The following is a 66176-nucleotide window of genomic DNA, read 5'->3' as shown; positions in this document are numbered from 1 at the left end:
GAGGGTGAGGGTGAGGGTGAGGGTTAGTGTTAGGGTTAGGTTTAGGATGAGGGTGATTGTGAGGGTTAGGATTAGGAATAGGATTAGGGTTAGGGTTAAGCTGATGCTGAGGGTCAGGGTGAGGGTGAAGGTTAGGGTCAGGTTTAGGATTGGGGTTAGAGTGAGGGTTACGGTTAGTGTGAGGGTAATGGTTAGGGTTAGGGTGAGGGTAAGGATTAGGGTGAGAGTAAAGGTTAGGGTGAGGGTTAGGGTGAGTGTGAGGGTTTGGATTAGGGTTTGTTTTAGAGTTAGGGTGAGGGTTAGGATTTGGGTGATGTTTAGAGTGAGAGTGAGGGTTAGGGTGAGGATGAGGGTTAGGGTGAGGGTGAGGGTTTGGGTGAGGGTGAGGTTTCGGTTGAGGGTGAGGGTTAGGGTGTGGGTGAGGATTAGTTTTAGGGTGAGGGTTAGCGTTAGGGGTAGGTTTAGGGTTAGGTTGAGGGTTAGGGTTAGGGTTAGGGTGAGGGGTAGGGTCAGGTTTAGGGTGAGGTTTAGGGTGAGTGTGAGGGTTAGGTTGAGGGTGAGGGTGAGGGTTAGGGTTAGGGTTTGCGTTAGACTTAGGGTGAGTTTGAGGGTGAGGGTTAGGTTTAGGATTAGGGTGAGGGTTAGGGTTAGGTTGAGGGTTAGGGATAGTGTTAGGGTTAGGGTAAGGGTGAGGGTGAGTGTTAGGTTTAGGTTTAGGGTTAGAGTTAGGGTGAGGGTGAGGGTGAGGCTTAGGATTAGGTTAGATTTAGGGTTAGGCTGAGGGTGATCGAGAGGATGAGGTTGAGGGTTAGGGTTAGGGTGAGGTTTAGGTTTCCGGTTAGGGTTTGGGTGAGGGTTAGGATTAGGGTTATGGTTAGGATGAGGGTTAGGCTAAGGGTTAGGGTTAGGGTTAGGGTGAGGTTTAGGGCTAGGTTTAGGGTTAGGATAAGGATTAGGCTGAGGATTAGGGTTCGGGTTAATGTGAGGGTTAGGTTTAGTGTTAGGGTAAGAGTTAGGGTGAGGGTAAAGTTTAGGGTGAGGGTTAGGGTGAGGGTGAGGTTTAGGGTTAGATTGAGGGTTAGGGTCAATTTTAGGTTTAGGGTTAGGCTTAGAGTGAGGGTAAGGGTGTGGGTAAGTGTTAGGGTGAGGTTTAGAGTGAGGGTGAGGGTTAGCGTCAAGGTTAAGATTAGGATTAGGGTTAAGGTGAGGGGTAGGGTTTGGGTGAGTGTCAGGGTGAGTTTTGGGGTGAGGGTGAGGGTTAGGGTGAGGGTAAAGTGTTAGGGAGAGGGTTACGGTGAGGCTGAGGGTTATGGTTAGCATTAGGGTGAGGGTGAGGGTTAGGGTGTAGTTTTGGGTTAAGGTTAAGGATAGGGTGAGGATTAGGGTTAGGGTTAGGTTGAAGGTAAGGGTTAGGGTGAGGGGTAACATTAGAGTTTGGGTGAGGGTTAGGTTTAGTGTGAGGGTTAGGGTTGGTTTAGGGTGACGGTAAGGGTTAGGGTGACGGTTAGGTTGAGTGTGAGGTAGGATGAGGGTTAGGGTTAGGGTGAGGGTTAGGGATAGGTTTAGGGTTACAGTGAGGGTTAGGGTTAGGGTTAGGATTAGAGTTAGGGTGACGGTAAGGCTTCGGGTGAGGGTTAGGGTGAGGATGAGATTTAGGGTTAGGGTGAGGGTGAGGGTAAGTTTTAGCATGAGGACTAGTGTTAGGTTTAGGATTAGGGTGAGTGTTAGGGTTAAGGTGAGGGTGAGGGTGAGGGTTAGGTTCAGTATTAAGGTTAGGGTTAGTGTGAGGGTTAGTGATAGTGTTAGGGTTAGGGTGAGGGTTAGAGTTAGGGTTAAGGTGAGGGTTAATCTGAGAGGTAGGGTTAGGTTTAGGGTGAGAGTTAGGCTCAGTGTGAGGGTTAGGGTTAGGGTGAGGGTTAGGGTTAGGTTTAGGGTGAGGGTGAGGGTGAGTGTGAGGGTGAGGGTTAGGGTTATGGTGAGGGTTAGTTTTAGGGGGAGGGCTAGGTTGAGGGTTAGGTTGAGGGTGAGAGTGAGTGTGAGGTTTTCGGTTAAGTAAGTTTTAGGGTTAGGGTTAGGGTGAGGATTAGGGTGAGGTTGTGGGTTAGGGTTAGAGTGAGGGTGAGGGTGAGGGTGAGGGTTAGTGTTAGGATGAGGGTTAGGGATAGGGTTAAGGTGAGGGTGCGGGTGAGGGTGAGGGTTAGGCTTAGTGTTAATGTGAGGTTTAGGGTTACGGTTAGGGTGAGGGTTAGGGTTAGGGTTAGGTTGAGGGTTAGTGTTAGGTTGATGTTTAGTGTGAGGGTGAGGGTTAGGGTGTGGGTGAGTGTTCGGGTAGAGATAGGGTTAGGGTTAGGGTTAGGGATAGGGTTAGGGTTTGGGTAAAGTTTAGGGTGAGGGTGATGATTAGGGTTAGCGTGAGGGTTAGGGTTAGGTTTAGGGTTAAGATGAGGTTTAGGCTGAGGGTTAGGGTTAGGTTTAGGGTTAGTGTGAGGGTTCAGGTTAGGGTGAGGGTTGGATTTAGGTTTAGGGTTAGTATAAGGGATAGGGTGAGGGTTAGTGTTACGGTTAATATGAGTGTTAGGTTTAGGGTTATGGTTTTGGTTAGGTTGAGGGTAATGGTTAGGGTGAGGGTTAGGGTGAGGCTGAGGGATAGGTTTAGGGTGAGGGTTAGGTTGAGTGTTAGGATTATGGTTATGGTTAGGGTAAGGCTGAGGGGGAAGGAGAGGTTGAGGGTGAGCGTTAGGGTTAAGGTTACTGATAGGGTGAGGATTTCGGTTAAGGTTAGATTTAGGGTGAGGGTTAGGCTCAGGGGTAGGGTTAGGGTTAGGTTGAGGGTTAGGTTTAGTGTGAGGTTTAGGGTTAGGGTTAGAGTGAGGGTTAGGTTTAGTCTGTTGGTTAGGGTTAGGGTTAGGTTGAGGGTAAGGGTTAGGGTGAGGGTTAGGGTGAGGCTGAGGTTTAGGGTTAGCATTAGTTTTAAGGTTAGGGTTAGGATGAGGGTTAGGGTGAGGGAGAGGGTGAGGGTGAGGGTAAGGGTTAGGATGAGGGTTAGGTTTAGTGTGAGGGTGAGGGTTAGGTTTAGTGTGAGGGTGAAGTTTAGGTTTAGGGTGAGTATTAGGGTTAGGGTAAGGGTGAGGGTTAGGGTTAGGGTTAGGGTTAGGGTGAGGGTCAGGGTGAGGGATACGTTTAGGTTGAGGATTAGATTTAGGGTGAGGTTTAGGGTTTGGGTTAGGGTGAGATTTAGGGTTAGGGTGATGTTTATTGTGAGGGTGAGTGTTAGGGCGAGTGTGAGTGTTCGGGTGAGGATGAGTGTTAGGGTGAGGGTGAGGATTAGGGTGTGGTTGAGGGTTAGGGTTAGTATGAGAGTCAGGGTGAAGTGTAGGGATAGAGTTATAGTGAGGGTTAGGGTGAGTGTGAAGGTTAGAGTTAGGGTTAGGGTTAGCGTTAGTGTGAGGATAAGAGTTAGGGTGTGGGTTAGTGTGAGGGTGAGGGTTAGGGTTAGCGTTAGGGTTAGGGTGAGCGTTATGGTGAGGTTTAGGAGTAAGGTGAGGGTTAGGATTAGGGTTAGTGTGAGGGTTAGTGTTGGGGTGATGTTTAGGGTGAAGTTGAGGGATAGTGTGAGGGTGAGAGTGAGGGTGAGGGTTAGTGTGAGGGTGCGGGTGCGGGTGAGGGTGAGGGTGAGGGTTAGGGTTAGGTTTAGGGTAAGGGTGAGGGTTAGGGTTAGGGTGAGGGTGAGAGTGAGGGTGAGGCTTATGTTTAGGATGAGGGTTAGGGTTAAGGTGAGGGTTCGGGTTAGGTTTAGGGTGAGGGTTAGGGTCAGGGTAAGTGTTAGAGTGAGGGTTAGGGTTATGGTTAGGTTTAGTGTGAGGGTCAGGGTGAGGGTTAGGGTTAGGTTGAGGGTTAGGGTTAGGGTGAGAGTTAGGGTTAGGGTTAGTGTTAGGGTGAGGGTGAGGGTTATGGTCAGGGTTAGGTGGAGGATTATGGTGAGGTTTAGGGTTAGGATAAGTGTTAGGGTTAGGGTTAGGCTGAGGGTGAGGGTGAAAGTGAGGGTGAGGGTTAGGGTTAGGGTGAGGGTGAGGGGTAGTGTGAGGGGTAGTGTTAGGTTTAAGGTGAGGGTTAGGGTTAGGGTGATGTTTAGGGTGAGAGTGAGGGTTAGGGTGAGGGTGAGGGTGAGGGTGAGGGTAAGGGTTAGGGTTTTGTTTTGGGTGAGGCAGAGGGTTAGTGCTAGGAATAGGATTAGGGTTAGGGTTAAGCAGAGCCTGAGGGTAAGGGTGAGGGTGAAGGTTAGGGTCAGGATTAGGATTAGGGTTAGAGTGAGGGTTATGGTTAGTGTGAGTGTTATGGTTAGGGTTAGGGTGAGGGTAAGGGTTAGCGTGAGAGTAAAGGTTAGGGTGAGGGTTAGAGTGAGTATGAGGGTTTGGATTAGGGTTTGTGTTAGGGTTAGGGTGAGGGTTAGGATTTGGTTGATATTTAGAGTGAGAGTGAGGGTTAGGGTGTAGGTGAGGATTAGGTTTAAGGTGCGGGTTAGCGTTAGGGGTAGGTTTAGGGTTAGGTTGAGGGTTAGCGTTAGGGTTAGGGTGAGGGGTAGGGACAGGGGTAGGGTCAGGTTTAGGGTGAGGTTTAGGGTGAGTGTGAGAGTTAGGTTGAGGGTGAGGGTGAGGGTTAGGGTTAGAGTTTGCGTTAGACTTTGGTGAGTTTGAGGGTGAGGGTTAGGTTTAGGATTAGGGTGAGGGTTAGGGTTAGTTTGAGGGTTAGGGATAGTGTTAGGTTTAGGGTAAGGTTGAGGGTGAGTGTTAGGTTTAGGTTTAGGCTTAGAGTTAGGGTGAGGGTTAGGGTGAGGTTTAGGATTAGGTTATTATTAGGGTTAGGCTGAGGGTATTGGAGAGGGTGAGGTTGAGGGTTAGGGTTAGGGTGAGTTTGAGGGTGAGGGTTAGGTTTAGGATTAGGATTAGGGTGATTGTTACGGTGAGGGTGAGGGTGAGGGTGAGGGTTAGTGTGTGGGTGAGGGTTAGGGTTAGGGTGAGGATTAGGTTTAGACTTAGGGTTAAGGTTATGGTGAGGGTAAAGGTTAGGGTTAGGTTTAGTGTGAGGATGAGGGTTAGGGTTAGTTTTAGGGTTAGGGTGAGGGTTACGGTTAGGGTTACGGTTAGGGTTAGGGTGAGGTTGAGGTATAGGTTGAGGGTTAGGGTTAGGGTGAAGGTTAGGGATAGTGTTAGGTTAGGGTGAGGGTGAGGATGAGTGTTAGGTTTAGGTTTAGAGTTAGGGTGAGGGTGAGGGTGAGGGTTAGGATTAGGGTTAGGGTTATGGTTAGCATGAGGGTTAGGCTGAGGGTTAGGGTTAGGGTTAGTGTCACCGTTAGGGTTAGGGTTAGGTTTAGGGTTAGTGTGAGGGTTAGTGTTAGATTTAGGGTTAGCATAAGGTTTAGGCTGAGGGTTAGGGTTAGGGTTAGTGTGAGGCTTAGGTTTAGGGTTAGGGTAAGGATTAGTGTGAGGGTAAAGTTTAGGTTGAGGGTTACGTTGAGGGTGAGGGTTAGGGTTAGTGTGAGCGTTATGGTGAAGGTTAGTTTTAGGGTTAGGGTGAGGGTGAGGGTGTGGTAAGTGTTAGGGAGAGTGTAAGGGTTAGGGTGAGTGTACTGGTGCGGCTGAGGATTAGGTTTAGCGTTAGGGTTAGGGTTAGGGTGAGGGTTAGTGTGAGGTTTTGCCTTAAGCTTAAGGATATGGTGAGGATTAGGGTTAGGGTTAGGTTTATGGTGAGGTTTAGGCTGAGGGGAAGGCTTAGGGTTAGGGTGAGGGTGAGGTTTAGTGTTAGGTTTAGGGTTAGGGTTAGGGTGACGGTAAGTGTTAGGGTGAAGGTTAGGGTGATTGTGTGGTTTATGGTTTGCATTAGGTTTAGAGTTAGGGTTAGGATGAATGTTAGGGTTATGTTTAGGGTTAGGGTTAAGGTGATGGTGAGGGTTAGGGTTAGGTTTAGTGTTAGGGTTAGTTTTAGGGTGAGGGCAAGGGTGAGGGTGAGGTTTAGGGTGAGGGTGAGGGTGAGGGTGAGGTTTTCATTTAAGTAAGTGTTAGGGTTAGGGTTAGGGTGAGGTGTAGGGTGAGGGTGTGGGTTGGGGTTATGGTTAGGGTTAGGGTGAGGCTGAGGGTGAAGGTTAGTGTTAGGATGACGATTAGGGTTAGGGTTAGGGTGAGGGTGAGGGTAAGTGTTAGGGTTAGGTTTAGTGTGAGAGTTAGGGTTACGGTGAGGGTTAGGGTTAGGGTGAGGAGTAGGGTTAGGGTTACGGTGAGGGTTAGGGTTGGGTGATGTTTAGTGTGAGGGTGACAGTTAGGGTGAGGGTGAGTGTTCTGTTGAGAATTAGTGTTAGGGTTAGGGATTGGGTTAGTGTGAGGGTAAGTGTTACGGTGAGGGTTAGGGTGAGGGTGAGGTTTAGGGTTAGGGTGAGTGTTAGGTATAGGGTTATGATGAGGGTGAGGGTTAGGGTGAGCCGTAGGTTTAGGGTTAGGGTTAGTTTGCGGGTTAGGGTGAGGGTAAGCGTTAGGGTGATGTTAAGGGTGAGGGTGAGTTTTAGGGTTAGGGTGAGGGTAAGGTTTAGGGTGAGGGTTAGGGTGAGTGTTAGGGTTAGGGTTAGTGATAGGGTAAGGATTAGTGTTAGTGTGAGAGTTAGGGTGAGGGTTAGGATTAGTGTTAGTGTGAGGATAAGTGTTAGGGTGAGGGTTAGGGTGAGGGTGAGGGTTAAGGTTAGGGTGATGGTTAGGGTTAGGGTTATGCTTAAGGTGAGGGTTAAGGTGAGCCGTAGGTTTACGGTTAGGGTTATTTTGCGGGTTAGGGCGAGGGTAAGGATTAGGGTGAATTTTAGGGTTAGGGTGAGGGTTATGGTTAGGGTGAGGGTAAGGGTTATGGTGAAGGTTAGGGTGAGGTTTCGGGTTAGGGTTAGGGATAGGGTGAGGATTAGAGTTAGTGTGAGGGTTAGGATTAAGTTTATTGTGAGGATAGGGTGAGGGTTAGAGTAAGGGTGTGGTGTTGGGTTAGTGTTAGGGATAGGGTGAGCGTAAGGGTGAGGGTTAGGCTTAGGGTGAGGGTTATGTTTAGGTTTAGGGTGATTGTGAGGGTGAGGTTCAGCATTAGGGTTAGGTTTAGGGTTAGGGTGAGGATCGGTTGAGGGTTAGGGTTAGGATTAGTGTTAGGGTTAGGGTGAGGGCTAGGGTGAATGTGAGGTTTGGGTGAGGGTGAGGGTGAGTGTTTCAGTTATGTAAGTGTTAGGGTTAGTGTGAGGATTAGGGTGAGGGTGAGGGTTAACCTGAGGTTAGGTTTAGCCTGATGGTTAGGGTTAGGGTTAGGGTGAGGGTTAGGGTTAGGGTGATGGTTAGGGTGAGGGTGAGGCTGAGAGTTAGGATTAGGAATAGGGTTAATGTTAGGGTCAGACTGAGGTGAGGGTCAGGGTGAGGGTGAAGGTTCGGGTTAGGGTTAGAATTAGGGTGAGGGTTAAGCTTAGTGTGTGGGTTAGGGTTAGGTTTATGTTTAGGGTGAGGTTTAGGATTATATTTAGGGTTAGCATAAGGGTTAGGCTGAGGGTTAAGGTTAGGGTTAGTCTGAGGGTTAGGTGTAGAGTTAGGGTAAGTTTAAAGTTTATGGTGAGGATTAGGATGAGTGTGAGGGTTAGGGTTAGGGTGAGGGTTAGGGTGAAGGTTAGGTTTACGGTTAGGGTTAGGGTGAAGGTTAGGGTGTGGGTTAGTGTAAGGGTGAGGGTTAGGGTGAGGGTTAGGATTAGGGTTAGCATTAAGTTTAGGGTGAGGGTGAGGGTTAGGGTGAGGGTTTGGGTTAAGGTTAAAGATAGGGTGAGGATTAGCTTTAGGGTTAGGTTTAGGGTGAGGGTTAGGAGGAGGGATAGGCTTAGGGTTAGGGTGAAGGTTAGGTTTAGTGTGAGAGTTAGGGTTAGTGTTAGGGTGATGGGAAGGTTTAGTGTGAGGGTTAGGGTGAGTGTGATGTTTAGGGTTAGCATTACGTTTAGCGTTAGGTTTAGGATGAGTGTTAGGGTTAGCTTTAGGGTTAGGATGAGGGTGAGGGTGAAGGTTAGAGTTAGGATGAGGGTAGGGGTTAGGGGTAGGGTGAGGGTTAGGGTTAGGGTTACTGTGAGCATTAGGATTATGGTGAGGTTTAGGGTGAAGGTGAGGGTTAGGTTTAGCATTAGGGTAAGGGTTAGCTTTAGGGTGATGTTTAGTGTCCGGGTGAGGGTTAGGATGAGGGTGAGTGTTCTGCTGAGAGTTAGGATTAGGGTTAGGGTCAGGGATAAGTTTAGTGTGAGGATAAGGGTTACGGTGAGTGTTAGGGTGAGGGTCAAGTTTAGGGTTAGGGTGAGCGTTAGGGTTAGGGTTAGGGATATGTTTAGGGTGAGGGTTAGGGTGAGCGGTAGGTTTAGGTTTTGGGTTAGTATGCGGGTTATGGTGTTGGTAAGGGTTAGGGTGAGGTTTAGGTTGAGGAAGAGGGTTAGGGTTAGGGTAAGGGTAAGGGTTAGGTTGAGAGTGAGTGTGAAGGTGAGGGTTAGGGTTAGCATTAGAGTTAGGGTGAGGGTGAGGGTTAAGGTGAGGTTTAGTTTGAGGATGAGGATTAGGGTTAGTGTGAGGGTTAGGGTGAGTGTTTGGGTGAGGGTTAGGGTTAGGGTTTGGGTTAGGGTGAGGGTGAGGTATAGGGTGAGGGTTAGTGTTAGGGTGAGGGTTAGGGATAGGGTTAGAGTTAGGGTGAGGATGAGGGTGAGTGTTAGGGTTAGGTTTAGGGTGAGTGTGAGGGTGAGAGTTAGGATTAGCAATAGGGTTAGGGTTAGGGTTAGGCTGAGAGTGAGGGTCAGGGTTAGGGTGAGGGTTAGGGTTTGGGTGAGGTTTAGGGTGAGGATGATGGTTAGGGTGAGGATGAGGGTTTGGGTGAGGGTGAGGGATCGGGTTAGGGTGTGGGTGGGATTAGGGTTATGGTGAGGGTTAGCATTAGGTTTAGGGTTAGTGTGACAGTGAGGGTGAGGAGTAGGGGTAGGGTTAGGTTGAGTGTTAGGGTTAGGGTTAGGGTGATGGTTAGGGAGAGGGGTAATATTAGGGTTAGGGTGAGGTTTAGGATGAGTGTGAGGGTTAGGGTTATGTTGAGGGTTAGGTTTAGGGTTAGGTTTAGGGTGAGGGTTAGGGTTAGATTTAGGGGTAAGGTGAATTTGAGGGTGAGGGTTAGGTTTAGGCTTAGGGTGTAAGGTTATGGTGAGGGTAAGTGTTAGGGTGAGGTTTAGTGTGTGGATGAGGGTTAGGGTTATTATTAGGTCTAGGGTGAGGGTGAGGGTTAGGGTTAGGGTTAGCGTTAGGGTGAGGGTGAAGTATAGGGTGAGGTTTAGGATTAGGGTGAGGGTTAGGGATAGTGTTAGGTTAGGTTGAGGGTGAGGGTGAGTGTTAGGTTTAGGTTTAGGTTTAGAGTTAGGGTGAGGGTGAGGGTGAGGGTGAGGGTGAGGGTTAGGATTAGTGTTAGGGTTAGGGTTAGGATGAGGGTTAGGCTGAGGGTTAGGGTTAGGGTTAGGGTTAGCATAGTGTTTAGGCTGAGGATTAGCGTTAGGATTAGGGATAGGGTTAGGGTGAGGGTTAGGCTGACGGTAAGTGTTAGGGTGAGGTTTAGGTTGAGGTTGAGTATTAGGCTTAGCATCATTCTTAGGGTGAGAATTAGGTTTAGGTATAGCATTAGGGTTAGGGTTAGGATTAGGGTGAGGATAAGGATTAGGGCTAAGGTGAGGGTGAGGTTTAGGGTTAGCATTAGGTTTAGGGTTAGGGTGAAGGTTAGGTTTAGTGTGAGAGTTAGGGTTAGGGTTAGGGTGATGGTAAGGGTTAGTGTGAGGGTTAGGGTGAGTGTGAGGTTTAGGGTTATCATTAGTTTTAGCATTAGGTTTAGGATGAGTGTTAGGATTAAGTTTAGGGTTAGGGTGAGGGTGAGGCTGAAGGTTAGAGTTAGGATGAGGGTAGGGGTTAGGGGTAGGGTGAGGGTTAGGGTTAGGGTTACTGTGAGGGTTAGGATTATGGTGAGGTTTAGGGTGATGGTGAGGGTTAGGTTTAGCATTAGGGTGAGGGTTAGCTTTAGGGTGAGGGTTAGGGTTTGGGTGATGATTAGGGTGAGAATGAGGGTTAGGGTGAGGGTGAGTGTTCTGCTGAGAGTTAGGATTAGGGTTAGGGTCAGGGATAAGTTTAGTGTGAGGATAAGGGTTACGGTGAGTGTTAGGGTGAGGGTCAAGTTTAGGGTTAGGGTGAGCGTTAGGGTTAGGGTTAGGGATATGTTTAGGGTGAGGGTTAGGGTGAGCGGTAGGTTTAGGTTTAGGGTTAGTTTGCGGGTTATGGTGAGGGTAAGGGTTAGGGTGAGGTTTAGGTTGAGGAAGAGGGTTAGGGTTAGGGTAAGGGTAAGGGTTAGGTTGAGAGTGAGTGTGAAGGTGAGGGTTAGGGTTAGCATTAGAGTTAGGGTGAGGGTGAGGGTTAAGGTGAGGTTTAGTTTGAGGATGAGGATTAGGGTTAGTGTGAGGGTTAGGGTGAGTGTTTGGGTGAGGGTTAGGGTTAGGGTTTGGGTTAGGGTGAGGGTGAGGTATAGGGTGAGGGTTAGTGTTAGGGTGAGGGTTAGGGATAGGGTTAGAGTTAGGGTGAGGATGAGGGTGAGTGTTAGGGTTAGGTTTAGGGTGAGTGTGAGGGTGAGAGTTAGGATTAGCAATAGGGTTAGGGTTAGGGTTAGGCTGAGAGTGAGGGTCAGGGTTAGGGTGAGGGTTAGGGTTTGGGTGATGATTAGGGTGAGAATGAGGGTTAGGGTGAGGATGAGGGTTTGGGTGAGGGTGAGGGATCGGGTTAGGGTGTGGGTGGGATTAGGGTTATGGTGAGGGTTAGCATTAGGTTTAGGGTTAGTGTGACAGTGAGGGTGATGGGTATGGGTAGGGTTAGGTTGAGGGTGATGGTTAGGGAGAGGGGTAATGTTAGGGTTAGGGTGAGGTTTAGGATGAGTGTGAGGGTTAGGGTTAGGTTGAGGGTTAGGTTTAGGGTTAGGTTTAGGGTGAGGGTTAGGGTTAGATTTAGGGGTAAGGTGAGTTTGAGGGTGAGGGTTAGGTTTAGGTTTAGGCTTAGGGTTAAGGTTATGGTGAGGGTAAGTTTAGGGTGAGGTTTAGTGTGTGGATGAGGGTTAGGGTTATTATTAGGGCTAGGGTGAGGATTAGGGTGAGTGTTAGGGTTAGGGTTAGCGTTAGGGTGAGGGTGAGGTATAGGGTGAGGTTTAGGGTTAGTGTGAGGGTTAGGGATAGTGTTAGGTTAGGGTGAGGGTGAGGGTGAGTGTTAGGTTTAGGTTTAGGTTTAGAGTTAGTGTGAGGGTGAGGGTGAGGGTTAGGATGAGGTTTAGGCTGAGGGTTAGGATGAGGGTTAGGCTGAGGGTTAGGGTTAGGGTTAGGGTTAGCATAATGTTTAGGCTGAGGGTTAGGGTTAGGCTGTGGGATAGGATTAGGGTGAGGGTTAGGCTGATGGTAAGTGTTAGGGTGAGGTTTAGGGTGAGGTTTCGTATTAGGCTTAGCAACATTCTTAGGGTGAGGTTTAGGTTTAGGTATAGCATTAGGGTTAGGGTTAGGGTGAGGGTTAGGATTAGGGCTAAGGTGAGGGTGAGGTTTAGGGTTAGCATTAGGTTTAGGGTTAGTGTGAGGGTTTGGGTTACGGTGAGGGTTACCTTTCATGTGAGGGTTAGGTTTAGGATGAGGGTTAGGGTTGGTGAGAGGGTTAGGGTGAGGGTGAGGGTTAGGGTTAGCGTCTACGTTAGGGTGAGGTTGAGGGTTAGGGTTAGGTTAGGCTGAGGGTGAGGGTGAGGGTGAGGGTGAGGGTTGGTGTTAGTGTTAGTGTTAAGGTTAGGGTTAGGGTTAGGGTTAGGGTGAGGGTTAGAGTGAGGGTTAGAATGAGGGTGATGGTTAGGGTAAGGGTGAGGGTAAGGGTTAGTGTGAGGGTTAAGGTGAGGGTGAGGCATAGGGTTAGCATTAGGGTTAGGGTTAGGGTTAGGCTGAGCGATCAGGATAGGGTTAGGGTTAGGGTTAGGGTGAGGGTGAGGGTTATGGTGAGGCTGAGGGTGAGGTTGAGGGTTAGGGATAGGGTTAGGGTGAGGGTGAGGGTGTGGGTGAGGGTTAGGGTTAGGATTAGTGTTAGGGTTAGGGTTAAACTGAGGGTGAACTTGAGGGTGAGGAATAGGGTTAGGTTTAGGTTTAGGGTGAGGGTTAGGGTTAGTGTGAGTGTTAGGATTAGGGTGAGGGTTAGGTTTACGGTTAGGGTGCTTGTTAGTGTGAGGTTTAGGGTTAGGGTTAGGTTTAGGTGAGGGTTAAGGTGAGGGTTAGGGTTAATTTTAGGGTTAGGTTGAGGATGAAGGTTAGGGTGATGGTGAGAGTTAGGGTTAGGTTTTATGGTTAGGGTTAGTTATAGGGTGAGGCTTAGGGTGAGGGGTAGGGTTAGGGTTAGGAAGAGGGTTAGGGTTAGTGTGAGGGTTAGAGTTAGGGTTAGGGTTAGGGTGAGGGTATGGATTAGGGTGAGGTTTAGTGTGAGGGTGAGGGTTAGTGTGAGGGTTTTTGTTAGGTTTAGTGTAAGGTTTATGGTGAGGTCTAATATGAGGTTGCAGGTTAGGGAGAGGGAGAGGGTGAGGGAGAGGGTGTCAGTTAGGTAAGGGTTAGGATTCGGGTCAGGGTGAGGATTAGGGTGAGGGTTAGGGATAGGATGAATTTTAGGGTTAGGGTGATGGTTAGGGTTAGTGTGAGGTTTAGGGTTAGGGTTAGGGTTAGAGTGAGGTTTAGGGTTCGGGTTTGCATTAGGGTTAGGGTGAGGGTTAGGGTGTTTTTGAGGGTTAGGGATAGGGTTAGGGTTAGTGTTAGGGTGAGGGTTAGGGTTAGGATTAGGTTTAGGATGAGGGTTAGGGTAAGGGGTAGGGTTAGGGTTAGGGTGAATGTTAGGATTAGGGAGAGGGTTAGGGTAAGGGTAAGGGTTAGGGTTAGGGTGAGGTTAAGGATTAGGTTGAGGGTGAGGGTTAGTGTTAGGTTTAGGGTGATGTTGAGGGTGAGGGTTAGGGTGAGGGATAGGATGAGGGTTTTGTTTAGTGTTAGTGTTAGGGTTAGGGTGAGGTTTAATATTAGTTGTGAGGGATAGGGTGAGGGTGAGGGTGAGAGTAAGGGTTTGGGTGAGGGTTAGGGTGAGTTTTAACGTTCAGGTTAGGGCTAGGGTGAGGCTTATGGTGAAGGTCAGGGTTAATGTTATGTTTAGGGTGAGATTTAGGGTTAGGGTTAGGGTTAGGGTGAGGATTAGGGTGAGGGTGAGGGTTAGGATGAAGGTTAGGGTTAGAGTTAGTATTAGGGTTAGGGTTAGGGTTAGATTAAGGTTTAGGGTGAGGGTTAGGGTAAGGATTAGGGTTAGGGTAAGGGTGAGGATGAGGGTTAAAGTTAGGGTTAGGGTGAGGGTTAGGGTTGGGGTGAGGGTTAGGTTTTGGGTTAGGGTGAGGCTTAGGGTGAGGTTTCGGATGAGTGTGAGTGTTAGGGTGTGGGTGACGGTTAGGGTTAGGGTGAGGGTTAAGGTGACATTGAGGGTTAGGGTGAGGGTGAGGGTAAGGGTTAGGGTGAGTGTGAGGATTAGGGTTAGGGTTACCCTTAGGGTTATGGTGAGGGTATGGGTTAGGGTGAGGTTTAGGGTGAGGGTAAGTGTTAGGGTTAGTGTTATTCTTAGGGTTATGGTGAGGGTATGGGTTAGTGTGAGGTTTAGGGTGAGGGTGACGGTTAGGGTTAGCGTTAGGGTTAAGGTGAGGCTTAGGGTTAGGCTGAGGGTTAGGGTTAGGTTGATGTTTAGGGTGAGGGTAAGTGTGAGGGTGAGGGTGAGGGTTAGGGAATAGGTGAGGGTTAGGTTTAGGGTGAGGGTTAGGGTGACGGTGAGGGTTAGGGTGAGGGTGTGGAAAAGGGTTAGGTTAGGTTCAGGGGTTAGGGTTAGGTTTAGGGTGAGGGTTTAAGTTAGTGTACGGGTTAGGGTTAGGGTTAGTGTGAGGAAAAGGGTTAGGGTGAGGATTAGGATGAGAGTAAGATTTAGGGTTAGGTTTAGCTTTAGGGTTAGGGTGAGTTTTAGGGTTAGGGTTCGGGTTAGGGTTAAGTTGAGGGTGAGGGTTAGAGTTAGGGTTCGGGTTCGGGTTAGGTTTGGGGTGAGTGTTAGGGTTATGGTTAGGGTGAGGGTGAGGGTGAGTTTTGGGTTTCGGGTGAGGGTTAGGGTGTGGGTGACGGTTAGTGTTAGGGTTTAGAATTAGTGTATTAGGTTTAGGGTTAGGGTTAAGGTTATGGAGAGGGTAAGGGTCAGTGTGAGGTTTAGGGTGAGGGTGAGAGTTATGGTTAGCGTTAGGGTTACAGTGAGGGATAGGGTTAGGGTTAGGGTTAGGGTGAAGTTGAGGGTTAGGATTAGGGTTAGGATGAGGTTTAGGGTTAGGGTGAGGGTTAGGGATAGGGATAGGGTTATGGTGAGGGTTAGGGTTAGGGTTACGTTTTGAGTTGGGTGAGTATGAGGGTGAGCTTTATGGTTAGGATTAGGGTTAGGGTTAGTGTTAGGCAGAGGGTGAGAGTGAGGGTGAGGGTTAGGGTTAGGGTCAAGTTTAAGGTTAGGGTTAGGGTGAGGGGTAGGGTTAGGGTTAGGGAGAGGGATAGGGTTAGGGTGAGGGATAGGGTGAGGGTTAGGGTCACTGGTAGGTTTAGGGTTAGGTTGAGGATTAGGGTTAGTGTAAGGGTTAGGGTTAGTGTTAGGGTGAGGGTAAGTGTTACTGTGAGGTTTAGGGTGAGGTTGACAGGGTTAGCTTTAGGTTTAGGGTGAGGTGAGGTTTCGGGTTTGCATTAGGGTTAGGGTGAGGGTTATGGTGAGGGTTAGGGTTAGGGTTACGGTGAGGGTGAGGGTGAGGGTTAGGATTAGGGTGAGGTTGAGGGTGAGGGTGAGGTTTAGGTTTAGGTTTAGGTTTAGGGTTAGGGTTAGATTTAGGGTGAGGGTGAGGGTGAGAGTTAGGATTAGGGTGAGGGTGAGAGTGAGGTTTAGGGTTAGGGTTAGTATCAGTTTGAGGGTTAGGGTTAATGTGAGGTTTAGGGTGAGGGTGAGGGTAAGGGTTAGTGTGATTGTTAGGGTGAGGGTTAAGTTTAGGATGAGGGCTAGAGGTAGGGTTAGGTTTAGGTTTAGCGTTAGGATTAGGCTGAGGGTGAGGGTGAGGGTGAGGGTGAGGGTGAAGGTGAGGTTTAGAGTTAGGGTTAGGGTGAGGGTGAGGGTGAGGGTTAGGTTTAGGGTTATGGTGAGTGTTAGGTTTAGGTTGAGTGTTAGGGTTAGGGTTAGGTTTAGGGTCAGGGTGAGGGTGAGGGTTAGGGTGAGGGTAAGGTTGAGGGTGAGGGTGAGGGTTAGGGTTAGGTTTAGGGTGAGGGTGAGGGTGAAGGTAAGGGTTAGGGTGAGGGTGAGGGTGAGGGTGTGGGTTAGTGTTAGTTTGAGGGTTAGGGTTAATGTGAGGTTTAGGGTGAGGGTGTGGGTAAGGGTTAGTGTGAGGGTTAGGGTGAGAGTGAGGGTTAGGGTTAGGGTCATGGTTAGCGTTAGGGTTCGTTTGAGGATTAGGGTGAGGTTTTGGGTTACGGTGGCCATTAGGTATAGGCTGAGTGTTAGGTTTAGGGTTAGGGTGAGGGTTAGGGTTAGTGTGATATTTAGGCTGAGGATAAGGCTGAGGGTGAGAGTTCGGGTTCTCTGACGGTTAGCTTTTGGGTGACGGTAAGGGTTAGGGTTAGGGTTAGGGTGAGGTTGAAGGTTAGGGTGAGGGTGAGGGGTAGGGTTAGGGTTAGGGTGATTTTTAGGTTTAGGGTTAGTGTTAGGTGAGGGTGAGGGTGAGGGTGAGGGTTAGGGTTAGGGTTAGGTTTAGTGTTAAGTTTAAGGTGAGGGTTACGGTGAGGTTTAGGGTTAGGGTTATGGTGAGGGTAAGGTTTAGAATGAGGGTTAGATTGAGTGTGAGGGTTAGGTTAGGGTTTGGGTGAGGGAAAGGGTGAGGGTTAGGTTGGTGGTGAGCGTTAGGGTGAGAATTTTGGTTAGTGTTAGGGTTAGGGTTAGTGTTAGTGTGAGGGTGAAGGTTATGGTTAGGGTTAGTATTAGGGTGAGGTCTAGGGTGATGGTGAGGGTTAGTGTTAGTGTTAGGGTTAGGTATAGGGTGAGTATTAGTGTTATGATTTGGGTGAGGGTTAGGCTGAGTGGTAGGGTTAGGGTTAGGTTTAGTGTGAGGATTCGGATTAGGTTTAGGATTAAGGTGAGGTTTAGGGTAAGGGATAGCCTTAGGGTGAGGGTTAGGTTTAGGGTTACGGTGAGGGTTAGGGTTAGGTTTAGGTTTAGGGTGAGGGTTAGTGTTAGGATAAGGGTGAGGATGAGGGTTAGGTTGAGGGGCAGGTTTAGGGATAGGGTAAGGGTTAGGGTTAGGGTGAGGATTAGGGTAAAGTTTAGGGTTAGGGTGAGGGTGAGGGTTAGGGAGACGGGTAATGTTAGGGTTCGGGTGAGGTTTAGGGTGAGTGTGAGGGTTAAGGTTAGGTTGAGGGTTAGGGTTAGGGTTAGGGTGAGGGTTAGGGTGAGGGTTAGGGTTAGAGTCAGGGGTGGGTTGAGTTTGAGGGTGAGGGTTAGGTTTAGGATTAGGATTAGGGTTAGGGTTAGGGTTAGCTTTAGTGTGTGGGTGAGGGTTAGGTTTAGGGTTAGGATTAGGTTTAGGCTTAGGGTTAAGGTTATGTTGAGGGTAAGTGTTAGGGTGAGGTTTAGTGTGTGGATGAGTGTTAGGGTTATTGTTATTGTTAGGGTGAGGGTTAGGGTGAGGGTTAGAGTTAGGGTTAGCGTTAGGGTGAGTGTGAGGTATAGGGTGAGTTTTAAGGTTAGGGTGAGGGTTAGGGATAGTTTTAGGTTAGGGTGAGGGTGAGGGTGAGTGTTAGGTTTAGGTTTAGATTTAGAGTTAGTGTGAGGGTGAGGGTTAGGGTTAGAATTAGGGTTAGGGTTAGGGTTAAGATGAGGGTTAGGATTAGGTTTAGGATGAGGTTTAGGGTTAGGGTGAGGGTTAGGGATAGTGTTAGGGTTATTGTGAGGGTTAGGGTTAGGGTTACGGTTTGAGTTAGGATGAGTATGAGGGTGAGGTTTAGGGTTAGGATTAGGGTTATGGTTAGTGGTAGGCAGATGGTGAGTGTGAGGGTTAGGGTTAGGGTGAGGTTTAGGGTTAGGTTTAGGGTGAAGGTTAGGGTTAGGGTTAGGGAGAGGGACAGGGTTAGGGTGAGGAATAGGGTGAGGGTTAGGGTCACAGGTAGGTTTAGGGTTAGGTTGAGGGTTAGGGTTAGTGTGAGGGTTAGGGTTAGAGTTAGGATGAGGGTAAGGGTTACTGTGAGGTTTAGGGTGAGGGTGACAGTTAGTGTTAGCTTTTGGTTTAGGGTGAGGTGAGGTTTCGGGTTTGCATTAGGGTTAGGGTGAGGGTTATGGTGAGGGTTAAGGTTAGGGTTAGGGTGAGGGTGAGGGTGAGGGTTAGGTTTAGGGTTATGTTGAGTATTATGTTTAGGGTGAGGGTTAGGGTTAGGGTTAGGATTAGGGTCAGGGTCAGGGTGAGGGTGAGGGTTAGGGTTAGGGTGAGGGTGCGGGTGAGGGTTAGGGTTAGGTTTAGGGTGAGGTTGAGAGTGAGGTTTAGGTTTAGGTTAAGTTTAGGGTTAGGGTAAGGTTTAGGGTTAGGTTTAGGGTGAGGGTGAGGGTGATAGTTAGGGTGAGGGTGAGGGTGAGGGTGAGGGTTAGGGTTAGGGTTAGTGTTAGTTTTTGTGTTAGGATTAATGTGAGGTTTAGGGTGAGGGTGAGGGTAAGGGTTAGTTTGAGGGTTAGGGTGAGAGTTAGGGTTAGGGTGAGGGATAGAGGTAGGGTTAGGGTTAGGTTTAGGGTTAGGATTAGGCTGAGGGTGAGGGTGAGGGTGAGGGTGAGGGTGAAGGTGAGGTTTAGAGTTAGGGTTAGGGTGAGGGTGAGGGTTAGATTTAGGGTTATGGTGAGTGTTAGGTTTAGGTTGAGGTTTAGGGTTAGGGGTAGGTTTAGGGTGAGGGTGAGGGTGAGGGTGAGGATCAGTGTTAGGGTTAGGGTGAGGGTGAGGGTGAAGGTTAGGGTTAGGGTGAGGGTGAGGGTTAGGGTTAGGGTTAGGGTTAGGGTTAGGTTTAGTTTGAGTATTAGGGTGAAGTTTTGGGTTAGGGTGACCGTTAGGTATAGGTTGAGTGTTAGGTTTAGGGTTAGGGTGAGGGTTAGGGTTAGTGTGATGTTTAGGGTGAGGGTGAGACTAAGGGTGAGGGTTCCGTTTCTCATGAGGGTTAACGTTTGTGTGACGGTTAGGGTTAGGGTGCGGGTTAGGGTGAGGTTGAAGGTTAGGGTGAGGGTGAGGGGTAGGGTTAGGTTGAGGTTTAGGTTTAGGGTTAGTGTTAGGTGAGGGTTATAGGGAGTGTTAGGGTTAGGATTAGGGTTAAGTTTAGGGTGAGGGTTATGGTGAGGGTTAGGGTTAGTGTTAGGGTGAGGGTAAGGTTTAGAGTGAGGGTTAGAGTGAGGGTGAGGGTTATGGTTAGGGTTTGGGTGAGGGAAAGGGTGAAGGTTAGGGTTAGGGTGAGGGTGAGGGTTAGGGTGAGAGTTTTGGTTAGCCTTAGGGTTAGGGTTAGTGTGAGTGTTAGTGTGAGGGTGATGGTTACGGTTAGGGTTAGTATTAGGGTGAGGTCTAGGTTGATGGTGAGTGTTAGGGTTAGGGTTAGGGATAGGGTGAGGATTAGTGTTATGATTTGGGTGAGAGTTAGGCTGAGCGGTAGTGTTAGGGTTAGGTTTAGTGTGAGGATTCGGGTTAGGCTTAGGGTTAGGGTTAAGGTGAGGGTAAGGGTTAGGGTTAGATTTAGCATTAGGGATAGGGTGAGGGTTAGGGTGTGGGTAAGGGTCTGCGTAAGGTTTAGGGTGAGGGTGAGGGGTAGAGTTAGGGTTAGGAAGAAGGTTAGTGTTAGGGTGAGGTTTTGCGTTAGTTTGAGGGTTAGGGTGAAGGTGAGTTTGAGGTTGAGAGTTAGGGTGAGGGTGATGGTGACGGTAAGGTTTAGGGATAGCATATGGGTTAGGGTTAGGGTGAGGGTTAGGGTTAGGTTTAGGGTTAGGGTGAGGGTGAGGGTGAGGCTTAGGGTTAGGGTTAGGTTTAGGATTAGAGTTAGGTTTAGGGTAAGGTTTAGGGTTAGGGTGAGGTTTAGCTTTAGGGTTAGGGTTAGGGTTAGGTTTAAGGTGAGGGTTAGTGTTAGGATTAGGGTGTGGATGAGTGTTAGTTTGAGGGGCAGGGTTAGAGAGAGGGTAAGGGTTAGGGTTAGGGTTAGGGTTAGGGTGAGTATGAGGGATAATTTTAGGGTGAGGGTTAGTGTGAGGGTTAGTGTGAGGTTTAGGTTTAGGGTTAGGGTAAGGGTTAGGTTTAGGGTGAGCGATAGTTTTACGTTTAGGAATAGGTTGAAGTTAATGCTGAGGGTTATGGTTAGGTTTAGTGTGAGGATAAGTGTTAGGGTGAGGATTAGGGTGAGGATGAGGGTTAGGGTTAGCATAAGGTTTAGTGTGAGAGTTAGAGTTAGGGTTAAGTTTAGGGTAAGGGTTAGGGTTAGTGTAAGGATTAGGGTTCGGCAGGTTAGGGTTAGGGTTAGGGTTAGGGTGATATTTAGGCTTAGGGTTATAGAGGTTGAGGGTTAGGGTTAAGTTTAGGGTTAGGGTAAGGTTTAGGGTTAGTGTGAGGTTTAGGGTTAGGGTGATGTTTATGGTGATGGTGAGGGTTAGGGTGAGTGTGAATTTGAGAGTGAGGGTTAGGGTGAGGTTGAGGGTGAGAGGGATGGTGACGGTGAGGGTTAGGGTTAGGTTTAGGTTTAGAGTGAGGGTAAGAGTTAGGGTTAGGATTAGGGTTAGGGTAAGGGTTAGGCTGAGGGTGAGGGAGAGGGTGCGGTTGAGGGTGAGGGTTTTGGATAGGTAAGCGTTAGGATTAGGTTTAGGGTGAGGATTAGGGTGACGTGAGGGTTAGGGTTAGGTTGAGTGTTAGGGTTAGGGTGAGGGTTAGGGTGTCAGGTAGGGTTAGGGTTAGGATGAGGATTATGTTGAGGGTGAGGAATAGGGTTTTGGTGAGTGTAAGGGTTAGGGTTATGGTGAGAGTGAGGGTGAGGGTAAGGGTAAGGGTTAGGGTCAGGGTTAGGGTGAGGGTGAGGGTTAGGGTTAGCATTAGAGTTAGGGTTAGGGTAAGGTTGAGTGTTAGGATTAGGGTTAGGGTTAGGGTTAGGGTGCAGGTTAGGGTTAGGGTTACACTGAGAGTGAGGTTCAGGTTTAGGGATAGGATTAGGTTTAGGGTTAGGGTGAGGCTGAGGGTGAGGGTTAGAGTGAGGATTAAGTTTAGGGTTAGGTTTAGGGTGAGGGCTAGGATGAGGGTGATATTTTTGGTTAGGAAAGGTTTAGGGTTAGGTTTAGGGTGAGGATTAGGGTGAGGGTGAGGTTTAAGGTGAAGTTTAGGGTTAGGGTTAGGGATAGGGTGAGGGTTACGGTGAGGGTTGGGTTGTGGGTAAGTGTTAGTGTGAGGGTTAGAATGAGGGTGAGGGTTAGGGTTAGGGTGAGGGTAAGGGTTATTGTGAGGGTTAGGGTGAGGGTGAGGTTTATGGTTAGCATTTGGGTTAGGGTGAGCGTTAGGATGAGTGATAGGGATAGGGTTAGTGTTAGGGTTAGGGTGAGAGTGAGGGTTAGGGTGAGGATGAGGGTGAGTTTGTGGGTTAGGGTTAGGGTTAGGGAGAGGGGTAGGGTGTGGATGAGGCTTAGCGTTAGGATTAGTGTTAGGGTTAGGGTTTGGCTGAGGATGAGCTTGAGGGTGAGGGTGAGTGTTAGGTTTAGGTTTAGGGTGAGGGTTAGTGTTAGTGTGAAGGTTAGGGTTACGGTTAGGGTGAGTGTTAGTGTGAGGTTTAGGATTAGGGTTAGGTTTAGGTGAGGGTTAATGGTAATGTTAATGTTAGGTTGAGGGTGAGGGTTAAGGTGACAATGAGAGTTAGGTTTGGGTTTAGGCTAGGGTTAGTTATAGGGTGAGGCTTTTGTTGAGGGGTAGGGTTAGTGTTAGGATGAGGGTTAGGGTTAGTATGAGGGTTAGAGTTAGGGTTAGGGTTAGGGTGAGGGTAAGGATTAGTGTGAGGTTTAGGGTGAGGGTGAGGGTTAGGGTTAGCTTTCAGGTTAAGGTGAGGGTGAGGTTTAGGGTTTCCATTAGGGTTAGGTTGAGGGTTAGGGTGAGGTTTAGGTTTAGGTATAGTGTGAGGGTTCGGGTGAGGGTTAGGGTTAGGGTTATGGTGAGGGTTAAGATTAGGGTGAGGGTTAGGTTTAGGGTTAGGGGGAGAGTGAGGGTGAGGGTTAGGGTTAGGGTGATGGTGAGGGTGAGGTTGAGGCTTAGGGTTAGGTTTAGTGTGAGGGTTATTGTTAAGTTTAGTGTAAGGTTTATGTTGAGGTCTAATGTGAGTTTGCGGGTTAGGGAGAGGGAGAGGGTGAGGGAGAGCGTTTCAGTTAGGTAAGGGTTAGGATTAGGGTTAGGGTGAGGGTCAGGGATAGGATGAAGTTTATGGTTGGGGTGATGGTTACAGTTAGTGTGAGGTTTAGGTTTAGAGTTAGGGTTAGGTTGAGGTTTAGGGTTCGGGTTTGCATTAGGGTTAGGGTGAGGGTTAGGGTGTATTTGAGGGATAGGGATAGGGTTAGGGTTAGTGTTAGGGTGAGGGTTAGGGTTAGGGTTAGGGTTAGGGTGAGGGTTAGGGTAAGGGGTAGGGTTAGGGTTAGGGTGAATGTTAGGATTAGGGTGAGGGTTCGGGTAAGTGTAAGTGTTAGGGTTAGGGTGAGGTTAAGGATTAGGGTGAGGGTGAGGGTCAATGTTAGGTTTGGGGTGATGGTGAGGGTGAGGGTTAGGGTAAGGTTTAGCCTTAGTTTGAGGGATAGGATGAGGGTTTTGTTTAGTGTTAGTGTTAGGGTTAGGGTGAGGTTTAGGTTTAGTGTGAGGGTTAGGGTGAGGGTGAGGGTGAGTGTATGGGTTTTGGTGAGGGTTAGACTGAGGGTTAAAGTTCGGGTTAGGGCTAGGGTGAGGGTTATGTTGAGGGTTAAAGTTAATGTTATGTTTAGGGAGAGGGTTAGGGTTAGGGTTATGGTGAGGGCGATGGTGAGGGTGAGCGTTAGGGTGAGTATGAGTGTGAGGATGAGGGTTTCGGTTAGGTAAGGATTAGGATTAGGGTTAGGGTGAGGGCGAGGGTTAGGATGAAGTTTAGGGTTAGGGTGAGTATTAGGGTTAGGGTTAGGGTGAGGGTTATGGTTAGTGTGAGGGTTAGGGTTAGAGTTAGGGTGAGGATAAGGGTTAGGGTGAGCTTTAGGGTGAAGGTGACTGTTAGGGTTAGTTTTAGGTTTAGGGTGAGGGTGAGGATTTGGTTTTGCATTAGGGTTAGGGTGAGGGTTATGGAGAGGGTTCGGGTTAGGTTTAGCGTGAGGGTGAGGGTGAGGGTTAGGGTTAGGGTTATTGTGAGTGTTAGGGTTAGGGTTAGGGTGAGGGTGAGCGTTAGGGTTAGGGTGAGTGTGAGGGTGAGGGTGAGGTTGTGGGTTAGGTTTAGGTGTAGGGTGAGGGTGAGGGTGAGGTTTAGTGTGAGGGTGAGGGTTGGAGTTAATGTGAGGTTTATGGTGAGGGTGAGGGTAAGGGTGAGGGTGAGTGTGAGGGTTAGGGTTAGGGGTAGGGGTAGATGTAGGTTTAGTGTTAGGTTTAGGGTTAGTATTAGGGTTAGGGTTAGGATTAGGGTGAGTGTGAGTGTGAGGGTGAGGGTGAAGGTGAGGTTTAGAGTTAGGGTTAGGGTTAGAGTTATGGTTAGGTTGAATGCTAGGATGAGGGTTAGGGTTAAGGTGAGGCTGAGGTTGAGAATATGATTCAGACTCACCCTAGCTTTCATGGCTATGGTTAGGGTGAGGGTTAGGGGGACGGGTAGATTTAGTGTTAGATTTAGGGTGAGGGTTAGGTTTAGTGTGAGAGTTAGGGTTAGGGTTAGGGTTAGGGTGATGTTCAGTGTTAGAGTGAGGGTTAGTGTGAGAGTGAGGGTTAGGGTGATGTTTAAGGTGAAGGTGAAATTTAGGGAGAGTGAGAGGTTTCGGGTGACGGTGAGGGTTAGGGTGTGGGTGAGGGTGAGGGTTAGGGTGAGCGTAAGGGTTAGGGTGATGTTTAGGGTGAGGGTCAGGTTTAGGGTGAGAGTTAGGGTTCAGGGTAGAGGAATTGTTAGGGTGTAGGTGAGGGTTAGGGTAAGGGTGAGGCTTAGGGTGACCATGAGTGTTAGGGTTCAGGTGAGGATTAGTGTTAGGGTTAGTGTTTGGGTTGGGGTTAGGGTTAGGGTTAGGGTGAGTGTTAGGGTGAGAGGTAGGTTTAGGGTTAGTATGAGGGTTAGGCTTAGGGTGAGGGTTTCGGGTTAGGGTTAGGGTTAGTGTGAGGATAAGGCTTAGGGTGAGGGTTAGGGTGAGACTGAGGTTTAGGGTTACCCTTAGGGTTTAGGGTGGGGGTTAGTGTGAGGGTTAGGGTTGGGTGAGGGTTAGGGTGAGCCAAAGGGTTAGGGTGAGGGTTAGTTTGAGGTTGAGGGATAGGGTTATGGTGAGGGTAAGGGTTAGGGAAACGGTTAGGGTGAGGTTGAGGATTAGGGTTAGCATTAGTGTTAGGGTGAGGGTGAGGGTTAGGGTGAGGGTGAGGGGTAGGCTGAGGGGTAGGGTTAGAATTAGGGTCAGGGTTAGGGTGAGGGTGAGGGTTAGGGTTAGCATTAGGGTTAGGGTTAGGTTTAGGGTGAGTGTTAGGGTTAGGGTTAGGGTAAGGTTGAGGGTAAGGTTTAGCATTAGGGTTAGGGTTAGGGTTAGGTTGCAGGTTAGGGTTAGGGTTAGAGTGAGGGTGAGGGTCCGGGTTAGGGTTAGGTTTAGGATTAGGTTTATGGTGAAGCTGAGGGTGAGGGTGAGCGTGAAGGTGAGGGTTAAGTTTAGCATTAGGTTTAGGGTGAGGTCTAGGGTTAGGGGGAGGGCTAGGGTGAAAGTTAGGGTGAAGTTGAGGTTTTCGGTTAGGAAAGGGTTAGGGTTAGTTTTAGGGTGAGGATTAGGGTGAGAGTGAGGTTTAAGGTGAGAGTTAGGGTTAGGGTGAGGGTTAGGGTTAGGGTGAGGGTGATGTTTAGGGTGAGGGTGAGGGTGAGAGGGAGGGTTCGGCTGAGGGTGTGAGTTAGGGTATTGGTGAGGGTTAGGGTGAGGGTGAGGGTGAGAGTGAGGGTTAGGATGTGGGTGAGGTTTCAGGTTAGTGTGAGGTTTAGGGTGAGTGTTATGGTTAGGGTTAGGGTGAGGGATAGGTTTAGTGTGAGGGTTAGAGTTATACTTAGTGTAAGGATAAGGGTTAGGTTGAGGATTAGGGTGAGAGTGAGGGTTAGGGTTAGATTAAGGGTTAGGGTTAGGGTAAGGGTTAGGGATAGGGTTAGAGTTGGGGTGAGTGTGAGGCTTAAAGGTAGGGTTAGGGTGAGGGTTAGGGTTGGGGTGAGGGATAGGTTTAGGGTTAGGGTGAGGGTGAGGGTGAGGTTTCGGGTGAGTGTGAGTGTTAGGGTGTGGGTGACGGTTAGGGTTAGGGTGAGGGTTAAGGTGACGGTGAGGGTTAGGGTGAGGGTGAGGGTTAGGGTTAAGGTGAGCGGTAGGGTGATGGTTAGGGTTAGGGTGAGTGTGAGGATTAGGTTTAGGGTTACCCTTAGGGTTATGGTGAGGGTATGGGTTAGAGTGAGGTTTAGCGTGAGGGTGAGGGTTAGGGTTAGGGTGAGGGTGAGGGTTAGGGTTAGGGTTAGGGTGATGTTTAGGATTAGGGTGTGGGTTAGGTTTACGATTAGGGTTCGAGTTAGGGTGAGTGTGAGGGTCAGTGTTAGGGTTAGGATTAGGGTTAGGGTTATTGTTAGGGTTAGGGTTTTGTTGAGGGTTAGGGTTAAGGTTAGGATGAGGGTTAAGGTGAGGATTATGGTTAGGTTTAGGGTGAGGGTTAGGTTTAGTGTAACGGTTAGGTTTAGTGTGAGAGTAAGCGTTAGGGTGAAGGTTAGGGTGAGGGTGAGGGTGAGTGGGAGGGTGACAGTGAGGGTTAGGGTTAGGGTTAGGTTTAGGGTGAGGGTAAGAGTTAGGGTTAGGCCGGGCGCTGGTGGCTCACGCCTGTAATCCTAGCTACTCAGGAGGCTGAGATCTGAGGATCGCGGTTCAAAGCCAGCCCGGGCAGGAGAGACCGTGAGACTCCTATCTCCAATAAACCACCAGAAAACCGGAAGTGGCGCTGTAGCTCAGGTGGTAGAGCGCTCGCCTTGAGCTGAAGAGCAGAGGGACAGCGCCCAAGCCCAGAGTTCAAGCCCCACGACCGACAAAAAAAAAAAAAAAGAGTTAGGGTTAGGATTAGTGTTAGGGTCAGGGTTAGGCTGAGGGTGAGGGAGAGGGTGAGGTTAATTGTGAGGGTTTCGGTTAGGTAAGGGTTAGGGTTAGGTTTAGGGTGAGGATTAGGGTGAGGGTGAAGGTTAGGGTTAGGTTGAGCGTTAGGGTTAGGGTGAGAGGTAGGGTTAGGGTTAGGATGAGGGTTATGCTTTTTGTGAGGTTTATGGTTAGGGTTAGGGTTAGTGTGAGGATAAGGGTTAGGGTGAGGGTTAGGTTGAGACTGAGGGTTAGGGTTAACGTTGGGGTTAGGGTGAAGGTTAGGCTAGGGGTTAGGGTTCCGGTTAGGGTTGGGTGAGGGTTAGGGTGAGAGTGAGGGTGAGGGTAAGGGTAAGTGTTAGGGTCAGGGTCAGGGTTAGGGTGAGGGTGAGGGTTAGGGTTAGGATTAGGTTTAGGGTTAGGGTAAGGTTGAGTGTTAGGGTTAGGGTTAGGGTTAGGGTTCAGGTTAGGGTTAGGGTTACAGTGAGGGTGAGGGTCAGGGTTAGGGTTAGGATTAGGTTTAGTGTTATTGTGAGGCTGAGGGTGAGGCTGAGGGTGAGGGTGAGTGTGAGGGTTAAGGTTAGGGTTAGGTTTAGGGTGAGGGCTAGGTTGAGGGTGATATTTTTGGTTAGGGTTAGGTTTAGGGTGAGGATTAGGGTGAGCATGAGGTTTAAGGTGAGGGAAAGTTTTAGGGTGAGGGTTAGGGTTAGGTTTAGGGTGAGGGTTAAGGTTACGGTGATGTTTAGGGTGAGGGTGCAGGTGAGAGTGAGGGTTCGGGTTCGGGTTAGGGTTAGGGTGAGGGTTAGGGTTTGGGTTAGGGTTAGGGTGAGAGTAAGGGTTAGGATGACAGTTGGGGTGAGGGTGAAGGTTAGGGTTAGGTTTAGGCTGAGGATGAGGGTTAAGGTGAGGGTTAAGTTTAGGGTCAAGTTGAGTGTTAGGGTGAGGTTTAGGGTTAGGTTTAGGGTTCGGGTTAGGGTAAAAGTTAGGGTTAGGGTGAGTGTTAGGGTGAGTGGTAAGCTTAGGGTTAGGATGAGGGTTAGGCCTATTGTGAAGGTTATGGTTACGGTTAGGGTTAGTGTGAGGATAAGTGTTAGGGTGATGGTTAGGGTGAGACTGAGGGTTAGGGTTAGCCTTAGGGTTATGGTGAACGTTAGGGTGGGGTTTAGGGATAGGTTATGGTGAAGGTAAGGGTTAGAACGACGGTTGGGGTGAGGTTGATGGTTAGGGTTAGCATTAATGTTAGTGAGAGGGTGAGGATTAGGGTGAGGGTGAGGGTTAGGCTGAGGGGTAGGATTAGGGTTAGGGTTAGATTTAGGGTTAGGGTGAGTGTTAGGGTTAGGGATAGAGTGAGGGTGAGGGTTAGGGTAAGGGTTATGGTCAGGGTTATGGTGAGGGTGAGGGTTAGGGTTAGCATTAGGGTTAGGATTAGGTTTAGGTTGAGTGTTATGGTTAGGGTTAGGGTGAGGTTGAGGGTTAGGGTAAGCATTAGGGTTAGGGTTAGGCTTAGGGTGCAGGTTAGGGTTAGGTTTAGAGTGAGCGTGAGGGTCAGGGTTAGGGATAGGATTAGGTTTAGGGTTAGGGTGATAGTGAGGGTGAGGGTGAGTGTTAGGGTGTGGGTCACGGTTAGTTTTAGGGTGAGGGATAAGGTGACGGTGAGGGTAAGGGTGAGGGTGAGTGTTATGGTTAGGGTGAGGGTGAGGGTTAGGGTTAGGTTTCGGGTGATGTTTAGGGTTAGGGTGTGGGTTAGGGATAGGTTTACGCTTAGGGTTCGAGCTAAGGTGAGTGTGAGGGTGAGTGTTAGGGTTAGGATTAGTTTTAGGGGTAGTGTTAGGCTTAGGGTGAGGGTAAAGGGTGAGGGTTAGGGTGAGGGTGAGGGATACGGTTAGTGTTGGGGTTAGGGTGAGCGTTTGGATGAGGGTTTGGTTTAGGGTTAGGGTGAGGGTTAGGTTTAGGGTTGAGTTTAGGGTTAGAATTAGGATGAGGTGTAGGGTAAGGGTTAGGGTTAGTGTGACGAAAAGGGATATGGTGAGGGTTAGGGTGAGGGTGAGGAATAGGGTTAGTGTAAGGGTTAGGGTGAATGTTTGGGTGAGCGTTAGGTTTAGGTTTAGGGTTAGGGTTAGGGTTAGGATGAGGCTAAGTGTTAGGGTGAGATTTAGGTTGTGGTTGAGTATTAAGGTCAGCATTAGTCTTAGGGTGAGGGTTAGGTTTAGGTATAGCATTAGGGTTAGGGTTAGGGTTAGGGTGTGGGTTAGGATTAGTGTTAAGGTGAGGGTGAGTTTTAGGGTTAGCATTAGGTTTAGGGTTAGGATTAGTGTGAGGGTGAGAGTGAGGGTTAGGGTTAGGATTAGGTGTAGGGTTAGGGTGAGGCTGCGGTTGAGGATGAGTTTGAAGGTGAGGGTTAGGGTTTGGCTTAGGCTTAGGGTTAGGGTGAGGGCTAGGGTGAGGGCGAGGGTTAGGGTGAGGGTTAGGGTGAGAGTGTGGTTTTCTGTTAGCTAAGAAAGGGTTAGGGTTAGGTTTAGGGTGAGGATTAGGCTGAGGGTGAGTTTGAAGGTGAGGTTTAGGGTTAAGGTGAGGGTTAGGGTTAGCGTTAGGCTGAGCGTTAGGGTTTGGGTGATGTTTAGGGTGATGTTTAGGGTGAGGGTAAGGGTGAAGGTGAGGGTTAGGGTGTAGGTGAGGGTTAGGGTGAGGGTGAGGGTTAGGGTGATGGTGAGGGTTAGGTTTAGGGTTAGTGTGAGGAAAAGGCTTAGGGTGAGGATTAGGATGAGAGTAAGTGTTAGGGTTAGGGTTAGAGTTAGGGTTAGGGTGAGGTATAGAATTAGAGTTCGGGTTAGGGTTCAGTTGAGGGTGAGGGTTAGAGTTAGGGTTAGGGTGAGGGTTAGGGTTGGGGTGAGGGTTAGGGTTATGGTTAGGGTGAGGGTGAGGGTGAGGGTTCAGGTGAGGGTTAGGGTGTGGGTTAGGGTTAGGTTTAGCGTTAGGGTTAGGGTTAGTGGTAGGGTTAGGATGAGTGTTAGGCTGAGGGTTCGGTTTAGGGTTAGTGTGAGGGTTAGGGTTAAGGTTAATGTTAGGGTTAGGATTTGGTTAGGGTGAAGGTTAGTTTTAGGTTTAGGATAAGGTTTAGGCTGATGGTTAGGTTTAGGGTTAGTGTGGGGGTTAATGTTTAGTGTTAGGTTAGGGTGTGGGCTAGGGTGAGGGTGAGGGTTAGGTTGAGGGTTTAGTTTAGGTAAGGGTTAAGGTTAGGTTAGGGTGAGGATTAGGGTGAGATTGAGGGTTAAGTTGAGGGTTAGGGTTAGGGTGAGCCTTAGGGTTACGATTAGGGTGAGGGTTAATGTTAGGGTGATGTTTAGGGTGAGGCTGAGGGTGAAGGTTCGGGTGAGGGTGAGGGTTAGGATTAGGGTTAGTGTGAGGGTTAGGGTTAGGTTTAGGGTTAGAGTTAGGGTGAACGTGAGGGTTAGGGTGAGGGGTAGGTTAGGGTAACGGTGAGGGTGAGGGTTAGGTTTAGTGTGCGGGTTAGGGTTAGGGTTAGGGTGAGGGTGAGGGTTAGGTTGAGGGTTAGGGTTAGGTTAAGGGTGAGGATGAGGATGAAGGTGATGGTTAGGGCTACGTTTAGGGTTAGGGTGAGGCTTAGGTTTAGGATGAGGGTTAGGATCAGGGTGAGGGTGAGGGTTACGGTTAGGATTAATTTGAGGGTTAGGGTGAGGGTTAGGTTTAGGATTAGGCTTAGGGTGAGGGTGAGGGTGAGGGTTAGGGATAGGGTGAGGGTTAGGGTTATGGTTAGGGTTAGGGTGAGGGTTAGGTTTAGGGTTAGGTTTAGGATGAACGTTAGGCTGAGGATTAGGGTTAGCGTTAGTATGAGGTTAGTTTTAGCGTTGGGTTAGGGTGAGGGTGAGGGTTTACTTTAGGTAAGGGTTAGGGTAAGTTTAGGGTGAGGATTAGGATGAGGTTGAGGGCTGAGGTGAGGGTTAGGGTTAGGGTGAGTGTTAGGGTTAGGATTAAGGTGAGGGTTATTGTTAGGGTGAGGGTGAAGGTGAAGTTTCAGGTGAGGGGAGGGGTTAGGTTTAGGGTTAGCGTGAGGTTTATGGTTAGGGTTAAGTTTAGGGTGATGGTGAGGGTTAGGGTGAGTGTGAGGTTGATGGTATGTGTGTGGTTTAAGGTTAGGGTGAGGGTTAGGGATAGGGTTAGGGTTAGGGTGAGGGTGAGTATTAGGGTGAGAGTGAGAGTTTGGGTGAGGGGGAAAGGGAGGGGAAGGGTTATGGTTAGTGTTCGGGATAGAGTTAGGGTGAGTGTGTGGGTGAGGGTTAGGTTTTGGATTAGGGTTAGGGTGAGGGTTAGGATTAATATTAGGGTTAGGGTTAGGGTGAGGGATAGGGTTAGGATTAGTTTTAGGATGAGGGTTAGGCTGTGGGGTAGGGTTAGTGTTAGGGTGAGGGTTAGGGTTAGTGTGAGATTTAGGGTTAAGATTAGGGTCAGGGTTAGTATTAGGGTGAGGGTAAGGGTTAGTGTGAGGGTTAGGATGAGGGTGAGGTTTAGGGTTAGGGATAGGGTTAGGCTGAGGTTAGGGTGAGGGCTAGGGTTAGTGTGAGGGTTAGGATTAGGGTTAGGGATAGGGTGAGGGTTATGTTTAGGTTTAGGTTTAGGGTTAGGGTGAGTCTTAGGCTGAGGGGTAGGGTTAGTGTTACAGTTAGGGAGAGGGTTCAGGTTAGTGTGAGGTTTAGGGTTAGGTTTAGGTGAAGGTGAGGGTAAGGGTTAGGGTGAGGGTTAGGGTGAGGATGAGGGTTAGGATTAGAGTTAGGGTTAGGATTAGGGTTAGGGTGAGGTTGAGTTTTAGTATTAGGGTGAGGGTTAGGGTTATTATTAGGGTTAGGGTGCGGGTAAGGTTGAGGGTTAGGGTTAGGTTAGGGTTAGGTTTAGGCTGAGGGTGAGGGTGAGGGTGAAGTTGATGGTTAGTGTTAGGGTGAGGGTGAGGGTGAGGGCTAGGGTGAGGGTGCGGGTTAGTGTGAGGGTTAGGGTGAGGGTTTCTTTTACCTCAGGGTTAGGGTTAGGGTGAGGATTAGGGTGAGAGTGAGGGTGAGGATTTCGTTTACATCTGGGTTAGGGTTAAGCTGTGGTTAGGGTGAGGGTGAGGGTTAGGGTTAGAGTTAGGGTGTGGGTTAAGCTTAGGGTGATGTTTAGGGTGAGGCTGAGGGTTATTGTGAGAGTTAGGGTGAGGTTTAGGTTTAGTGTTAGGATTAGGGTTAGGGTGAGGGTGAGGTTTAGGGTTAGACTTAGGGTTATGGGGAGGGTTAAATTGAGGGTCAGGGTTAGGGTTAGTGCTAGGGTTAGGGTTAGGATGCAAGTTAGGTTGAGGTTTAGGGGTAGGGTTAGAGTGAGGTTTAGAGTGAGGGTGAGGGGAAGGGGGAGAGTTTGGTTTAGGGTTAGAGTTAGGTTGAGGGTGAGGGTTAGGATTAGGGTTAGCACTAGGTTTGTGCTTAGGGTGAGTGTGAGGTTGAGGGTGAGGTTTAGGGTTAGGTTGAGGGCTAGGGTTAGGTTTAGGGTGAAGGTTAGGGTTATGGTTAGGGTTAGGATGAGCATTAGGCTGAGGGTTAGAGTTAGGGTTAGTGTGAGGGTTTGGGTTAGGGTTTGATTAGGTTGAAGGTTAGTTTTAGCTTTAGGGTTAGGATAAAGTTCAGACAGAGGGTTAGGGTTAGGGTTACTGTGAGGGTAAGAGTTAGGGTGTGGGTGAGCATTAGTGTTAGGTTGAGTGTTAGCATTAGGTTTAGGGTTAGTGTGAGGGTGAGGGTAAGGGCTAGGGTTAGGATTAGGTTGACGGTTAAGATTAGGGTTAGGGTTAGTATGAGGGTTAGGGTGAAGGGTAGGGTTAGGGTTAGGATGAGTGTTAGGGTGAGGGTGAGAGTGAAGGTTTAGTTTAGGTAAGGGTTAAGGAAAGGTTAGGTTGAGGATTAGGGTGAGGTTGAGGGTTAAGGTTAGGGTTAGGATTAGGTTGAGTGTTAGGGTTACTGTGAGGTTTAGGGTTACACTTAGGGTGAGGGTGAGGGTATGGTTTAGGGTGAGGGTTATGGTGAGGGTGAGGGTTAGGATTAGAGTTATGGTTAGGATTAGGGTGAGGGTGAGAGTGAGGGTTAGTGTTAGGGTGAGGGTTAGGTTTGGGGTGAGGGTTAGGGTTAGGGTTAGGGTTGGGGTGAGGGTGAGGGTGAGGGTTAGGGTTAGGCTTAGGGTTAGGTTTAGGCTGAGGGTGAGGTTGAGGGTGAGGTTGAGGTTATAGTTAGGGTTAGGGTGAGAGTGAGGGCTAGGGTGAGGGTGAGGGTTAGTGTGAGGTTGAGGGTGAGCGTTTCGTTTACGTCAGGGTTAGGGTTAAGATGAGGTTAGGGTTAGGGTAAGGTTTAGCGTTAGGGTTAGGGTGAGGTTTATTATTAGGGTGATGTTTAGGGTGAGGGTGAAAGTTAGGGTGAGGGTGAGGGTTAGGGTAAGTTTGAGGGAGAGTGTTAGGATTGGGAATAGGGTTAGGGTTAGGGTTAGGCTAAAGGTGAGGGTGATGGTGAGGGTGAGGCTGAGGTTTAGGTTTAGGGTTAGTGTTAGGCTTAGGGTTAGGGTGAGAGTAAGGGTTAGAGTGAGGTTTAGGGTGAGGGTGAGGGTTAGGGTTAGGGTTAGGATTAGGGTGATGGTTAGGGTGAGGGTGAGGGTTAGTGTGAGTTTCAGATTGAGAGTTTCTTTTAGCCAAGCGTTAGGGTTATGTTGAGGAATAGGGTGAGGTTTATGATTAGGCTTTGGATTAGGGTTAGGGTGAAGGTTAGGGCTAGGGTGAGTGTTAGGGTTTGGGTGATGTTTAGAGTTAGGGTGAGGGTGAGGGTTAGGGTGTGGGTGAGAATTAGGGTTAGATTGAGTGTTAGTGTTAGGTTTAGGTTTAGTGTGAGGTTGAGGGTTAGGGGTAGCTTTAGGGTTAGGATGAGGGTTTGGATTAGGGTTAGGGTTAGTGTGAGGTTTAGGGTGAAGGGTAGGGTTATGGTTAGGGTGAGGGTTAGGGTGAGGGTGAGGGTTAGGGTGAGGGTGTGGGTGAGGGTTAGGCGTAGGTATAGGGTTAGGGTGAGTTTAAGGGTTAGGTTTAGGTTGAGGAATAGTGTTAGGGTTAGGGTTAGGGTGAGTGTTAGGGTGTGGGTTAGGGTTCCGCTGGGGGTGAGGGTTAGGTTGTTGGTGAGGGTTAGGGTTAGGGTGAGGATTAGGGTTATAGTGAGGTTTATGGTGAGGGTAAGGGTTAGGGTGAGGTTTAGTGTGAGGGTTAGGGTGAGGGTTAGGGTGAGGGTGAGGTATAGTTTTTGGGTTAGGGTTAGGGTGAGGGTTAGGGATAGGTTTAGGGATATGGTGAGGGTGAAGGTTAGGGTTAGGTTTAGGTTTAGAGTTAGGTTGAGGGTGAGGGTTATGGTTAGTATTAGAGTTAGCCTGAGGGTGAGGGTGAGGGTTAGGTTTAAGGTGAGTTTTATGGGTAGGGTTTGGGTTAGGTTGAAGGTTAGGGTTAGGGTTAGGGTTAGGATGAGCATTAGTCTGAGGGTTAGAGTTAGGGTTAGGTTGAGGGTTAGGGTTAACCTGACATTTATTGTGAGAGTATCGTTTAGGGTGAGGGTGAGTGTTCGGGTGAGCGTGATGGTTAGGATGAGGGTGAGGGTTAGGGATACAGTTAAGGTTAGGGAGAGGGGTAGGGTGAGCATGAGGGTTAGGATTAGGGTTAGGATTAGGGTTAGAGTGAGGATGAGGGTGAGGGTTAGGGTGTGGGTATGTGTTATGGTTAGGGTTAGGGTTAGGGCTAGGGTGAGGGTTAGTGTGAGGGTGAGGGTTTCGTTTACGTTAGTCTTAGGGTTAGGGTGAGGATTAGGTTAAGGGTGAGGGTTAATCTGAGGTTAGGTTAGGGTGTGGGTTATGGTTAGGGTGATGTTTATGGTGAGGGTGAGTGTTCAGTGAGAGTGAGGGTGAGGGTGAGGGTTAATGTTAGAGTTAGGTTTAGGTTGAGGGTTAGGAATAGGAATAGGGTTAGGGTTAGGGTTAGGGTTAGGGTTAGGGTTAGGGTTCGGGTTAGGTTTAGGGTGAGGGCTACGGTGAGGGTGAGGGTTAGTGTGAGGGTTAGGGTAAGGGTTCCTTTTAGGTCAGGGTTAGGTTTATGGTGAGGATTAGTGTGAGAGTGAGGGTTAGGTTTAGGGTGAGGGTTAAGGTTAGGGTTACCATGAGGGTGAAGGTTTGGGTGATGTTTAGGGTGAGGGTGGGGGTTAAGGTGAGGGTGAAGGTTAGGGTGTGGTTGAGGATTAGGTTTAGGGTTTGGGTTAGGGTAATGGTGAGGGTAAGTTATAGGGTGAGGTTTATTGTAAGGATGAGGGTTAGGTTTAGTGTTAGGGTTAGGGTGAGGTTTAGGGTGAGCGTTAGGTTTTGGTTTAGGGTTAGGGTGAGGGTGTGGTATAGGGTGAGTGTTAGGGTTAGGGTGAGGGATAGGTATATGGTTAGGGTGAGGTTGAGGGTTAGGGTTAGAGTTAGGGTGAGGGTTAGGGTTAGGATTAGGGTAAGGATTAGGTTTTGGCTGAGTTTGAGGGTGACTGTAAGAGTGAGGGTTAGGTTTAGGGTGAGGGTTAGGGCTAGGGTTAGGGTTAGGGTAACAGTGAGGGTTAGGGTTAGGGTGAGGGTATGGGTAAATGTTAGGGTGAGGGTTAGGGAGATAGTGAGGGTTAGGGTTAGGGTCAGGGTAAGGGTTAGGGTGAGGGTAAGGGTTAGGTTGAGGGGTAGGGTGAGGGTGAGGCTTAGGGTTAGCATGAGGGTTAGGGTGAGGGTGAGGGTTAGGGTGAGGGTTAGGGTTAAGGTTAGGGATAGGGTGAGGATTAGGGTTAGGGTTAGGTTTAGGGTGAGGTTTAGGATGAGGGGTAGGGTTAGGGATAGAGTGATTGTTAGGTTTAGTTTGAGGATTAGGGTTAGGGTGAGGTTTAGTTTTACTGTGAGGTTTAGGTTTAGGGTTAGGGTTAGGATGACTGTTAGGGTTATGTTGAGGGTGAGGGTGAGGGTTAGGGCTAGGTTTAGGGTTAGTGTGAGTGTTATTGTTAGGGTGAGGGTTAGGTTTAGGGTGAGGGTTAGGGTTAAAGTAAGGGTTAGGGTGAGGGTTAGGGTTAGGGTTAGGGTGAACGTTAGGGTGATGGTGAGGGTTAGGGTGAGGGTGAGGGTTAGGTTTAGAGTTAGGGTTAGGCTGAGTGTTAGGGTTAGTGTTAGGGTTAGGGTGAGAGGGTGAGGTGTCGGGATACGGTTAGACTGACGGTTAGAGTTAGTGTGCAGGTTAGGGGTAGGGTTAGATTTAGTGTTAGGATAATGTTTATGGTGAGGGTTAGTTTGAGGGTGAGGGTTAGAGTGAGCGTTACGGTTAGGTTCAGTTTGAGGTTTAGGGTTAAGGTGATGTTTAGGGTTATGTTGAGTGTTAGTGTGAGGGTGAGGGTGAGGGTGAGGCTGAGGGGGAGGGTTAGGGTGAGGGTGAGGTTAGTTTAGGATTAGGATTAGAGTTAGGGTTAGGCTGAGGGTGAGGGGGAAAGTGAGGGTTAGGGTTAGGGTTAGGGCTAGGGTGAGGGTTAGGGTTAGTGTGTGGGTTAGTGTGATGGTGAGGGTCAGCGTGAAGGTGAGGGTTAGAATGACAGTGAGGGTGAGGTTGAGGGTTAGGGTTAGGATTAGGGTTAGGGTGAGTTTTAGGGTTAGGGCTAGGGTTAGAGTTATTGTTAGGGTTAAGGTTAGGATGAGGGTGAGGGTTATTGTTAGGGTTAGGGTTATGGTGAGGGTGAGGGTGGGGTTGAGGGTTAGGGTTAGGCTTAGGGTTATGGTTAGGGTAAGGCTGATGGGGAAGGGGAAGTTGAGGGTGCGTGTTAGGGTTAAGTTTAGGGTTAAGGTGAGGGCTTGGGTAAGGGTGAGTGTTAGGCTGAGGGTTTTGGTTAGGTAAAGGTTAGGGTTAGGGTGAGGATTTGGGTGAGGATGAGGATTAAGCTGAGGTTAGGTTCAGGGTGAGGGTTAGTCTTAGGGTTAGGGTGAGGGTTGGGGTTAGGGAGATGTTTAGGCTGAGGTTGAGGGTTAGGGTGAGGGTTAGGGTGAGGGTGAGGGTTAGGGTTAGCATTAGGGTTAGGTTTAGGATTAGGTTGAGTGTTAAGGTTAGGGTTAGGGTTATGGTTAGGGCTAGGGTGCAGGTTAGGGTTACGGTTAGAGTGAGGGTGAGGGTCAGGGTTAGGGTTAGGATTAGGTTTAGGGTTAGGGTGAGGCTGAGGCTGAGGCTGAGGGTGAAGGTGAGGATGAGGGTGAGGATTAAGGTTAGGGTTAGGTTTAGGGTGAGGACTAATGTGAGGGTGATGTTTTTGTTTAGGAAAAGTTTAGGGTTACGTTTAGGGTGAGGATTATGGTGAGGGTGAGGTTTAAGGTGAGGGTTAGGGTTAGGGTCAGTGTTAGGGTTAGGGTTAGGGTGAGGGTTAGGGTTAGGTTGATGTTTAGGGTGACGGTGAAGGTGAGACTGAGGCTTCGGGTTCGGGTTAGGGTTAGGGTGAGGGTTAGGTTTAGGATTAGGTTTAGGTTTAGGGTGAGGGTAAGGCTTATGATGACAGTTATGGTGAGGGTGAGGGTTAGGGTTAGGGTTAGCGTTAGGGTGAGGGTTGGGGTGAGGGTTAGGGTTAGGGTTAGGGTGAGGGTTAGGGTGAGGGATAGGGTTATGGTGAGGGTAAGGGTTAATCTAAAGGTTAGGTTGAGAGTGAGCATTTGCGTTAGCATCAGGGTTGGGTTGAGGGTTAGGGTTAGGGTTAGGCTGAGGGGTAGTTTTATGGTTATGGTGAGGGTTAGGGTTAGGGTTAGGGTGAGGGTAAGAGTTAGGATGACAGCTAGGGTGAGGGTCAGGGTTAGGGTTAGGTTTAAGGTGAGGGTGAGGGTTAGGGTGAGGGTTAGGGTTAGGGTTAGGGTGAGGGTTAGGGTGAGGGTTAGGGTGAAGTTTAGGGTTAGGGTTAGGGTTTGGGGTAGGATGAGGATTAGGGGGAGGGGAAGGGGTAGGGGGAGGGTTAAGGAGAGGGTGAGGGATAGGGTTATGTTGAGGGTAAAGTTTAATCTAAGGGTTAGTTTGAGAGTGAGCATTTGTGTTAGCTTCATGGTTGGGTTGAGGGTTAGGGTTAGGGTTAGTTTGAGGGGTAGTTTTAGGGTTAGGGTGAGGGTTTTGGTTAGCGTTAAGGTGAGGTTAAGGGTTTGGGTGAGGGTGAGGGTGAGGGTTAGGGTTAGCCTTAGGGTGAGGGTGAATGTTAGGGTTAGGGATAGGGTGAGTGTGAGTGTGAGGATTAGGTTTAGGATTAGGGTTAGGGTTAGGGTTAGGGTTAGGCTGAGGTTTAGGCTGATGGGTAGGGTTACAGTTAGGGTGAGGGTTAGGTTTAGTGGGAGTGTTAGGGTTAGGTTTATGGTTAGGGTTAGGGTGAGGGTTCGGGTGAGGGTTCGGGTTAAGGTGTGGGTGAGGGTTAGGTTTAGTGTGAGGACTAGCTTTAGGGTTAGGGTTAGGGCTAGTTTTATAGTTAGGGTGAGGGTTCGGGTTAGTGTGCGGGTTAGGGTTAGGGTTAGGTGAAGGATCGGGTAAGGGTTAGTGTGAGGGTTAGGGTGAGGGTGAGTATTATGATTAGGTTAAGGACTAGGGTTAGGCTGAGGGTGAGGGTGAGGTTGAGGTTTATGATTAGGTTTAGGGTGAGGGTTAGGTTTAGGGTGAGGGTGAGTGTTAGGGTGTGGGTGAGGGTTCGGGTGAGGGTAAGGATTAGGGTGTGGATGAGGGTTAGCATGAGGGTGAGGGTTACAGTTAGGTTTAGGGTGTTGGTTAGGGTTAGGGTTTGGATTAGGGTGAGGTTTAGGGTGAGGGGTAGGGTCAGGGTTGAGGTGAGGTTTAGGGTTAGTGTGAGGTTTAGGGTTAGGTTTAGGGTAAGTGTGAGGATAAGGGTTAGTGTGAGGGATAGGGTTACTGTTAGGGTTAGGGTGAGGGTTATGGTTAGGGTTAGGGTGAGGGTTAGGGTTAGGCTAAGGCTTAGGGTTGGGGATAGGGTAAGGGTGAGTGTGAGGGTGATGTTTAGAGGTAGATTTAGGGTGAAGTTGAGGGTTCGGTTTAGGATTAGGGTTAGGGTTAGGGTGAGGGTGAGGGTGAGGGTTAGGTTTAGGATTAGGGTTAGGGTTAGGCTTAAGGTGAGGGTGAGGTTGAGTGTTAGGGAGAGGATTAGGGTTAGGTTTAAGGTTAGGGTAAGGGTGAGGGTTAGGTTGAGGTGAGGGTTCGTGTTTGGGTTAGGGTGAGGGTGATGGTGAGGGTTAGGGTGAGGGTGAGGTTTAGGTTTAGTGTTAGCTTTAGGGTGAGGGTTAGGATCAGGGTTAGGATTAGGGTGAGGGTTAAGGTGAGGGTTAGGGTTAGGGTTAGGGTGAGGATTAAGGTGAGGATGAGGTTTAGGTTGAGTGTTAGGTTGAGGGTGAGGGTTAGGATGAGGGTGAGGGTGAGGGAGAGCATGAGGGTTCGGGTGAGCGTGAGAGTTCGGGTGAGGTTGAGGGTTCGGGTGTGGGTCAGGTTCAGGTTTAGGGTGAGGGTTAGGGTGACGGTGAGGGTTAGGGTGAGGGTGAGGTTTAGGATTGGGGTTAGGGTGAGGGTTAGGTTTAGGGTGAGTGTTAGGATGAAGGGTAGGGTTAGGGTTAGGCAGAGTGTTAGGGTTAGGGTGAAGATTAGGATTAGTTTGAGGGTTAGGGTGAAGGTGAGTTTGAGGTTGAGGGTTAGTGTGAGGGTGATGGTGACGGTGAGGGTTAGGGTTAGGATTTGGGTTAGGGTTAGGTTGAGAGTTAGGGTTAGGGTTAGGGTTAGGTTTAGGATGAGGGTGAGGGTGAGGGTGAGGGTTAGGGTTAGGGTTAGGTTTAGGATTAGGTTTACGTTTAGGGTAAGGGTTAGGGTTAGGGTTAGGGTGAGGGTTAGGTTTAGGATTAGGGTGAGGGTTAGGGTTAGGGTTATGTTTAGAGTGAGGGTTAGGGTTAGGATTAGGGCAAAGGTGAGGGTTAGGTTGAGGGGTAGGATTAGGGATAGGGTAAGGGTTAGGGTTAGGGTGAGGGTTAGGTTTAGGGTTAGGATTAGGGTGAGGGTGAGGGTGAGGGTTAGGTTAAGGGTTAGGGTAAGGGTTAGGTTTAGGGTGAGGGTTAGTTTTAGGTTTAGGTTTAGGGTGAGGGTGATGCTGAGGGTTAGGTTTAGGGTTAGGATTAGGGTGAGGGTGAGGGTGAGGGTTAGGCTTAGTGTTAGGGTAAGGGTTATGTTTAGGGTGAGGGTTAGTTTTAGGTTTAGGTTTAGGGTGAGGGTGATGCTGAGGGTTAGGGTTAGGGTTAGTGTGAGGATAAGGTTTAGGGTGAGGATTAGGGTGAGGGTGAGGGTTAGGGTTAGCATAAGTTTTAGGGTGAGGGTTAGGGTTAGTGTTAGGGTTAGGGTAAGGGTTAGGGTTAGGGTAAGGGTTAGTGTTAGGCTTAGGGTTAGGGTTATGGTTAGGGTTAGGGTCAGGGTAAGGCTTAGGGTTAGGGTTAGGGTGAGGGTTAGGGTTAAGTTTAGGGTTAGGATAAGGTTAGGTTAGCGTTAGGGTTAGGGTTAGGGTGATGTTTAGGATGATGTTTAGGGTTAGGGTGAGGGTGAGGTTGAGCGTGAGAGTTAGGTGAGTGGGAGGGTGATGGTGAGGGTTAGGGTTAGGGTTAAGTTTAGGGTGAGAATAAGTGTTATTGTTAGGATTAGGATTAGGGTAAGGGTTAGGCTGAGGGTAGGGTGAGGGTGAGGTTTTCGGTTAGGGAAGGGTTAGGGGTAGGTTTAGGGTGAGGATTAGGGTGAGGGTGAGGGTTAGGGTTAGAGTTAGGGTTAGGGTGAGGGTTAAGCTTAGGGTTAGGATGAGGGTTAGGCTTAGTGTGAGAGTTACAGTTAGGGTTAGGGTTAGTGTGAGGATAAGTGTTATGGTGAGTGTTAGGTTGAGACTGAGGGTTAGGGTTAGAGTTAGGGTTAGGGTGACAGTTAAGTTGGGTGTTAGGGTTCTGGTTAGGGTTTGGTGAGGGTTAGTGTGAGCCTAAGGGTTAGTATGAGAGTTAGGTTGAGGGTGAGGGATAGGGTTATGGTGAGGGTAAGGGTTAGGGTTAGGGTGAGAGTGAACGTGAGGGTAAGGGAAGGGTTAGGGTCAGGGTTAGGGTTAGGCTGAGGCTTAGGTTGAGAATGAGCATTTGTGTTAGCATCAGTGTTGGGTTGAGGGTGAGGGTTAGGGTTAGGCTGAGGGGTAGTTTTTGGTTTGGGTGAGGGATAGGGTTAGGGTTAGGGTTAGGGTGAGGTTAATGGTTAGGGTGTGAGTGAGTGTGAGGGTTGGGGTTAGCCTTAGGGTGAGTGTGAGGTTTAGGTTTAGGGTTAGAGTGAGTGTGAGTGTGAGGGTTAGGTTTAGGATTAGGGTTAGGGTTAGGATTAGGCTGAGGTTGAGGGTGAGGGTGAGGGTGAGGGTGAAGGTGAGGTTTAGGGTTAGGGTTAGGGTTAGAGTTAGTTTTAGGTTGTGCGCTAGGATGAGGATGAGGGTTAGGGTTAGTGTTAGGTAGAGGTTTTTGGTGAGGGTTGAGTGTTAGGGTTAGGGTTAGGGTGAGGGTGAGGGTTAGGGTTAGGGTGAGGGTGAGGATTAGGAATAGGGTGGGAGATAGAGTTATAGTGAGGGTGAGGGTGAGGGTGAAGTTTAGGATTATGTTTAGGGTTAGGGATAGTGTGAGTATAAGGGTTAGGGTGTTTTTGAGGGTTAGGGATAGGGTTAGGATTAGTTTTAGGGTGAGGGTTAGAGTTAGGATTAGGGTTAGGATGAGGTTTAGGGTAAGGGATAGGGTTAGGTTTAGGCTGAATGTTAGGATTAGGGTGAGGGTTAGGGTAAGGGTAAGGGTTAGGGTTAGGGTGAGGTTAAGAATTAAGGAGAGGGTGAGGGTTAGCGTTAGGGTAAGGTTGAGGGTTAGGGTGGGGCTTAGGGTTATGTTTAAGGTTAGGGTGAGGGTTAGGGTTAGGGTTAGTGTGAGGTTTAGGTTGAGGTTGAGGGTGAGGGTGAGGGTAAGGTTTAGGGTGTGGGTTAGGGTTTGGTTTAGGGTGAGGGTTAGTGTTAAGGTGAGGGTTAGTGTGAGGGTGAGATTTAGGTTATGGTTTAGGGTGAGGGTTAGGGTTAGGGTGAGTGTTATGGTGAGGGGTAGGGTTAGGGTTAGAGTTAGGTTTAGTATGAGGATAAAAGTTAGGGTGAGGGTTAAGGTTAGGGTTAGGGTTAGGGTTAAGTTTAGGGTTAGGGTTAGGGTAAGTGTTAGGGTTAGGGTGAATGTGAGGTTTAGGGTGAGGGATAGGGTTAGGGTTAGGGTAAGGGTTAGGGTTAGGGTGAGTATTAGGTTTAGGGTTAGGGTTAGGGTGATCGTGAGGATTAGGTTTAAGGTTAAGAGTTAGGATTAGGTTGAGGGTTAGGTTTAGGGTTACAGTTAGGGTGAGGGTGAGTCTGGGGGTTAGGGTTAGTGTGAGGATAAGGGTTAGGGTGAGGATTAGGGTGAGGTTGAGGGTTAGAGTTAGCATTAGGGTTAGGGTGAGGGTTAGGGTTAGGGTTAGTTTAAGGGTTAGGGTTAGGGTTAGTTTAAGGGTTAGGGTTAGAGTTAGGGTAAGGGTTAGGTTTAGGCTTAGGGTTAGGGTTAGCATTAGGGTAAGGGTGAGGGTTAGGGTTAGGGTGATTTTTAGGGTGACGGTGAGGGTTGGGGTGAGGTTGAGGTTGAGCATGAGGGTTAGGTTGAGTGTGAATGTGAGTGTGACGATGAGGGTTATGGTTAAGTTTAGGTTTAGGGTGAGGGTAAGGGTTAGGGTTAGGATTAGATTTAGTGTAAGGGTTAGGCTGAGGGTGAGGCTGAGGGTTAGGGTTAGGGTTAGGGTGAGGGTTAGGGTTAGGGTGATTTTTAGGGTGACGGTGAGGGTTAGGGTGAGGGTGAGGTTGAGCATGAGGGTTAGGTTGAGTGTGAGTGTGAGTGTGACGATGAGGGTTATGGTTAAGGTTAGGTTTAGGGTGAGGGTAAGGGTTAGGGTTAGGATTAGAGTTAGTGTAAGGGTTAGGCTGAGGGTGAGGCTGAGGGTTAGGGTTAGGGTTAGGGTGAGGGTTAGGGGTAGTGTGAGGGTTTAGGTTGAGGGTGAGGTTTAGGGTCAGCGTGAGGTTGAGGGTGACGTTGAGGGTGACGGTTAGGGTTAGGGTTATGGTTAGGGTGAGGGTGAGGGTGAGGTTTAGGGTTAGGGTTAGTGTTATTGTTATAGTTAGGGTTAGGGTTAGGATTAGTGTGAGAGCGAGGGTGAGGGTTAAGTTTAGATTTATGGTTAATGTGAGGGTGAGGGTGAGGGTTAGGGTTAGGATTAGGGTTAGTGTTAGGGTTAGGATGAGGGTTAGGCTGAGGGTTAGAGTTATGTTTAATGTGAGGGTTAGATTTAGGGTTACGGTTCGGGTGAGGGCAAGGGTTAGGGTGAGGTTTAGGGTGAGTTTGAGGGTTAGGTTTAGGGTGAGGGTTAGGGTGAGATTTAGGGTTAATGTTAGGGTTAGGGTTAGGGTGAGGTTAATTGTTATAGTGAGAGTTATTTTGAGGGTGAGGTTTAGGGTAAGGGGGAGGTTAAGGGTTAGGGTGAAAGTTATTGTGACGGTTTGGGTTCGGGTTAGCATTAGGGTTAGGTTGAGGGTGAGGATTAGGGTGATGTTTAGTGTTAGGGTTAGGGATAGGGTGAGGATTAGGGTTAGTGTGAGGGTGAGGGTCTGGGTAAGGGTTAGGGTTAGATGTATGGTGAGGGTGAGGGTGAGCATTAGAATTAGGTTTAGGGTTAGGGTTAGAGTTAGGTGAGATTGAGGGTGAGGGTTAGGGTTTGGGTTAGAATTAGATTGAGGGTGAGCGTGAGGGTTAGGGTTAGGATTAGGGTTAGGGTTCTGGTGAGGGTTAGGGTGAGGTTGAGGTTAAGGCTTAGGTTTAAGGGTAGGGTGAGGGTTAGGGTGAGGTTTAGTGTTAGTGTTGGGGTTAGGGTTAGGGTGAGGGTTAGGGTGAGCCTAATGATTAGAGTGAGTGTTAGGGTGAGGGTGAGGGTTAGGGATAGCATAAGTCTTAGGGTTAGGATGACAGTGAGGGTTAGGGTTAGGTTTAGGATTAGGTTGAGTGTGATGGTTTTGGTTATCCTTAGTGTTAGCGTTAGGTTTAGGGTGAGGGTTAGGGTGAGGATTAGGGTGAGGGTTAGGGTTAGGGTGAGGGTTAGTGTTAGGGTGAGGGTGAGGGTAAGGGTTAGGGTGAGGGCTACGTTTAGGGTTAGGGTTATGTTGAGCTTTAGGTTTAGGGTGAGTGTGAGGGTGAGGGTTTGGTTTAGGATGAGGCTTAGGTGTAGGGTTAGGCTTTGGGTGAGGGTGAGGTTGAGGGTAAGTTTTAGGTTTAGGTTGAGGGTTAGGGTTATGTTTATTGTTAGGTTGAGGCTGAGGGTTAAGGTGAGGGTGATGGTGAAGGTGAGGGTGAGGGTGATGGTTAGGTTTAGGGTGAGGGTTAGGGTAATATTTAGGGTCAGGGTGAGGGTGAGTGTTAGGGTGAGTGTTAGGGTGAGGTTGAGGTTTAGGGTTAGCATTAACGTTAGGGTTTGGGTTAGGCTGAGGTTTAGGGGTAGGGTGAGGGTTAGGGTGAGGTTCAGGGTTAGGGTTTGGGTGAGGTTGAGGTTTAGGGTTAGCATTAAGGTTAGGGTTAGGGTTAGGCTGAGGTTTAGGTGTTGGATTAGGGTTAGGGTGAGGTTGAGGGTGAGGGTGAGGTTGAGGGTGAGTGTGAGGTTTAGGCTGACATGTAGGGTTAGGTTTAGGGATAGGGTGAAGATTACGGTTAGGGTTAGGTTTAGGGTGAGTGTTAGGCTGAAGGGTAGGTTTAGGGTTAGTGTGAGGGTTAGGGTGAGGTTTAGGGTTAGGGTTAGCGTTAGGGTGAGGTTGAGGGTGTGGGTAAGGTTTAGCGTGATGGTTAGGGTGATTTTGAGGTTTAGGGTTAGCATTAGATTTAGGGTTAGCCTTAGGCTGAGGTTTAGGGTTAGGATTAGGGTTGGGGTGAGGGTGAGGGCTAGTGTTAGCATTATGGTTTGGTTTAGGTTTAGGATTAGGGTTAGTGTGAGTGTTAGGGATAGGGTAACAGTAAGGATGAGGGTAAGGGTTAGGGTTACGGTAAGGGTGAGGGTGAAGGTTAGGTTTAGAGTTAGGATTAGGGTTAGGGTTAGGGTTAGGCTGAGGGTGGGGGTGAGGTTGAGGGTGAGGGTTAGGGTTAGGGTTAGTTTTAGGGTGAGGGCTAGGGTGAGGGAGAGGTTTAGTGTGAGGGTTAGGTTGAGTGTATGGGTTTCGGTTAGGAAAGGCTTAGGTTTAGGGTTAGCTTGAGGATTGGGGTGAGGCTGAGGTTTAAGGTGAGGATTAGGGTTAGGGTGAGGATTAGGGTTAGGGTTAGGGTGAGGGTGATGATTAGGATGATGTTTAGGGTGAGGGTGAGGGTTAGGGTGAGGGTGAGGGCTAGGGTGTAGGTGAGGGTTAGGGTTAGGTTGAGGTCTAGGGTTAGGGTTAGGGTTAGGGTGAGGTTTAGGTTTAGTGTGAGGGTGAACGTGAGGGTTAGGTTTAGGATTAGGCTTAGGTGTAGGGTTAGGCTTAGGGTGAGGGTGAGGGTCAGAGTTAGGATTAGGATGAGGTTTAGGGTTATGGTTAGGGTTAGGGTGAGGGTGAGGGTTAGGGTAAGAGTGATGTTGAGGTTGAGGGTTAGGTTTAGGGTGAGGGATAGGGTTATGGTTAGGGTTAGGCTGAGGGTGAGGGTGTGGGTTATGGTGAGGGTGATGGTGAGGTTGAGGGTGAGGGTGAGGATTAGCGTTTGGGTGAAGGTTAAGTTTAGGGTTTGGGTTAAGGTTAGGTTGAGGGTTAGGGTTAGGGTTATGATGAGGGTTAGGCTGAGGTTTAGGTTTAGGGTTAGGGTGAGGGTGAGGGTTAGGGTGAGGGTGAGCGTTAGGATTAGGATTAGGTTAGTTTTAGGGTGAGGGTAAGGGATAGGTTTAGGCTTAGGGTGAGGGTTTTGGTTAGGGTTAGGTTTAGAGTTAGGGTGAGGGTGAGGGTTAGGGTTAGGTCTTGTATTAGGTTTCGGGTTAGTGTTAGGCCGAGGGTGAGGTTGAGGTTGAGGGTGACAGGGTGAGGGTTAGGTTTACGGTTAGGGTTAGGATGAGAGTTAGGCTGAGGATTAGGGTTAGGGTTTGGGTAAGGGTAAGGGTTAGGGTGAGATTGAGGGTTAGGTTTAGGCTTAGGGTTATGGTGACGGTTTGTGTGAGGTTTAGTGTTAGTGTTAGGGTTAGGGTTAGAGTGAGGGTTAGCGTGAGGGTAAGGGTTAGGGTGAGGGTTAGGCTGATGGTGAGGGAGAGGGTTAGGTTGAGGGTTAGGGTGAGGGTGAGGGATTTGGTTAGGAAAGGCTTTGGGTTAAGGTTAGGGTGAGTATTAGGGTTTGGGGTGAAATTTAACTTGAGGATTAGGGTTAGGGTGAGGATTAGGGTTAAGGTTAGGGTTAGGGTGATGTTTAGGGTGAGGGTGATGGTTAGGGTGAGGGTTAGGATGAGGGTGAGGGTGAGGGTGTAGGTGAGGGTTAGGGTCATGGTGAGGGTCAGTGTGAAGTTGAGGGTTCGGGTTCGGTTTAGGTTTAGGGTGAGTGTTAGGGTTAGGGTTAGGGTGAGGGGTAGGGTGAGGTGTAAGGTGAGGGTTAGGGTTAATGTGAGGGTTAGGGTTAGGGTTAGTGTGAGGATAAGCGTTAGGGTGAGAGTGAGGGTTAGGTTTAGCGTTAGGGTTAGGGTGAGGTTTATGGTGAGGGTTAAGTTGAGGGTTAGGGTTAGTATGAGTTTGAGGGTTAGAGTTAGGTTTAGGTTGAGGATTAGGGTTAGGGTGATATTTAAGGTAGGGTTAGGGTGAGGGTGAGGGTGAGGGTGAGGGTTAGGGTTATGGTGAGGATTATGTTATGGTTAGGGTTATGGTGAGGGTAATGGTTAGGATGAGGTTTAATTTGAGGGTAACGGTGAGGGATAGCGTTAGATTTAGGGTGAGGGTTAGGGTGAGGGTTAGGTTTCAGGTTAGGTTGGGTGAGGGTGAGGGTTAGAGTTAGGTTTATGCTGAGGGTAAGGTTTAGGGTGAGGGTTAGCGTGAGGGTGAGGGTTAGGGTTACGTTGAGGGTTAGGCTGAGCATTAGGGTGAGGGTTAGATTTAGGATTAGGGTTAGGGTGAGGGTTAGGGTGAGGTTTAGTTTTAGTGTTAGGGTTAGGGTTAGGGTAAGGGTTAGGGTGAGGGTAAGGGTTAGAGTGAGGTTCATGGAAAGGGTGTGTGTTAGGGATAGCATTAGGGTTAAGTTTAGATTTAGGGTGAGGGTTAGGGTTAGCATTAATGTTAGGGTTAGGGTTAGGCTGAGGTTTAGGTTTAGGTGTAGGTTGAGGGTGAGTGTTAGGGTTAGGGTTAGGGTGAGGGTGAGGGTTAGGGTTAGGGTTAGGGGGACGGTGAGGGTAAAGGTTAGGGTGAGGGCTAGGGTTAGGGTTATGGTTAGGGTAAGGTTTAGGGTTAGGGTGAGGGTGAGTGTCAGAGTTAGGTTTAGGGTGAGGTTTACAGTAATGGTTAGGGTTAGGGTGAGGGTGAGGGTGAGGGTTAGAGTGACGGTGAGGGTGAGGGTTAGGGTTTGGGTTAGGTTTAGGGTTAAGGTTAGGGTGCGGGTTATTGTTAGGGTTAGGGTTAGGATGAGTGTTAGGCTGCGGGTTAGGGTGAGTGTAAGGTTTAGGGTGAGGGTGAGGGTTGGGTTTAGGATTAGAGTTAGGGTTAAGGTGAGGGTTAGGATTAGGGTGAGGGTTTTGTACAGGGTTAGGTTTAGAGTTAGGGTGAGGGTGAGGGTGAGAGTTAGAGTTTGGATTAGGTTTAGTGTTAGGGTTAGGCTGAGGGTGAGTTTGAGGGTGAGGGTGAGGGTTAGGATTAATGTGAGTGTTAGGGTTAGGTTTAGCATGATGCTTAGGGTGAGCGTTAGGGTTAGAGTTAGGATGAGGGTTAGGCTAAGGGTTAGGGTTAGGGTTCGGGTTCGGGTTAGGTTTAGGGTGAGGGTTAGGGTGAGGGTTAAGCTTAGGGTTAGGGTTAGGGTTAGGTTTAGGGTTAGGGTTAGTGTGAGGGTTAGGGTTAGGGTTAGGGATAGGGTGAGGGTTAGGCTTAGGGTAAGGGTTAGGGTTAGCATTAGGGTGAGGGTTAGGTTTAGGATTAGGCTTAGGTGTAGGGTCAGGCATAGGGTGATGGTGAGGGTGAGGGTCAGAGTTAGGTTTAGTGTTATGGTTATGGTTATGGTTTGGGATAGGGTGAGGGTTACGGTGAGGGTGATGGTGAGGGTGAGGGTGAGGGTTTGGTTTAGGGTGAGGATTAGGGTTATGGTTAATGTTAGAGTGAGGATGAGTGTGAGGGTTAGTGTGAGTGTGAGGGTGAGGTTGACGTTGAGGGTAAGGGTTAGGGTTTAGGTGAGGGTCAGGTTTACAGTTAGGGTAAGGTTAGGTTGAGGGTTAGGGTTAAGTTTAGGGTCAGGGTTAGAGTTTGCGTTAAGGTTATCGTGAGGGTTAGGGTTAGGGTTAGGTTTAGGGTTAGGGTGAGGCGTAGAGTGAGGGGTAGGGTTAGGTTTAGGGTGAGGGTTAGGGTTAATGTGAGGATTAGGGTTAGGGTTAGTGTCAGTGTGAGGATAAGGGTAAGGGTGAGGGTTAGGGTGAGAGTGAGGGTTAGGGTTAGTGTTATGTTTAGGGTGAGGGATAAGGTGAGGGTTAGGGTTAGTATGAGGGTGAGGCTTAGAGTTAGGTTTTGGGTAAGTGTCAGGGTTAGGGTGAGGTTTAGGATAGGTTTTGGGTGAGGGTGAGGGTTTGGGTGAGGGTGAGTTTTAGGGTGTGGGTGACGGTTAGGGTTAAGGTGAGGATTAGGGTTAGGGTTAGGGTTAGGTTTATGGTGAGGGTAAAGGTTAGGATGAGGTTTAGGGTGAGGGTGAGCTTTAGGGATAGGGTTAGATTTAGGGTGAGGGTTAGGGTGAGGGTTAGGATCCAGGTTAGGTTAGGTGAGGGTGAGGGTTAGAGTTAGGTTTAGGGTTAGGTTTAGGGTGAGGGTAAGGTTTAGGGTGAGCATTAGGGTGAGGGTGAGGGTTAGGGTTAGGTTGAGGGTTAGGGTGAGCTTTAGGGTGAGGGTTAGGTTTATGTTTAGGGTTAGTGTGAGGGTTAGGGTGAGGTTTAGTGTTAATGTTAGGATTAGGGTTACTGTAAGGGTTATGGTGAGGGTAAGGGTTAGAGTGAGGTTTCGGATGAAGGTGAGGGTTAGGGATAGCATTAGGATTAAGGATAGGTTTAGGGTGAGAGTTAGGGTTAGGGTTAGGGTTACGGTGAGGGTTAGGGTTAGCGTTAGGGTGACGGTGATCTTAAGGTTCAGGGTGAGGACTAGGGTTAGGGTTAGGTTTAGGTTAAGGTTTAGGTTTAGAGTGAGGGTGAGAGTGAGAGTTAGGTTTAGGATTAGGCTTAGGTGTAGGGTAAGGCTTAGGGTGAGGGTGAGGGTGTGTGTCAGAGTTACGTTTAGGGTGAGGGTTAGGGTTATGGTTATGGTTAGGGTGAGGGTGAGGGTGAGGGTGAGGGTTAGGGTGAGTGTGAGGGTGAGGTTGAGGGTGAGGTTGAGGGTTAGGGTTTGGTTGAGGGTTAGGGTTAGAGTTAGGATGAGGGTAAGGGTTAGGGTGATGGTTAGGGTCAGGGTGAGGGTTAGGGTTAAACTTAGGGTTAGGGTGAGGGGTAGGGTGAGGGGTAGTGTTAATGTTTGGGTTACGGTTATGGTGAGGGTTAAGGTGAGTGTAAGGGTTGGGGTGAACGTTTGGGTGAGGGTGAGGGATAGGCTGAAGGTGAGGGGAAGAGTTAGGGCGTGGTTTAGGGTGAGGCTGAGTGTTAACATTAGCATTGGGGTGACGGTGAGTGTGAGGATTATGGTGAGATTTGGGGTTATGGTTAGGGATAAGGTGAGGATTAGGGTTAGGGTTAGGTTTCGGGTGAGGATTAGGTTGAGGAGTAGGGTTAGGGCTAGAGTTAGGGTGAGGGTTAGGGTGAGGGTAAGTGTTAGGGTGAGCGTTAGGGTTAGGTTGAGGTTTAGGGTTAGGGTGAGGGTGAGGGTGAGGTTGGGGGTGAGGTTGAGGGTGAGGGTTATGGTTAGGGTTAGTTTTAGGGTGAGGGCTAGTGTGAGGATGAGGGTTAGGGTGAGGTTTAGGGTAGGGTGAGGGTGAGTGTGAGGGTTTGGTTTAGTGTGAGTTTTAGAGTGTGGGTGACAGTTAGGGTTAGGGTGAGGATTAAGGTGACACTGAGGGTTAGGGTGAGGGTGAGGGTTAGGGTTAAGGTGAGGATTAGGGTTAGGTTTGGTGTTAGTGTTATGGTGAGGGTAAGGGTTAGGATGAGTTTTAGGGTGATGTTGAGGTTTAGGAATAGCGTTAGAGTTAGGGTGAGGGTTAGGGTGAGGGTTAGATTGGGGTGAGGGTGAGGGTTAGAGTTAGGTTTATGGTTAGGGTTAGGGTGAGGGTAAGGTTTTGGGTGAGTGTTAGGGTGAGGGTGAGGGTTAGAGTTAGGTTGAGGGTTAGGGTGAGCTTTAGGGTGAGGGTTTGGTTTAGGTTTAGCGTTAGGGTGAGGGTTAGGGTGAGGTTTAGTGTTAGTGTTAGGTTTAGGGCTTGGGTTAGGGTGTTGGTAAGGGTTAGAGTGAGGGTTAGGGTGAGGTTTCGTGTTAGTGTTAGGTTTAGGTATAGGGCTTGGGTTAGGGTGTTGGTAAGGGTTAGGGTGAGGGTAAGGGTTAGAGTGAGGGTTAATTTTAGGGTGACGGTGAGGGTAAGGGTTAGTTTGAGGGCTAGTGTTAGGGTTAGGGTAAGGTTTAGGTTTAGGGTGAGGGTGAGGGTTAGGGTTAGGGTTATGGTTTGTTTGAGGGTTAGGGTTAGCGTTCGGGTTAAAATTAGGGTGAGGGTTACTGTTAGGGTTAGGGTTAGGCTTAGGGTTAGAATGAGTGTTACGGTTAGGGTTCGGTTTAGGCTGAGAGTGAGGGTTAGGGTTAGGGTTAGGGTGAGGGTGAGGTTGAGGGTGAGGGTTAGGGTTAGGGTTAGTGTGAAAGTTAGGGTTATGGTGAGGGGGAGGTTTATGGCTAGGATTAGGCTTAGGGTGAGGGCTAGGGTGAGAGTGAGGGTTAGGGTTAGGGATAGGGTGAGTTTAGGGTGAGTGTGAGGTTTAGGGTTAGGGTTAGGGTGAGTTTTAGGGTTATGGTTAGGGTTACCGTTTAGGCGAGGGTGAGGGTTAGGGTTAGATTTAGGGTTAGGGTGAAGGTTAGGGTGAGGGTTAGGGTTAGTGTTAGTGTTAAGGGGAGGGTTAGGATGAGGGTTAGTGTGAGGGTGAGGGTTAGGGTAAGGTTTAAGTTTAGGATTAGGGTTAAGGTGAGGGTGAGTGTGAGTGTTATTTTTAGGGTTAGTATTAGGGGTAGGGTGAGGGTCAGGGTTAACTTTAGGGTTATGTTTAGAGTGAGGGTTAGTGTGAGGGTTAGGCTGAGGGTGATTGCTAGGGTCGTGGTTAATATGAGGGTTAGGGTTAGGGATAGGTTTAGGTTTAGGATTAGGTTTAGATTGAGGGTAAGTGTGAGGGTTAGGGTTAGGGTTAGGGTTAGGCTTAGGGTTAGAGTGAGTGTTAGGGTTAGGGTTTGGTTTAGGGTGAAGGTGAGGGTTAGGGTTAGGGTTAGGGTGAGGGTGAGGGTGAGCGTGAGGGTTAGGGTTAGTGTGAAAGTTAGGGTTATGGTGAGGGTTATGGTTAGGGTGAGGGTTAGGGTTAGGGTTAGGCTTACGTGAGGGCTAGGGTGAGAGTGAGGTTTAGGGTTAGGGTTAGGGTGAGTTTTAGGGTGAGGGTGAGGTTTAAGGTTAGGGTTCGGGTGAGTTTTAGGGTTATGGTTAGGGTTAGGGTTAAGGCGAGTGTTAGGGTTAGGGTTAGATTTAGGGTTAGGGTGAGGGTTAGGGTGAGGGTTAGGGTTAGTGTTAGTGTTAGGGGCAGGGTTAGGATGAGGGTTAGGGTGAGGGTGAGGGTTAAGCTAAGGATTAGGATTAGGATTAGGGTTAAGGTGAGGGTGCATGTGAGGGTTAGTGTTAGGGTTAGGATTAGGTATAGGGTGAGGGTGAGGGTTAGCTTTAGGGTTAGGTTTAGAGTGAGGGTTAGGGTGAGGGTTATGGTGAGGGTTAGGGATAGGATTAGCGTTAAGGTATGTGCTAGGATGAGCGACAGTGTTAGGGTTAGGGTTAGAGTGAGAGTTAGGGTGAGGTTTAGGTTTAGGGTTAGTGTTAGTTTTAGGGTTGGTGTTAGGGTTAGGATTAGGGTAACGATGACTGTGAGTGTGACAGTTAGGGTTAGGGTTAGTGTTAGGCTTAGGGTTAGGCTGAGGCTGAGGGTGAGGGTGAGGGTTAGATTTAGGGTGAGGGTTTTGTTTAGGGTTGGAGTGAGGGTTAGGGTGAGGGTTAGGGTTATGATTAGGGTCAGGGTATGTCCTAGGGTGAGGATTAGGGTTAGGGATATGTTTAGGGTAAGGTTTAGCACTAGGGTTTTGTTTAGGGTTGGAGTGAGGGTTAGGGTGAGGGTTAGGGTTATGATTAGGGTTAGGGTATGTCCTAGGGTGAGGATTAGGGTTAGGGATATGTTTAGGGTAAGGTTTAGCACTAGGGTTAGGGTGAGGTTTAGGGTTAGGGTGAGGGTTTGGGTTAGGGTTAGAGTTACGGTGAGGGTGAGTTTTAAGTTTAGGTTTAGGATTATTGTTATTCTTAGGGTTAGGGTTAAGGTTAAGGTTAAGGTAAGGGTGAGGGTGATGTTGAGGGTTAGGGTTAGGGTTAGGATGAGGTTTAGAGTTAGGGTTAGTGTTAGGGTGAGGGTGAGGTTTAGGGTTATTGTTAGGGTTAGGGTTAGGGTTAGTGTGAGTGTTAGGGTTAGGTGTAATGTTATGGTTTGGGTTATGGTGAGGGCTAGTGTGAGGGTGAGCGTTAGGGTTAGGGTTAGGCTTAGGCTTAGTGTTAAGCTGAGGGTGGGGGTGAGGGTTAGGGTTAGGCTTAGGCTTAGGGTGAGGATGAGGGTTAGGTTTAGGGTGAGGGTGAGGTTTAGGGTTAGGGTTAGCGTTAGGGTGCGGGTTAGTGTGAGGGTTAGGGTTAGGGTTAGTGTTACGGTTACGGTGAAGGTTAGGGTGACTGTGATGGTTAGGCTTAGCCTTAGACTTAGGCTTATGCTTAGGCCGAGCTTGAGGGTGAAGGTGAGGGTAAGGGTTAGGGTGATTGTTAGGGTTTTAGGGTTAGGGTGAGGGTTAGGGTGAGGTTTAGGGTGAGGTTTAGGTTTAAGATTAGGGCTAGGGTGAGTGCTAGGGTGAGGGTGAAGGTTAGGGTTAGAGTTAGGGTGAGGTTTAGGGTTAGGGTTAGGTTTAGGGTTAGGGTGAGTGTTAGGGTGAGGATTACGGTTAGGGTGAGGGTTAGGGTTAGGGTGAGGGTTAGGTTTAGGGTGAGGGTGATGGTGAGGGTTAGATTAAGGTTAGGGTTAGTGTTATTGTTAGTGTTATGGTTAGGTTTAAGTTTACCGTGAGGGTGAGGCTGAGGGTGAGGGTTAGGTTTAGGGTTAGTGTGAGGTTTAGCTTAGGGTTAGGGTAAAGGTTAGGGTGAGGGTTTGGGTTAGGGTTAGGATTACGGTGAGGGTGAGTGTTAGGGTTAAGGTGATGGTTAGTGTTATTGTTAGGGTTAGGGTTAGAGTTATGGTGAAGGTGAGGGTGAGTGTGAGGGTTAGGGTTAGGGTGAGGTTTAGGGTTAGGGTTAGGTTTAGGGTGAGGGTGAGGGTGAGGTTTAGGGTTAGATTTATGGTGAGGGTGAGGTTTAGGTTGAGGTTTAGGGTTAGGGTTAGTGTTAGGGTTAGGGTTGGGGTGAGGGTTAGGATGAGGGTGAGGGTTAGGGTGAGGGTTAGATTTAGGGTTATGATTAGGATTAGGGTTAGTGTTAGGGTGAGTGTTTGGGTTAGGCTTAGGGTTAGGGTTAGGCTTAGCGTTAAGCTGAGGGTGAGGGTGAGGGTGAGGTTTAGGGTTAGGGTTTGGGTTAGGGTTAGCGTTTGAGTGAGAGTTAGGGTTAGGTTGAGAGTTAGGATGAGGATTAGGGTTAGGATTAGTGTTAGGGTTAGGGTGAGGGTTATTTTGAGGTGATGTTTAGGATTAGGGTTAGGGTGAGGGTGAGGGTGAGTTTTAGGGTTAGGGTAAGGGATAGGGAGAGGTTTAGGGTTATGGTTAGTGTTAGGTTTAGGGTTAGGATGAGGGTTAGTGTTAGGGTGAGGGTAAGTGTTAGGGTGAGGGTTAGGGTTATGGTGACGGTTATGGTTACAATGAGGGTTAGGGTTAGGTTTAGGGTTATTGTTAGGGTTAGGGTTACGGTTAATGTGAGGGTTAGGGTTAGTTTTAGGGTGTGGTTTATATTAAGGGTTAGGGTTAGAGTTAGTGTTAGGGTGAGGGTGAGGTTTAGGGTTAGAGTTAGCGTTAGTGTTAATGTTAGGTTTAGGGTGAGGGTTAGTGTGAGGGTTAGGGTTAGGGTTAGGGTGAGTGTTAGGATGAGGTGTAGGGTTAGGATTAGGGTTAGGGTGAGCGCTAGGGTGATGGTTAATGTGAGGGTTAGTGTTAGGGATAGGGTTAGGTTTAAGATTAGGTTTAGATTGAGGGTGAGTGTGAGGGTTAGGGTTAGGGTTAGAGTGAGTGTTAGGGTTAAGATTTGGTTTAGGGTGAGGGTGAGGGTTAGGGTGAGGGTGAGGGTGAGGGTGAGGTTTTGGGTTAGTGTGAAAGTTAGGGTTATGGTGAGGGTTATGGTTAGGGTTATGGTTAGGGTTAGGGTGAGGGCTAGGGTGAGGGCTAGGGTGAGAGTGAGGTTTAGGGTTAGGGTTATGGTGAGTTTTAGGGTGAGGGTGAGGTTTTGGGTTAGGGTTAGGATGAGTTTTAGGGTTATGGTTAGTGTTCCAGTTAAGGCGAAGGTGAGGGTAAGGGTTAGATTTAGGGTTAGGGTGAGGTTTAGGGTGAGGTTTATGGTGAGTGTTAGGGTTAGGAGTAGGGTTAGGATGAGGGTTAGGGTGAGAGTGAGGGTTAGGGTAATGGTTAGGATTAGGATTAGGGTTAAGTTGAGATTGAGTGTGAGGGTTAGTGTTATGCTTAGGGTTAGGGTTAGGATTAGGGGCAGGGTGAGGTTGAGGGTTAGCTTTAGGGTTAGGTTTAGAGTGAGGGTTAGGGTGAGGGTTAGGGATAGGATTAGCTTTAGGGTATATGCTAGGATGAGCAACAGGGTTGGGTTAGGGTTAGAGTGAGGGTTAGGGTGAGGGTTAGGTTTAGGGTTAGTGTTAGGTTTAGGGTTGGTGTTAGGGTTAGGATTAGAGTTACGATGACTGTGAGTGTGACAGTTAGGGTTAGGGGTAATGTTAGGCTTAGGGTTAGGCTGAGGCTGAGGATGAGGGTGAGGGTTAGATTTAGGATGAGGGTTTGGTTTAGGGTTAGAGTGAGGGTTAGGGTGAGTGTTAGGTTTAGATTAGGGTTAGGGTATGTCTTAGGGTGAGGATTAGGGATAGTGTTAGGTTTAGGGTGAGGTTTAGCGCTAGGGTTAGAGTCAGGGTTAAGGTTAGGGTGAGGGTTTGGGATAGGGTTAGAGTTACGGTGAGGGTGAATTTTATGTTTAGGTTTTGGGTTATGGTTATTCATAGGGTTAGGGTTAAGGTTAAGGTTAAGGTAAGGGTGAGGGTGAGGGTGATGTTGAGGGTTAGGATTAGGGTTAGGGTGAGGGCTAGGGTGATGTTGAGGGTTAGGTTTAGGTTTAGGCTTAGGCTTATTTTTAGTCTGAGGGTGAGGTTGAGGTTGAGGGTTAGGGTTAGTGTGATGGGTAGGGTTAAGTTTAGGGTGAGGTTTAGGATGAGGGTTAGGGTTAGGCTGAGTGTTACAGTGAAGGTGATGGTAAGCGTAAAGGTGAGGTTTAGGCTGTGGGTGAGGGTTAAGATAAGGGTAAGTGTTAGGGTTAGGGTTTGGGTTAGGGTAAGAGTTACTGTTAGAATTAGGATTAGGGTGAGGGCTAGAGTGAGGGTGAGGGTTAGGGTTAGGGTGAGGTTTAGGGTTAGGTTGAGGGTTAAGATTAATGTGAGGGTTAATGTTAGGGTTAGGGTTAGTGTAAGGGTGAGGGTAAGAGTTAGGGAGAGCGTTAGGGTTAGGGTGAGTATTATGGTTAGGGTGAGTGTTAGAGTTAGGGTTAGGGTTATTGTTAGGGTTTGCGTTAGGGTTACCCTTACAGTGAATGTGAGGGTTAGTGTTAGAGTTAGGGTTAGTATTAGGGTTAGGGTGATGGTGAGTGTGTGGGTTAGGGTTATGTATAGGGTTAGGCTTAGGGTTAGGCTAAGGGTGAGGTTGAGGGTGAAGGTTAGGGTTAGGGTGAGGGTTAGGTTTAGGGTTAGGTTGAGGGTGAGTGTATGGGTTAGGGTTAGGTTTAGGTTTAGGCTTAGGGTTAGGCTAAGGGTGAGGTTAAGGTTGAGGGTTAGGGTTAGGGTGAGGGTTAGGTTTAGGTTTAGATTGAGGGTTAGGATGTGGGTTAAGGTTAAGATTAGGGTTAGAGTGAGGGCTAGTGTGAGGGTGAGGATTAGGGTTAGGGTTAGGGCGAGGTTTAGCGTTAGGGTTAGGTTTAGGGATAGGTTGAGGGATAGGGTTAGGGTTATGGTGAGGGTGAGGTTTAGGGTTAGGTTGAGGGTTTGGATTAGGGCTAGGTTTAGGGTGAAGGTTAGTGTTAAGGTTAGGGTGAGGGTTATCATGAGGGTTAGGGTTAGGATTAGGGTTAGGATGAGGGCTAGGGTGAGGGTGAGGGTTAGGGTTAGGGTTACGCTGAGGTTTAGGGTTCGGGTTAGCTTTAGGGTTAGGGTGAGGGTTAGGGTGAGGGTTAGGGTTCACGTTAGGTTTAGGATTAGGATTAGGGTTAGGTTGAGGGTGAGTGTATGGGTTAGGGTTAGGTTTAGGTTTAGGCTTAGGGTTAGGCTAAGGGTGAGTTTGATGGTAAGGGTTAGGGTTAGGGTAAGGGTTAGAGTTAGGGTTAGGTTGAGGGAGAGTGTGTGGCTTAGGATTAGATTTAGGGTTAGGCTAAGGGTGAGGTTAAGGGTGAATGCTAGGGTTAGGGTGGGGGTTAGGTTTAAGGTTAGGGTGAGGGTTAGGATGAGGGTTAAGGTTAGGATTAGGTTTAGTGTGAGGGCTAAGGTGAGGGTGATGTTTAGTGTTAGGGTTAGGGGGAGAGGGAGGGAGAGGTTCAGCATTACTGTTACGGTTAGGGTGAGGGATAGGGTGAGGTTTAGGGTTAGGGTTAGTGTTAGGCTTAGGGTTAGGGTGAGGGTTAAGGTTAGGGTGAGGGTTAGGTTTAGGGTTAGGATTAGGATTAGGGTTCGGGTGAGGGTGAGTGTGAGGGTTAGGGTTAGGGTTAGGGTTAGGCTTAGGGATGGGCTGAGGGTGAGGGTGAGGGTGAGTGTTAGGGTGAGGGTGAGGGTGAGGTTTAGGGTTAGAGTTAATGTTAAGGTGAGGGTTAGGGTTAGGGTGAGCTTGAGGGTGAGTGTTAGATTGAGGATTAGTGTTAGGTTTAGTGTGAGGTTGATGGTGAGGATGAGGGTTACGGTTAGGGTGAGGGCTAGGTTGAAGTTGAGGATTAGGGTTAGGGTTAGGGTGAGGTTTAGGTTTAGGGTGATGGTTAGTGTTAGTGTTAAGGTTAGGGTTAGGATATGGGTTAGGGTGAGGTTTAGTGTTAAGTATAGGGTTAGGTTTAGGATTAGGGTTTGTGTGAGGGTGAGTGTGAGGGTTATGGTTAGGGTTAGGGTTAGGCTGAGGGTGAAGTTGAGATTTAGGGTTAGAGTGAGGGTTAGGGTTAGGGTTAGGGTGATGGTTAGGATGAGGGTTAGGTTTAGGATTAGGTTTAGCAGGAGGGCTAGCATGCTGGTGAGGGTTAGGGTTAGGGTTAGGGTGAGGTTTAGGTTTAGGGTTAGGTTGAGAGTTAAGATTAGGGCTAGGTATAGGGTGAGGGTTAGGGTTAGGTTGAGGGTTAGCATGAGGGTTAGGGTTAGGATTAGGGTGAGGATGAGGGCAAGGGTGAGGGTGAGGGTGAGGGTTAGGGTTATGGTGAGGTTTAGGTTTCGGGTTAGGTTTAGGTTTAGGGTGAGGGTTAGGGTTAGGGTTATGCTGAGGGTCAGTGTTAAGGTTTGGTTGAGGGATAGAATTAGTTTTAGGGTTAGGGTGAGGGTTAGGGTTAGGATTAGGATGAAGGTTAGGATGTGGGTTAGGGTTACAATTTGGATTAGGGTGAGGGCTAGGGTGAGGGGGAGTGTTAGTGTTAGGGTTAGGGTGAGGTTTAGGGTTAGGGTTAGGGGTAGGGTTAGGGTGAGATTTAGGTTTCGGGTTACAGTGAGGGTGAGGGTTAAGTTGGGGGTGAGCTTTAGGATGAGGACTAAGGTGAGGGTGAGGGTTAGGGTTAGGGTTAGGGTTAGGGTGAGGGTTAGGTTGAGGTTTAGGTTTAGGTTTAGGGTTAGGGTTAGGATTAGGATTAGGGTGAGGGTTAGTGTGAGGATTAGGGTTAGGGTTAGGCTTAGGCTTAGGGTTAGGCTGAGGGTGAGGGTGGGGATGAGGATTAGGTTTAGAGTGATGGTTCCGGTTATTGTTAGGTTGAGAGTTAGCATGAAGCTTAGGGTTAGGATTAGGTTTAGGGTTGAGAGCTAGGATGAGTGTGAAGTTTAGGGTTAGATTTAGCCTTAGGGTTAGGCTGAGGCTGAAGGTGAGGGTGAGCATTAGGGTTAGGGTGATGGTTAGGATTACGGTTAGGGTGAGGGTTAGGATGTGGGTTAGGATTAGGGTGAGGCTTAGAATGAGTGTGACAGTAAGAGTAAAGGTGAGGGTTAGGCTGAGGGTTCCGGTTATGTTAAGGGTGAGGGTTCGGATTAGGGTTAGGGTTAGATTGAGGGTTAGTGTTAGGTTTAGTGTGAGGTTTAGGGTGAGGATGAGGGTTAGGGTTTGGGTGAGGGCTAGGGTGAAGTTGAGGGTTAGGGTTAGGGTTACTGTTAGGGTTAGAGTTAGTGTGAGGTTTAGTGTGGGGGTGAGGCTTAGTGTTAGGGTTAGGATTAGGCTTAGGGTTAAGGTGAGGGTGAGTGTGAGGGTTACAGTTAGGGTGAATGTTGAGGTTAGGGTTAGAGTGAGGGTTGTGGTGAGGGTTAGGCTTAGGCTTAGGGTTTGGGTATTGGCTAGGGTGAAGGTGAGGGTTAGGGTTAGGGTTATGGTGAGGTTTTGGGTTAGTGTTAGGGTTAGGGTTGGTGTTAGGGTTAGGCTTAATGTTAGTCAGAGGGTGAGGGTGAGGGGGAGGGTTAGGGTTAGGGTGAGGGTGAAGTTTAGGATTAGAGTTAGCATTAGGGTGAGGGTTAGTGTGAGAGTTAGGGTTAGGGTTAGTATTACGGTTAGGGTTAGAGTGAGGGTGAGTGTGAGGGTCAGGATTAGTCTTAGGCTTAGGCTTAGGCTTAGGCCGAGCGAGAGGGTGAGGGTGAGGGTGAGGGTTAGAGTTAGGGTTTTAGGGTTAGGGTTATGCTTAGGATGAGGCAGAGGTTTAGGGTTAGATTTAGGGTTATTGGGAGGGTTAGGGCAAGGGTTAGGGTTAGGGTTAGTGTTAGGGTTAGTGTTAGTCTTATGGTGAGGGTGAGGGTTAAATTGAGGTTTAGGGAAAGTTTAGGGTTAGGATTAGGATTAGGGTGAGGGTAAGTGTGAGGGTTAGGGTTAGGATTAGGCTTAGGCGTAGGGTTAGACTGAGGTTGAAGGTAGGTGTGAGGGTTAGGGTTATGGAGAGGGTGAGGATTAGGGTTAGGGTGAGGGTTAGGATTAGGGTTATGGTTAAGGTGAGGGTCAAGGTTATGGTTAGGGTGAGGTTTAGGGTTAGGATTAGGGTTAGGGTGAGGTTGAGGGTTAGGATTAGGGTTATGGTTAATGTTAATGTTATGGTTAAGGTTACCTTTGCAGTGATGGTGAGGCTGAGGGTTTGGGTTAGGGTTAGGATTAGGGTTAGGGTTAGGTTTAGGGTTAGGATTAGTGTTATTGTTAAGGTTAGATTTAGAGTTATAGTGAGGGTGAAGGTGAGGGTGAGCGTTAGGGTTAGGGTTAGGGTGAGGTTTAGGGTTAGGGTGAGGATTAGGGTTAGTGTGAGGGTGAGGTTTAGGGTTAGAGTTAGGGTTAGGGGGAGGGTTAGGGGGAGGGTTAGGGTTAGGGTGAGTGTTAGGTTGAGGTTTAGGGTTAGGGTTAGTGTTAGGTTTAGGATTAGGGTTAGGGGTAGGGTGAGTGTGAAGGTTAGGGTTAGGCTTAGGCTTAGGCTCAGGTTTAGGCTGAGGGTGATTGTGGGGGTGAGGATAAGGGTTCGGGTGATGGTTAGGGTTAGGATTAGGGTGAAGGTTAGGATGAGGGTTAGGTTGAGGGTGAGGGTTAGGGTTAGGGTGATGTTTAGGGTGACGGTTTGTTTGAAGGTTAGCCTGAGGTTTAGGGATAGGGTGAGGGTTAGGGTGAGGGTGATGGTAAGGGTAAAGTTGAGGGTTAGGCTAAGTGTGAGGGTTAAGTTAAGGTTGAGGGTTAGGGTTAGGGTGAGGGTTAGGGTAAGGGTGAGGGTTAGGTGTTAGGGTGAGGGTGAGGGTTAGATTGAGGATGAGGGTTAGGGTTAGGGTGAGGGAAAGGGTTAGAATTAGGTTTAGGGTGAGGGCTAGGGTGAGAGTGAGGGATAGGGTTAGGGTTAGGGTGAGGTTAAGTGTTCGGGTGAGGGTTAGGGTTAGTGTTAGTGTTATTGTTATTGTTAGGTTTAGGTTTACGTTTAGGGTGAGGGTGAGGGTGAGGTTTAGGGTTACAGTTAGGCTTAGGTTGAGGGTTAGTGTGAGGGTTAGGGTTAGGGATAGGGTTAGGTTTAGAGTTGTTAGGTTGAGAGTGAGTGTGAGGGTTAGGGTTAGGGCTAGGCTTAGGTTTAGGGTTAGGGTTTGGTTTAGGGTGAGGGTGAGGTTTAGGTTTAGGGTTAGTGTTAGTGTTAGGGTTAGGGTTACAGTGATGGTTAGGGTTAGGGTTAGGTTTAGGCTTAGGCTTAGGTTTAGGCTGATGGTGAGGGTGGAGATGAGGATTAGGTTTAAAGAGATGGTTAGTGTTATAGTTACCTTGAGGGTTAGGATGAGGGTTAGGGTTAGGATTAGGGTTAGGCTGAGGCGGAGGTTGAGGGTGAGGTTTAGGGTTAGGGTGATGGTTAGGGTTAGGTTTAGGGTGAGGGTTAGGATGAGGGTTAGGGTTAGGGTGAGGGTGACGGTAAGGTAAAGGTGAGGGTTAATGTTAGGGTGAGGTTTACGGTAAGGGTGAGGATTAGGGTTAGGTTGAGGGTTAGGGTGAGGGTTAGGGTTAGGGTTAGGGTTAGGGTGAGTGTGAGGGTTAGATTGAGGGTTAGGTTTATGTTGAGGGTTATGGTTAGGGTGAGGGTTAGGTTTAGGGTTAGGGTTATTGTCACGGTTATGTTTAGGGTTATGGTTACGGTGAGAGTGAGGGTGAGGCTGAGGGTTAGGGTTAGGGTGAGCCTTAGGTTTAAGATTCGGGTTAGAGTTAGGCTTAGTGTGAGGGTGAGGTTTAGGGTTAGAGTTAGGGTTAGTGTTAAGGTTAGGGTTAGGGTGAGGTTTAGGGTGAGTGTTAGAGTTCGGTAAGGCTTAGGCTTAGGCTTAGGCTGAGCTTGAGGGTGAGGGAAAGGTTTAGGTCAAGGTTTAGGGATAGGGTTAGGGTTAGGATTAGGGTTAGGGTGAGGGTGAGGGTTAGGGTAAGGGTTAGGCTTAGGCTCTGGGTAACCTTAGGGTGAGGGTGAGGGTGAGGATTAGCGTTAGGGTGATGGTTAGGGTTAGGATTAGTGTTATTGTTAGGGTAAGGGTTAGAGTTAAGGTGAGGGTGAGGGTGCGGGTGAGGGTTAGGGTTAGGGTTAGGGTGAGGTTTAGGGTTAGGGTTAGAGATAGGGTTAGGGTGAGGGTGAGCTTTAGGGTTAGAGTTAGGGTTAGTGTTAGGGTTAGGCTTAGGGTTAGGCTTAGGGTTAGGCTGAGGGTGAGGGTGGGGATGAGGTTTAGGGTTACGATTAGGGTTAGGGTGAGGTTTAGGGTTAGGGTGAGGGTTAGGTTTAGGGTTAGTGTTAGCCTTAGGGTGAGGGTGAGGGTTAGGTTGAGGTTTAGGGATAGAATTAGGGTTAGGATTAGGGTTAGGGTGACTGTGAATGTGAGGGTTAGGGTTACGGTTTGGCTTAGGCTTAGGGTTAGGATTAGGGTGAGGGTTAGGGTGAGGGTGAGGGTGAGAGTTAGGGTTAGGGTTCGGGTGAAGTTTAGGCTTAGAATACGTGTGAGTGTTGGTGTTAGGGTTAGGGTTAGGGTTAGGTTTAGTGTTACGGTTACGGTGAGGGTGAGGGTGAGTGTGAGGGTTAGGCTTAGCCTTAGGCTTAGGCTTATGGTTAGGCCGAGTTTGAGGGTGAAGGTGAGGGTTAGGGTTAGGGTGATTGTTAGGGTTTTAGGGTTAGGGTGAGGGTTAGGATTAGGGTTAGGGTGAGGTTTAGGGTGAGGTTTAGGTTTAAGACTAGGGTGAGTGCTAGGTTGAGGGTGAGGGTTAGGATTAGAGTTATGGTGAGGTTCAGGGATAGGGTTAGGTTTAGGGTTAGGGTTAGTGTTACGGTGAGGGTTACAGTGAGGGTGAGGGTTAGGTTTAGGGTTAGGGTGAGGTTGAGGGTAAGTTTAGGGTTACGGTTATTGTTATTGTTATGGTTATGGTTAGGTTTAAGTTTACAGTGAGGGTGAGGCTGAGGGTGAGGGTTAGGTTTTGGGTTAGGGTGAGGTTTAGGTTAGGGTTAGGGTAAGGGTTAGGGTGAGGTTTTGGTTTAGTTTTATGATTATGGTGAGGGTGAGTGTTAGGTTTAGGGTGAGGGTTAGTGTTATTGTTAGGGTTAGGGTTAGCGTTACGGTGAAGGTGAGGGTGAGTGTGAGGGTTAGGGTTAGGGTGAGGTTTAGGGTTAGGGTTAAGTTTAGGGTGAGGGTGAGGGTGAGGTTTAGGGTTAGATTTAGGCTTAGGGTGAGGTTTAGATTGAGATTTAGGTTTAGGGTTATTGTTAGGGTTAGTGTTAGGGTGAGGGTTAGGATGAGGGTGAGGTTTAGGTTGGGGTTTAGAGTTAGGGCTAGGATTAGGATTAGGGTTAGCATTAGGGTGAGTGTTTGGGTTAGACTTAGGGTTAGGGTTTGGCTTAGCATTAAGCTGAGGGTGAGGGTGAGGGTGAGGATTAGGGTTTTGGTTTGGGTTAGGGTTAGCGTTTGGGTGAGAGTTAGGGTTAGGGTTAGGGTGACAGTTAGGATGAGGTTTAGGGTTAGGATTAGTGTTAGGGTTAGGGTTAGGGTGAGGGTTAGGATGAGGGTGATGTTTAGGATTAGGGAAAGGTTTAGGTTGAGGTTTAGGGATAGGGTTAGGGTTAGGATTAGGGTTAGGGTGAGGGTGAGGGTTAACTTTAGGCTTAGGTTTAGAGTGAGGGTAAGTTTGAGGGTTATGGTGAGGGTTAGGGATAGGATTAGCGTTAGGGTATGTGCTCTGATGAGCAATAGGGTTCAGGTTAGGATTAGAGTGAGTGTTAGGTTGAGGTTTAGGTTTAGGTTTAGTGTTAGGGTTAGGGTTGGTGTTAGGGTTAGGAGTACGGTTACGGTGACTGTGAGTGTGACAGTTAGGGTTAGGGTTAGTGTTAGGCTTAGGGTTAGGCTGAGGCTGAGGGTGAGGGTGAGGGTTAGATTTAGGGTGAGGGTTTGGTTTAGGGTTAGAGTGAGGGTTAGGGTGAGGGTTAGGGTTAGATTAGGGTTATGGTATGTCCTAAGGTGAGGATTAGGGTTAGTGTTAGGTTTAGGGTGAGGGTTTGGTTTAGGGTTAGATTTAGGGTTAGGGTGAGGTTTAGGGTGAGGTTTAGGGTTAGGTTTAGTGTTAGGTTTAGGGTTAGGGTGAGGGTTAGGATGAGGGTGAGGGTTAGGGTGAGGTTTAGTGTTAGGGCTAGGATTAGGATTAGGGTTAGCATTAGGGTTAGTGTTTGGGTTAGGCTTAGGGTTAGGGTTAGGCTTAGCATTACGCTGAGGATGAGGGTGTGGGTGAGGATTAGGGTTAGGGTTAGGGTTAGGTTTAGGATTAGGTTTTGGGTGAGGTTGAGTGTCAGGATTATCGTTAGGGATATGATTAGGCTTAGGGTTAGGCTCAGGTTGAGGGTTAGGGTTAGTGTTAGGGTGAGGTTTAGGGTTAGGATTAGGTTTTGGCATAGGGTGGGGGTTAGGGTTAAGGTTATGATGAAGGTGAGGGTTAGGGTAAGGTTGAGGGTTAGGATTAGGTCTAGGTTTAGGGTGAGGTTTAGGGTTAGGGTGAGGGCTACAGTGAGGGTGAGGTTTAGGTTTAGGGTGAGGTTTAGGGTTAGGGTGATGGTTAGTGTTAGTGTGAGGATTAGTGTTAGGGTTAGGGTTAGTGTTAGGGTGAGGTTAAGTGTTAGGGTGAGGGTTAGGTTTATGGTGACGGTTATGGTTACAATGAGGGATAGGGCTAGGTTTAGTGTTATTGTTAGAGTAAGGGTTAGGGTTACGGTTACTATGAGGGTGAGGGTTAAGGTTCGGTTTAGGGTGAGGTTTATATTAAGGGTTAAGGTTAGAGTTAGGGTTAGGGTGAGGGTGAGGTTTAGGGTTAGAATTAGCATTAGTGTTAGTGTTAGGGTTAGGGTGAGGGTTAGTGTGAGGGTTAGGGTTAGGCTTAAGCTTAGGGTTAGGCTTAGGCTTAGGCCGAGATTGAGGGTTAGGTTTAGGGTTAGGGTGAGGGCTAGGGTGAGAGTGAGGTTTATGTTTAGGGTTAGGGTGAGGTTTAGGGTGAGGGTGAGGTTTAGGGTTAGGGTTAGTGTGAGGTTTAGGGTTATGTTTAGGGTTACGGTTAAGGCGAGGGTGAAGGTTAGGGTTAGAGCTAGGGTTAGGGTGAGGGTTAGGGTGAGGATTAGTGTTAGTTTTAGTGTTAGGGGTAGGGTTAGGCTGAGAGTTAGGGTGAGGGTGAGGGTTAGGGTAAGGGTTAGGATTAGGATTAGGGTTAAGGTGAGGGTGAGTGTGAGGTTAGTGTTAGTGTTAGGGTTAGGGTTAGCATTAGGGTTAGGGTGAGGGTGAGGGTTACCTTTAGATTTCGGTTTAGAGTGAGGGTAAGGGTGAGATTTATGGTGAGGGTTGGGGATAGGATTAGCGTTAGGGTATGTGCTCTGATGAGCAATAGGGTTTCGGTTAGCTTTAGAGTGAGGGTTAGGGTGAGGGTTAGGTTTAGGTTTAGTGTTAGGGTTAGGATTAGGGTTACGGTGACTGTGAGTGTGACAGTTAGTGTTAGGGTTAGTGTTAGGCTTAGGGTTAGGCTGAGGATGAGGGTTAGATTTAGGGTGAGGGTTTGGTTTTGGGTTAGAGTTACTGTGAGGGTGAAGTTTAAGTTTAGGTTTAGGTTTATGGTTATTCTTAGGGTTAGGATTAAGTTTAAGGTTAAGGTAAGGGTGAGGGTGAGGGTGATGTTGAGGGTTAGGGTTAGGGTTAGGATGATGTTTTGAGTTAGGGTTAGTGTTAGGGTGAGGGTGAGGTTTAGGGTTATTGTTAGGGTTAGGGTTAGTGTGAGTGTTAGGGTTAGGTTTAGTGTTATGGTTAGGGTTATGGTGAGGGCTATTGTGAGGGTGAGGGTTAGGGTTAGGGTTAGGCTTAAGCTTAGTGTTAAGCTGAGGGTGAGGGTGAGGGTGAGGGTTAGGGTTAGGGTTAGGCTAAGGCTTAGGGTTAGGCTGAGGTTGAGTGTGAGGGTTAGGGTTAGGGTTAGGCTTCGTGTTAGGCGGCGTTTGAGGGAGAGGGTGAGGGTTAGGTTTAGGGTGAGTGTGAGGTTTAGGGTTAGGGTTAGCGTTAGGGTGCGGGTTAGTGTGAGGGTTAGGGTTAGTGTTACGTTTACGGTGAGGGTGAGGGTGAGGGTGAGTGTGAGGGTTAGGTTTAGCCTTAGACTTAGGCTTATGCTTAGGCCGAGCTTGAGGGTGAAGGTGAGGGTTAGGGTTATGGTGATTGTTAGGGTTTTAGGGTTAGGGTGAGGGTTAGGGTTAGGGTTAAGGTGAGGTTTAGGGTGAGGTTTAGGTTTAAGATTAGGGCTAGGGTGAGTGCTAGGGTGAGGGTGAGGGTGAGGGTTAGAGTTAGGGTGAGGTTTAGGGTTAGGGTTAGGTTTAGGGTTAGGGTGAGTGTTAGGGTGAGGATTACGGTGAGGGTGAGGTTTAGGGTTAGGGTGAGGGTTAGGGTTAGGGTGAGGGTAAGGATGAGGGTTAGATTAGGGTTAGGGTTAGTGTTATTGTTAGTGTTATGGTTAGGTTTAAGTTTACAGTGAGGGTGAGGCTGAGGGTGACAGTTAGGTTTAGGGTTAGGGTGAGGTTTAGGTTAGGGTTAAGGTAAGGTTTAGGTTGAGGTTTTAGGTTAGATTTAGGGTTACGGTGAGGGTGAGTGTTAGGGTTAGGTTAAGGGTTCGTGTCATTGTTAGGGTTAGGGTTAGAGTTACGGTGAAGGTGAGGGTGAGTGTGAGGGTTAGGGTTAGGGTGAGGTTTAGGGTTAAGGTTAGGTTTAGGGTGAGGGTGAGGGTGAGGTTTAGTGTTAGATTTAGGGTTAGGTTGAATCTTTTGGTGAGGTTTAGGGTTAGGGTTAGTGTTAGGGTTAGTGTTAGGGTGAGGGTTAGGATGAGGGTGAGGGTTAGGGTGAGGGTTAGGGTTAGGTTTAGGATTAGGAATAGGGTTAGTGTTAGGGTGAGTGTTTGGGTTAGGCTTAGGGTTAGGGTTAGGCTTAGCGTTAAGCTGAGTGTGAGGGTGAGGGTGAGGGTTAGGGTTAGCGTTTGGGTGAGAGTTAGGGTTAGGGTGAGAGTTACGGTTAGGTTTAGGGTGAGAGTTAGGATGAGGATTAGGATTAGGATTAGTGTTAGGGTTAGGTTTAGGGTGAGGGTTAGGATGAGGGTGATGTTTAGGGTTAGGGTTAGGGTGAGGGTGAGGGTGAGGGTGAGTTTAGGATTAGAGTTAGGGTTAGGGTGAGGGATAGGGTGAGGTTTAGGGTTAGTGTTAGTGTTAGGTTTAGGGTTAGGGTGAGGGTTAGTGTTAGGGTGAGGGTTAGGTTTAGGGTTAGGATTAGGATTAGGGTTAGTGTGAGGGTGAGTATGAGGGTTAGGGTTAGGTTTAGGCTAAGGGATAGGCTGAGGGTGAGGGTGAGAGTGAGGGTTAGGGTTAGGGTGAGGGTGAGTTTTAGGGTTAGAGTTAGTGTTAAATTGAGATTTACTGTGAGGGTTAGTGTTAGGTTTAGTGTTAGGGTTAGGGTTAGGGTGAGGATTAGGGTTACAGATAGGGTTAGGTTTAGGATTAGGTTTTGGGTGAGGTTGAGTGTGAGGGTTATGGTTAGGGTTATGATTAGGCTTAGGGTTAGGCTCAGGGTGAGGGTGAGGTTTAGGTTTAGGGTGAGGTTTAGGTTTAGCGTTAGGGTGAGGGTTAGGATGATGGTTAGGTTTAGGATTAGGATTAGGGTGAGGGCTAGCATGAGGGTGAGGTTTAGGGGTAGGGGTAGGGTGAGGTTTAGGGTTAGGATTATTT

Source organism: Dipodomys merriami, unplaced genomic scaffold (assembly GCF_024711535.1).
Source record: "Dipodomys merriami isolate MVZ:Mamm:240054 unplaced genomic scaffold, mDipMer1.0.p SCAF_40, whole genome shotgun sequence".
NCBI lineage: Eukaryota > Metazoa > Chordata > Mammalia > Rodentia > Heteromyidae > Dipodomys > Dipodomys merriami.
This window is presented reverse-complemented; position numbering follows the sequence as displayed.